General features: G+C 45.7%; 2 protein-coding genes and 1 pseudogene across 2 annotated transcripts; all 3 read right to left on the reverse strand.

Annotated features, from left to right (window-relative positions):
• Nucleotides 1-10,029: 10,029 nt before the first annotated feature.
• LOC119170340 (very long chain fatty acid elongase AAEL008004) lies at nucleotides 10,030-11,744 on the reverse strand. The gene is made up of 2 exons (XM_037421479.2): nucleotides 11,565-11,744; nucleotides 10,030-11,129 (listed from the first exon to the last, which is right to left on the reverse strand). The coding sequence occupies exon 2, from the start codon at nucleotides 11,099-11,101 to the stop codon at nucleotides 10,163-10,165; it is 939 nt and encodes a 312-aa protein (XP_037277376.2). The 5' UTR covers nucleotides 11,102-11,129; nucleotides 11,565-11,744; the 3' UTR covers nucleotides 10,030-10,162.
• Nucleotides 11,745-14,844: 3,100 nt separating this feature from the next.
• LOC119183080 (very long chain fatty acid elongase AAEL008004) lies at nucleotides 14,845-30,674 on the reverse strand. The gene is made up of 2 exons (XM_037433565.2): nucleotides 30,525-30,674; nucleotides 14,845-19,965 (listed from the first exon to the last, which is right to left on the reverse strand). The coding sequence occupies exon 2, from the start codon at nucleotides 19,945-19,947 to the stop codon at nucleotides 19,024-19,026; it is 924 nt and encodes a 307-aa protein (XP_037289462.2). The 5' UTR covers nucleotides 19,948-19,965; nucleotides 30,525-30,674; the 3' UTR covers nucleotides 14,845-19,023.
• A 13,494-nt stretch (nucleotides 30,675-44,168) lies between these two features.
• On the reverse strand, nucleotides 44,169-56,345 carry LOC119169535 (very long chain fatty acid elongase AAEL008004 pseudogene; annotated as a pseudogene).
• Nucleotides 56,346-72,089: the final 15,744 nt, after the last annotated feature.

Here is a 72,089-nt window from a genome sequence, read left to right on the forward strand (position 1 = left end):
AAAGCAAGTTTAGGGACAGTGAAGGCAAGATAGACTTTAAACCGGTAGAAATAACCAGGAGGAGGCCAACAGATTGGTGGCAACAATCAAGGCACGAGTGAAATTAATCCTTTCAACACGTAGTGATAGTACTTATCTTTACGGCTAGGGAGCATTAGCCGCGGCCCGATCTAAAGGGCATAGCCGGATACATCCATCCATCCATCCGTCGATTTTCGATGGCCCGCGCACTCACTCCCCACATCCCGTGGGACGTGGCAAGGGGGCATGTGTCACGGTCACTGATCGAAAAAAATTCAGGATGTACGCCACGTTATCAATGTCAAGGCCTCTTAATCGCGTTCGCCGTACACTTGTGTGCTCCTATACCAATCTTGGTTTAGCCTTATTGCAATGTTATGGAGAGAAGTGCGAGAGTGTCTATAGACGTCGGCAGATAGGTATGGCTAGCTAGCTGGACAGACAGACAGACAGACAGACAGACAGACAGACAGACAGACAGACAGACAGACAGACAGACAGACAGACAGACAGACAGACGTCGGCGGAGAAATGAACAGCTATAACTCGTATTTGCTAGCTCGGTATTTTGCAGAAAGTGAAGGCGAATAAAGAGGTCCTAGTAGAATTCAGGTAGAAAAAAAAAGTGTCTAGAAGTAAACATAAGACGCTGCTCTTGTAATATGTTTCCTAGACCATGAACGTATAGAATCTCAGCAATTGATTTGCAATACAAATAAATAAGGAACAATTTTGCACGCGACAAACGCTTTCTTCATTAAGAGATCAATACTGCTGAGAGAGCCAATAAATTCGATATACGTGAGCAAAAAGCTCAATGCCTTGCACTGTTTCGACAGGCAGGGCCAGAGGCTCAACAGAGCTTTTCTAGGTTATGCTAACATTGCTCTATGCCGTCTTTATAATCTTGGTACTTGTGCAAAACTGGGAGCAAGATACTTGCAATATTGTGGTATGCCATATTAAGCTGACATAGAAGGTAGAAGTCAAGGTGCTCATCTTCACTGCTGTCATTATTTCAAGTGTAGTAGCAACAAGTGTTCCAGATGATGACGCCGTTGTTCAGTCTGTGATTTCAGCATATGCCTTACGTCATTCAAACCACGGAAACACAGAAGCACCGGAGAAGTGAAATTATATGCTCCACTATACGGGTAGCGTTTACTTGCACTGAACGAACAATCCTTCAAGCATGTATTCAGGTACAAATGCATCCAACTCTACCTTAGTAAAACAACACACTCAGTGCTTTAAATCACTCACAACTTTTTCGGAGCGTATGTACACGGAACCTGGTCACACAAGGCAAGAATTATTTCTCAAAAGGCTTCCTGTCTAAAGTGATTAGGTAGGCGTTTGTTACTGCCTTTCAATTTGATCTAATCGGTATTGGCAATGTTAAACAGTAAGTTGTGTGCTAACATTAACGGCAAGCCTATGAGCGTGACAGCTTTTCCAGTTTTTTGCGCGGTGGTAGGATTGGCTACCGAGTAACAAAGCACAAGGGTTCTCGAGACATCGGAAAATTTTACAGCACAATCCGTAAGATCCTTACGCTCACGGTGTGTAAGGGATTTCAAATGTTGTGGGAAGGTACTAAGTGTGCAACCTTTAGTTAGGCTAGGATGTCCCAGTAGGTCTCTAGTATGTATAACTATGAATTAACGCCAATATGTCCGTACCATTGCAAGTAGTGCATAACACATGCCTATGAAAAAAAAAAAACAGATGAACACAGGCGCAAAATAAGAGCTAATATTATTGAAGGCAGATCAGTGGGTCAATGTATCAAAAATCTTCGCAGGCACATCGTCCTAATCACAATGGAGATGATAAAACCACCAGTTATAAAAGAGCACGCGAAAGTGCTTGCAATTCTTGCAATGCACAACGCAATCGATGTGCTATATTACATCGATTGCGTTGTAAATATATTTACACACTTTTCACCTGCTTACTTTGTATAGAATGCTTCTAAAGATTCACGAGCTGTTCTTTTACTTGCTTCTTTCAGCGACGAATTTTAGCACATCGATAACGTTGTTCACAATTGTAGCATGTCATGTAGTGGCCAAGGAGATGACTTGTTTTCTTACTAGCAAATTTTCTTGCTTGTTCGGCGTGATATTAAGTGAGGCTGCATCCAGTCAGACCCATATATGTACTTTGCCGCAGGGCTTAAGAATCTCATACACGGCGATGTTGGCATTCTGTGTTGGCATGCTGAACAAAATGCGTGTCACGGCTCTTTTCTCAGCCGCCATTTTTATCTGCACAAGCGGTGCGATGGCTCAGCTCAGTGAGCTCCGCAGGGGAGTGGAAGTTCCTGGGAAGGCCATGATGTGCAAAGAACAGCACTTAACGTTATACAGTGAGAGCTGTTATGAGTTCACAACTGAGGTCTCGTGTAGCGCCATAGTTGTCGGCCGCTGCCGCTTGTGTCCGTAATCACATCGCGCGAAACTAGAAAAGAATCTTAATCCTAATGACACTGCGGGGCGCGAACCTGAGTCCGCTGAGTGCTAGCCCAGTATTCTACCACTGAGCCACGCCGGTACTTTGGACCTGCTAGTAAACTTGCGTTAGGCAGGCTTGATGTCGGGAAAGCAATCGCGTTATTACAACTTATAAAGCGTTTTAAAGCAGCCAAAAGCAAGCAGTCATCGCACAATGCGAATAGCATAACGAGTGGGTCGTCCAATGCTCCAACCTATTACAAAAGCTTCTTTTTGTTCAGCTATTAACTGTGGCGCATACCCACTTCAGGCACAATTCCTCATCGTCATCAGCCACTGTATTAACAATTGGCACAAAATTCCTCGCAATCGTTTAGCGGATACCACGCTTCTCATGAGAATGACGACAAATAGCACAGCGAAGGCCGGTCTACTACCCTAAAATTTTTTTTATTAATGCAGTAGTAAGCATCAAGCAATTGTGCTTGCAGCAGTTAACCCATGAGTGTTTAGAAAAGACTCTGAAAGGCTGTTCTTCTAGCTTTCGCTGTGACTGCGCAGCCCCTTCCTCGCAGGCCAGGCGTTTTGTTCACCTCGTCACAATAACCTCAACGTCGAAAAAAAAACACCATGAACAAATTACTTGCTGGCTGGTTCGCATGAAACCGATTCCCACGATGTGTGGAATTCGCCATTTTTTTTTAGGGTGTGACCTTGCGCGTGTACGTAAGCACAAGTGGCCTCGGGGTACATATACCAGGGACTTCGTGGCATTCTCGGGGCAGCCGTGCCTCGTCTTCTTAAAGAAGCGTTTCATTAGCTGTAGACACGACGATTCTAAGTAACTGGCATAAGATCTCATCAAATGTGATTTTTCCAGCCAGTTGACCTTTTAATGCGAGTGGGCTCGCGGCCTCTGTCGTGAGATGGCGTGACTTATAGTTATCCTGAATTCTTCTACATGCTTTCTACAAGGTATGTGAACTGGTCACGAAGAGTTTGGTAATCTCACTTAAGTTGCAATACGCAGCTACGCTAGAATCGTCCACCTAATCATCTTTTATTAATTAGAACTAGTAGACAATGATGCCCAGGATAGTATAGAAGATGGTATTTAACGTAATTGTACTGCAAATGCGAAGGAAGAAAAGTTCAAGAAAGGATATCTTGCTACCGGCAGAAACCAAATCTGCGACTTTGGAATAACGCGTCCGATGCTATAAAACTGAACTACGGCAGCCGTCATCTCCCCACACACTTTGTAAGGTATATACGTGTATTATTTTTTTTCGAAGCGTGGGAGTGTCAGCCAGCGCCGCCAGTTGCCATTACGACGAGTGTGGCACACTCCGTCTGCCTGTCGGCGTCACGTCATATGGTATTGAAGCGAAAAGTGATTTGCCTACCTTTTCAAAATTGTGGCTGCTTGTTCTGCTGCCGCCGGCTACTCTCCCCACTTGGCTAATGAATATTTCAGTGGTATATATTTGTGCATGTGCAAGTGAAGTTTCTCGTACGCAGCATAAGCTAATATTAGCATATCGGATCATACTGTATAAATTCTAGTTCGCTAACCGACAAAACATTATCAAGACGTGTACTTCAGCAGCTCAGAATATGAAGGACACGTCCCACCGCATAAAACGTGAATGCATAATGCGAACAAAGCCCCCTACCTCTCAATAAAATATCTAGCAGATGGCGTTGGTTTGGCTATTTACTGCATTTATTTTTGTTAGATTTGTGCATTCGGTAATGCAATTGAACAATCCATTCGTCATTTGGCTCTTCCTTCAAGACAGACATTGAGGCGATACAGCTACGTGTCGTAAATACACCTAGATATGTTTCATACACCGGCATTCTTGCCTCTACAAACGTCCTATACACCAGAACACAGCGAGCTCAGTGCTTGCTGCCATATTGAAAAGTGGGTGGCGCCATCTGTTGCAAGCGTGGCGAAGCAACACCCTAAACTGCCACGAGAGCAGACGCTCTGCAAATCAAACGCGAAACTTCACAACCCGAGTCCAGCTGTAAGCATGTTTCGCGCTATTCCTTTGCTGGAATTTCGTGCTGATTTCGTGTGAATTGTCGAGGAGACCTTCCTCGACTGTCCGAAATTCCTGCAGCACATGCATTGCAGACTGCGGAAGGAACTTCATCAGGTACGTATTATCCGACTGAAAGAAACGCGAACAGCGGAAAGCGTTAACTGCAGCGTGCCTAGGCTGTGACAAGGCAGAATTTGTGCTGTAAGTTGGCGTCAGCGTAGCACTAGAATCTGGCACCAACTTGCGCTCATGCACCGCATGTGTATATATTGCCAGTCCTGCCGGGCACTCCAAACACACACGCGGTGGAAAAGTGCCAGCCAGAACAGGATTTCAAAATGCTACGGTGACGCTAGCCGAAAGCACATGTAGATTCGCCTAGGGACAGTCAAAGCATGTCGCAGCTCGAGCGAGTCGAAAGCCATGATTCCAGCACCGTTCACGTCTCTTTTCACCGCAATAGTAGGCCGTTACAGTTGTACTAAACATGCGCGGCGCGTGCCTCCACGCGTGAATCCACGCGTGAATACGTATATCCTATTATTGACATGCGATCTGCGAAAGCGTACGGCAATTGTTTTGTGCCGCATACTACAGGCATACTGCACGTAAATCGCTGCTGTAAAGTGAGCTGGAGTCGCGCTTGAATATACGCAATAAGTATACTTACTCGTACAGTTCACTGGGCTCATAGTTTTTCCTGCTGATTGCGATTATATCATATAGGGCGGCCGAGCTCAGCGTTTTGCGTTGTGGACGGAAATCTGTGCAATCGCAAACCACCGCACATGCATGATTCCCGCGATGCGCTGTGAACTTCACAGGCTGTGCTCAGCAATCCCTTGCTCTTGCGCTGGTTGTTGTCGCATCAGATGACAGCGCAGTGGTACCCAGGTGAACTTTTATAAGTGGTTGCAGCTTCAACAGACACTTTTTCGCATTTTAAACTCCCAGAGCCACTGCATGCTATGCTAGCGAAGCGCGCCTTGGCATTTGTAAACAAATTATGGCGTCTCTGGGAGCGAGGGTATACCGCCGAAGGCGCCTGGGTGTGAGATAGGCGGGCTCTCGTCTATAGTATACAGTGAATTCGTTCTGGTGACATCGCTACATTGATACCTATTACTGTGAATAATTCCGAGTTACTGGGTTTGTTTTGGCGTATCTTGTAAGCTATGTAGGGTACAACTAAAAAAACGTAACGAAGTAACTTTTGTCATTGTCCATAGCGAGACCTTTCCCCGTGATATCGTACCTAAATCGTCTGATGAATACGTGCAAAAAGTCAGCGATCAAGAACAGTGTTCTTCGCAACCACAAAATTTGGGAGCTTGTGGTTAGAAGCTAACCACAAGCTTTCAAGCTTGTGGGTACCTTCGCACGTGGGTATTGCGGGCAATCAAGAAGCGGATCGCCTTGCTTCGTCATGCAACCATGATGGCTGTGACTGTCCGGGAATTCTATGTACGATGGACAACGCTCGTCTGCTTATACGCCGACACCTCCTAAATCAGCATCCAGACCAGCGTGTGGTGAATGGATCGTTCCCTCCCCGTGATCGTGGCCGTGGCTTGCCTCGTAGTTCCCGAGCGCTGTCGTACAAAATAATAGTGGGCTCTGTGCTGGTGCGTGAACGATTACACCGTCAAGGGCGTGTGCACAGCCCGTTGTGCGCAGCTTGTGGCTCATGTGAAACACGAGCATATCGTAGGGCACTGTCCCACATTTGCTACGCAGCGGTATTTGCTGATTAAGGAATATAAATTCCTAGGACTTAAGTACGTGACTCTAGATGACTACCTCTTTCCGAGTGGCAGTGCTTCCCGACGCGACAAGGCCCACCGAGCTCTCCTTACATTTATGAACCAAACAGACCTGGTCACCCGTTTATTGAGGGTCTTTTTTTGTTTTTTTATGTTTTCTATTCATACCCGTCAAAGTCTTCGTCATTTTTCCCCTTCCTCATTTTCTTTCCTTTTTCTCCCCCTCTATTATTTGTTTCCTCTGTTTCTTCCCTTCTCCTTAAAGAGTGAGCAGGCGTTGTGCCTCTCCAGGTGGCAGTTGCCAGCTTGCTCTCTCCCTCTTCCCTCTGTGTCCTTGTGTATCTGTGTATGCAAATCAAATATTAAATAATTCAAGCTTGTGATAAAAGCATTCGCTCATCAGCCTACTTTGTACCAATCAATGAATGAATCAATAAATTAATCAGATAACCTTTTATATCTCTCTGAATATATCACCGCTTACACAACGCAATGCTTGTGCTATGCCGAAATAGAACCTTCAGGTTTTTACTAGCTCACACTTGTTATTCATATTTCCGTCTCCTATTTTCGCAGACTAGTTGCGCCCCCCTTTGACTGGCCAGGGAGAGATACCAAGTGAATGCGGCAGAGGAAAGAAAGAACTCCGCGGGGTGGTGTGAGCAACGAGCACGACATGCATAATACAAGGGTAAGCTTGCAAACAGCGATGCAAGAGAGCAACAGTGAAGCACTTGTGTTGTGCTGAGCCCATGTCTGCATGCGTAGAGTTATTTAAGTTCAATTCCTATAGCAACACGCTCAGCTTCTTGTCGTTCCGAGCCCGACATGACTGGTAGGTGTGTTTCAGATCAATTCGGACAGTGACGTAACATGCAGCCAGCTTCTGGCTTTCTGACAATATATCAGCACATCAAAAGGAGTGGACCGCACATTGATCCAATCAGAATATTAGTGGGGACACGGCACAACCACATCAACTTTTCTCTTGGGCATTTTTATTGGGCATTATTTAAAAAAAGACAAAATTTTGGCAGAAAACACAACACTGGCGCCTTATCACAATTATAAACATGTGCAAGTCTTACTCCTTCGGATCATTGTGAATCACTGAATATTCCACTGGTAACTCTGCAAGTTAGCCCAAGCCATTTCTCTGTCAAGGTTCACAGTTCATCGTAAAGGAAGCTATATCGGTAGGGGAGGCGATAACAATGGCACGACGAATGAAAGGCAACGAGCAGCCACTCGCTGATGCCGATCCCTGCCTTCTCTAATGCCGCCGCTATGACTCCCTCTACAAAATACACCTTGAAATGCCGACTGGCAACCTGGGCTAACATTTTCTTCCTCAAGCTGTCTCTTGGAACCTGTCAGTTTGGTGCAAAACACAGTGCTATTCTGACTGTGCTACGCAAATTCAATAATGCACCAGGAAGGTTGGGCTGCTTGTGCTACCGAACACAACATTTGTTTTTCAAAGTTTTTATTTGTATCTATTTCAATGAACATTTTCTATACGGCATTTACTTATATCAAACTTAGCCATCTTTACGTTGTACAGCGTTCAGAATGTTTTAAATGCGAAGCATTTCTTAGCGAACTTCGGCGATTTTGAGCGTATCTATCTGTCTATCTATCTATCTATCTATCTGGCCGCTTACGTTTGGGTGCTCTCATGGTCACCCCTTAACTTGGCATGAACCAAAATTAGCAGGGAAGGGTAAGATGGTTTTACGAATATGACGCTCTGGTCAAGACATGAATAATGACACAATCCCGTCGCGTGAGTCGTCAAACACTTTCCGCCAGGTAGTGGTGCATACCCACGGGCGGGTATGTGCCGCTGGTGTGCGGGTATGTGCCACAGGTGATTGACACTTAGTATCTTACCCAGAGACGACGAGAACGCACATGGGAAATTTTAACGCGCGAGCTTTAATCAATACCCCACATCGGTAGTGTCAACCAAACGAAGGCATAGAATAAATGTCAATGTTAAGGAATATCTGATACAGGCAGCGTTCACCCCCCGACGAATGCAAATAATGAATGTTAGGGTCCAGCAGGAATCGAACCCAAGCATTCTGCGTGACAGTCAAGCATTCTACCGCAGAGCAACGCCAGGTCTCGGAACTATTTTTCAAATAGACGCTAATCTTCGTGAAACATCAAAAGTGGTTGCAATGCTGCCTACCCATTTTTATAAGCATTACGTATATACTGCTTTGATACAGCCGTCACGTAGGGTTTACGTCAATTGTGCTTAGGTGTCATGCACTGAAGTTGATTTATGTAGCAGTGTCCAGGGCCAGCGCTTCATATCAGCTTCTGGTGTTGCAAATACGCATGTTCCACTTGACATTGTTGCGAAAGTGCAAGCAACTGGTTATATAAATACCTGCAGCTCTTCAACATATTTTTGAGCGTGCAACATTTGTACATATATTTAGCGTCATTTTATGACGTGTCGTTCAATAGAAAAAGTTTCAACATGGTCACCTTCCCTCGGCATGTTTGGCGTAACATTGATTCCCAGGTACGTGGGATCTGCCGAATTTTTCATCTTTCTCTAGCACTGCTCACAGAATTAACAGTATGCTCAACCACCCCCGCATATTAGCTATTTTTCCTAGGCAACAAAACAAAACTTGTCCAGGCTTGTTGCTCTTTAAAGCAGCAACCTAGAGAATTAACATTTTGGTTTATTTGTTACTGGTTATCTAACGCACGCTTTTATTTGCTTTAAAGTTGATATATTACAAGAGGAAGTAAGTTCCCACTAAGATTGTATTTGTAAGTGAGGTAGGTGTAGTCGTGGCGAGTACGCGATCATTTGCAGTAAACCTGCCAGCCCACATGTGAAGCAGTATTTATTTTTAATATTTAATATTTAATTTAGTATTTATTGAAAGTCCTGTCTTCAACTTTTTTCTTATGGTTCTCAGCCCACTCGTGGTCTGTATTCAGAGTTCTGGGCTCTGAAAATGAACTTTCGACACGGTCTCCACAACAATACTAAAATGAAACACTGCAGGACAACCTAAGCGAGGCATAGTATCAAGCCCTTTCAGAAAGCAGATACAAATCGATTGACACTCACATCAGCAGCTTGATACATCTCAATTCAACAATCTAATGACCTTGCCAACACACACACACACACTTTTGAGAATTACCTACACTTATGTACATGCTTTTCATAATCAAGTAGTAGCAAGTAATCCTTTACACACTTTCAGAACGTTGTATACGCAAAGGTTACAGGCACTTTTACACACTTCACCGGCCTATTCGTTGCCTGGGTGCGCCAAAGCAGACATGACCCACTTTCTGTGGAGCTGTACACGCAATCTGCAGTTATAAAGTGGGTAAGATATCCCTTAAGAACGCTGGTGAGCTATCGCAATCAGCTTGAAATCAACAGACTAATTCACCTTCTATCTTTTTTCCCCCTTTTGTCCCTTGTTTCGGTGCAGGGTAGTGAACCGAACGTTGCTTCTGGTTCACCTCCCTGCCTTTCCTTGCTCCCTTTCTCTCTTTGGGCTGTTCAGCAAGCCAAGCTTATACGACTGAAGATGCAATCCCACTTAGCTTTCTACCCTCAGTGGCTCAGCCAACATCCATTAGTCCTTCAATAAAGTTTCACCCCACCATACCATAACGCTGATTCACGCACCCAAGCAGCACAGTCATCGAGCTTCAGAACTACATTGCATATCAAACATTTTCGGCGTGGTGCCAAATAGCACCTAGTACATTTTTACAACTTCGGACGCGCTTCACTGTCTTCCTAGCGGAATTTCCACGCTATAGTTGTTCGCAGTACACACTCCGGAAAACGTAATTTTCCGAAAGCTGTCCCAACTTATTGACTTTTCTTGCCGTTCGAGCTGTTTACTGACGTCTCAGTTCGAGCGCCTCCACTTGCCACTCCATCGTATTTCGCCGCCGCCTTTGCCCGTCTCATAGCTGTGTTTTCCTTTTCCCGCGTGTATGACTTGATGTAGAAGTTTACGAACAGTGTCAGCACCAGTACGGTCTGCGCGTTCGCTACGTGAATAAGGTGACGCGGAAAGCCGCAGTCCACGAACAAGGGAATCGACATGTGCACCAGGAATATGACAAACTGCACAATCTGCATCGTGGTCAGATACTTCTTCCACCACAGATACTTTTGCACGGATGGTCCTAGCGTTGCCAGGAAGTAGTAGGTGTACATGACGACGTGTACGAACGCGTTAATGGCAAGACCCAGTGCCGGTTGACCTTCGGGGGCGTACAGCACCCAGAACCAGCAGTTGACCGCCACAATGGTGTGATGAATGACGTGCAGGTGCGTGATCTGATTGAACTTCTTGCGCAGCACAAAAAAGACGGTGTCCAAAAGGTCAGCGTACCTCACGGCTATGTACCACCAACCGTTGCGATATTGCTCTTCCAGGCGCTCGTCCATGTAACCAGTGATGCCTTGGCACCAAATGCTGTAACGTCCAGTGGGCAGGTACGTCTCGTAAAGCACAATGTAGCAGAACTTGGCATTGAGAACGACCATTGCGAGGTTGTAGAAGCGGATTAGATTGGTTATCTCGAATGGTGGTCGGTCCTTCATCCAGCGCGGACCGAGAATCTTCACGAAGTACAGGTAGAAGAAGATTAGGGGAAAGACGAACATGGGGTTCATGACTAGAGGGTAGTCGCGTGTTCTTGGGTCACCCCATTCTTGGACTTGCGTCACGAGGGTAATGGGATTCCAGCTCATGGTCTTGTTGACATTGATGGCAAATGTTCCCGTGTTGGAATTCATGGCAAGGAGATGGGCTTGTGTTGAGCTTCTGGAAGATAAATTTCAGCAAATTTATTTGCGATTATTACTCCAACTCTTTTTGCTGTTCACCATGTTCGTCAAGCAATTGACACCTGTGTATTTCTAATATATTAAATTACGTGTAATCTAGCGACGTATGCATCTTCATTGATGCTAAAGATTAGACTGAAATTATGTAAGCAACAATATTCAGCCGCCAGTGGGTTTCGAGCGTACATTCTTTCATACGAAGCATTTTTTTTTCAGGCGCTTACGATGGCTTGTGTAAAGTATTCCCACATTGTAAATGTGGATCTTCAAGGCTCTTTACTTAAATAGCATAAACCGCGTTACTAGAATTTATCGGTTGCTTCACTTTACCTGATGTATTTCTTGCTATCCCGCGTGCAGTATGTGTTGTAAGTAAGCCTTAATATTCGTAAAAGGATAATAGGAAACTTACCTTTGAAAACAGTGAGGTCTCAAGAGAGGCTCCAAGCAGCTGGCTCTCGGAAACGTTCTATTCGCTCAGGTAAGACAACTACTGCCACACGTCTTACTTTAGCGGCAACATCTTCGAGTAGATACTGCTACACACGGAAATTTCTTCCTTGTCGCTCGAGCTAAAGAGCTGCTTACCCACGTACTCTTTAAAGTGAATTGTCACTTCTTTTTCCCGTTAGCTGCGTCACAGTGATACCTCAACCTCCAAGTGCGAGAGAAAACCGGAGATGACGTTTAACGCCTTCTTTTTCTTATGTTAAATTACGTTTTCTGCACGTCTTGTTCGCTGTTTTTTTTCTCACTGGACCATTGTTCTACAAAGTAACCACGCCATGAATCTTAATGGGAAAAGAATTGAGGCCACGTTGTCAAGGCAACTGACCATTGTCTTTTTGTCTAAACCCCGTCTGGAATATTAACGTGTGAGGGAAAACTCCTTGCGTGTGGATTCCAAGTAGCTGTGACGCTGGTAAGGTTTTCGTCCTCAACGCCTTGAATCTTGAAACGAATTTGGGGGTGTCTCTACAAGGTACAGGTGTGCTTGTGGGTGTGGTTTCGACTGCTTTGGCGTAAGTTGGTTGAAAAGGCAAAAGAAGACACGTGTGCCGCTTTAAGTACAGCTGCAAGGGGATGCTTTCATGCTGCAAATTATTAATGACGTTAAGAACAAAGAAACGAAACACGAAATATCATTTTTAGGCTTTTTTCTCCACAAGAGGACTGCAAGGGACGCCAGAGAGTGTCAACGTTCAGTTCTGGCGTAGTACATCACCAAGCGGTCAATTAAACAAGTTGATAATGTTTCTTAAGCGTAATCTTTACGAAATTAGGTAGAATAGAACATAGCACAGCGCTAATATGATAGTATTTGGGGCTCTACTTTCTCAAAATTACGATGTGATTCGTGGAAACCATATACAGTCAATTGCTCCGTAAATTTCTGTTTTTCGAAATTGTTGGAGACATCCGCTATTTTGAGTCCTAACATGCAATTTTATCTAAACACATGGTCCTCGCCTTATTTGGAACGCAGCCCCTGCTTCAGAAAATCTCCCATGACCTATAGGTCAGCCGTCAAGCACCGTAACAAAATACCACCGTGTCGAGTTGAAAGAACAGAGATGCGAATTGTGCCTGAAGTTAAACTACTCCCGAAGGTGGATGAGGGCAGATATCTGCTTGTTTAAAAAAAGGACCCATAACGCTATTATTACGTTTCGAGTAGAGAGCATGTATTTCTATAGGTACATGTTAAATGGTCCGTGACACCCTATATTAACGCGATAGCGTTAAAGAGCTCGTGTCACAAAAAACCCCCCGCCGGCGTCGGCCCCAATGGTTGTGAGCGAAAAATCGTCTGTGCATCTGTGACCGAAAAATCAAGTTACCGAGATATCCGTGGGACGCCGCTACTTGTCCACGTGTGCGCGCGCGATCACACTGAAAAAGCCGCACATTCAAAGAAAAAAAAATGGGCTCAAGGTCACGAGGCACGGTAATTTCTTAGCCCTGCCAACCCTCCCTGCTTAGCTTCTAGTGCTTTCGTTGGGACGAGGGAGGAGATAATGTGATTGCAGCATGCGACAAACCTTTGTGACTCCACTCGCACTGGACGGAATTTTAAAATTTGTGCGGCGTTGAATTTGTGAGGCAAGAAGCTCTTCTAGTGAATTCATTCCATGGTTACTTGAAAAAGTCTTGCAAGGCCCATTTAATGCATTTTGTTTGACGGGTGTCCCGACGAAAACGAGCCCAATCAGCGATAAAAGCGCACGCTTGTGCAATCTATGGTGTGCGTGCTTGTGTATGTAACAAAGCATATGAATAAGTAGGCCCCTAGAGGTTTAAGGGTGCACTAGGGGCCGGATTTCGCTATCGCGTTCAACTCTTAAAGGCGAAGCTTAAGGGTCCCCCAATTTTTCAATCATAATCTGTGTTATGTTGGTTATTTCTTCTGTATTTATAACTAAGCTGGAGAAATTCAAAAGCGTTGACTGTTGGGCGAGTTGGTGCTATGACATAGACACCATCAGGAGGGTGTAACTAAACACATCACACATAAAAAAATCGGAGCATATCCACGGAGTGAATGATGATGAGTGGGGCGAAGCGTCAATACGTCCATCTGTGCTTCGGTTCGTCCATCCGTGCGTTCGGCTGTGTGTTGGTCCATGTGTCCGTCCGTGCATCTATCCATGCGTCCGTCTGTGCACCACGCCGCCAGATGGCAACTTCCGTGATAAAAAAAGTAGATAACTCACAAACTCACTGTTTAACTTCAGGTCTGTTTGTCGCTTACTCTAGATGGACGGGATCTGAACCTGCTACTGAAGTTTGCACATTTGATAAACATGAACAACTGCTGCCTGTAACAATTGCCACTGCGATAATGGCAACAGCGCTATGTTTTTGTTACAATTTACAACCGGAAGAAAAAAACAACTCAGTGAACTGAGGAGTAGGTAGAGTTTATCGGCGGTTACTGCCAAGTTTAATATCTGTTTTTCGCTCCATACCAAGGGCGATATCTGTTCAGGCTTTATGACGCTTCTATGCTCACTCATTAGGTACGCCCACACAATTGATTGTGATGTTTTTCGCGCAACGCACAGCGCAGTCGTGCCAGCGCACCTCTGTTGCTCTGTCATTGGGAACAACTACATAATAGCTTGACCTAAATGAATGCAGTGCGTCGGAAACATTATGCTATCATACTGGTTCAGTAAGCATACGAATAGACGAGTATGTGTTCTCGCATAAGGTCAAGTGAAGTGCGGGCGAGTGCGACCGGCGGCAGTCGGTGAGGGGAGGCGTACATTTGGTGGTAGTGCTGCATGCGCGTTGCATCGATGTTTGTCGCCTCTTGCGCGGACACTGTACACCACAAAAAAAGGCTTCATTTAGGTTAAATGATGCCACAGGTGTGATGGATTGTCATTTTTACTCGTCGAAATTGCGTATTCTGAAACCCAGAAACCCCGATAACACTTGTATGAGGTTGGTCGGTAGGACTAACATTTGGTGGAAATCATGGTGGTAGAACACAAGGGTGAAAGTCAAATTCGCTGGGGTTCATCTTGACGCATGTCGAAAGGTAAAGTTTAGCAATATTCGCACGCACCTCGTTAACTTAAAAGTACGGCTCAAGCAGTAGAGTGCGCAAGCATTGCGAGAGTTGCGTTTCTAGCGTGGCGACATCAAGTGACCACCGTGTTCTGCTCTAACATTGAAAGGGGCTGTTGCGAACTAGAGCTTATTTATTTCTCGACAACTGCGCGCCGATGTAAAACATTTATTGCCACTGTTCATAGCGACACATCTAGTCTTCTAAACATCACGACAAAGAAACACATCGTGGATATAAAACAGATGTAAGTATACGTGCGCGAAATGTAAACATATTCACGGCCGAATATTCTACGCTCCACAAGAATTGAAGCGTTGTTGACACCACGGGAATAAAAAAACTAAACATGTCAGAAAGCGTAATGAGCAGCGTTGGTTTCTTTTGACCGTAAACATATATCTCTGTGCATTCAAGAATGAAACACTACAAATAAGTGATTTCACATACTGTCATGTGCTTTTTCATCATGCCACCATCATCCACCAAGCTTATATCATGCCACCGTCATCCACTTTGCTCACCAAGCCTTCCACCAAACACGTTTTGCCTCGCCACCATCCGCCGGCATTTTACATCGTCACCACAATTGGTTCGCCACCACCACCACATCTGCCACCATTTTTTTCTACTCTAGCCGACATCAGCCATTATGCCCACTACAGTTTCCACCATATCCACTAATATTCCCACCATATCCACTATTCTTTCCACCATATCCACCGATGATTCCAGCGTCCACCAACACCCAGGATCTTCAATAGGGAAGGAAGTCGAGCGCAAGCGTCTTCAACGCGCCCGCCGTTCTGCTTCGTCCATACTCCACCAGCGATTCGCAACGCACGGCGACAATCCAGAGACTGAGAGAGACACTCGTTCCCCGCGCACTCAGGCAAAGCGCGCGCACCAGTCAATCGGAAAGTAGTGGCAATTCTGAGCCCTTCGCGCCCCACTGCTTCGTTCCGTCCATGCCCCACCAACGATCCGACACATACGGCGACGACAGGGAGACGGAGAGAGGCACTCGCGGTTACGCGTGACCGGCAGTCCGTTCATTAAAAAAGCAGGCGACGAGTGCCTAAGTGGAACCTCTATTTGTGCTGCAGAAGGCTGAATTCAATTTATTTTTTGTCTGGTTTAAAATTTCATGATTGATGTGGTGGAGCCCCTGCGCAGGGTGCTGATGAAAAAGGTGTTGATCTTCCTTGAATACAGCTAGTTCGTATTTCGCGCCTGTCCTCGTCTTAACACTACAGACACAATTCGTGATCTGTGTGAGTATTGTAGTGCTATAAGTTGCGTCATGTCTATGTTCTCTTGTTTGTACGTGTCACCGAAGTGATATTGTTACACCAGAAGGTCGTACTCACCTGACCTGTTGTACAGTGTGCAATAAACTTCCCTGTTGCTTCCTCTGTGTTCAGCTAGTTGCGCCCTCAAGGTGGTTTCTATGTCAAGCTACAGAACGTTTAACGCTTTGGTCAACCATTTAATAATTAGTTGAATATTTACAAACACGCGATCGGTATGAGATTCAAGCGACAGTGGTGCACCCACGAGCCGTGCTTAGCACGCAGCTAGCTGTGTGAGCATCAGCATTTCGGCGAACGATATTGCTCTATATGGGGTCAGCAGCGCATGAAATGGAGATATTTCAGTTTTCTTCAGCTTGGCACTGAAGCTGAAGAATTTGAAGTGGCTGAAACAGCTGTAGAAGATGGAATCGGTCCTTCGGAAAATCCGAAAATGGCGGTCGCCCGCGGTGAGCGGCATTGACAGCCGTAGAATACCAGGACCCGTTTAGCACTGAGATATATTTTTTACGGCCCACGTTTCCTATCTCTACGGGCATAATAGATAACTACTTTTTGCTGAAAACCACAAATTGCAAGGTGACCACAATTGCAAATTGCATGGTTTCTTTAGAGCGGGCACCTGTTGAAGTTTGAGCAACGTGCATGATGTTATGCGCAATCGCGCTACACACAAACACAAACAAACGAGCGTACAAAGGTGCGCATGCCCATTGATATACGCAGTGTTTTCTTTCTTCCTATCAGGCAGGCATTGTCAGTACGAGTTTCTAAATTGTAACTCAGGGCCAACGAACTAAGATACTATCTTTCTCTAATTAAGGCTTCTCTTTTGTTCTGAGTACTTGCTACAAAAAAAAATGCGAACAACGCTCTTCACATTATTCACTGCAGCACAAGGAAAGAGCTGAATTGACATCAACTTGCCTGCTCTCGATTGTTTTTCTGGAGGAAAAGGGCAGATGCTCTCTGGGGGTAAGAAAAAACTAGTACTATTTTATATATCGCGGTTTAAAAAAACAGTGACAAATGCTCATTTTCGTCCCGCAGTTTATAGTAAACTGCACTTACAGAGACAATATACAGAGAAGCCCAGGTGAAAACAAGCAAGTATGTCAAAATATTGCTCTATATTCGCTCAGCATTAGCCCTTGTTTCAGATAAACATGTTCTCAATTGTGTCAACTCCTACCTGTAAAACACTCCTGTTCGATAGACACTGCATTTTTTTACTTGTCCTTATAGTGACAGCGTGAATTACGTTTCACGATAATTACATTTGAAAGCTCTCAACTCTGCCTATGCCCCTTTTCTGTTTCTAGAAGCTGAAAAAGAAACGCTGATAGGGATCACACTGGCCAAAATAGCAATCTTTAGGGTGAAAAAAGAAGCTTACAAGACGATACAACAAAGTTATAACCGAGGAACATTGCAAGCAGTATTCACGTTATTTTTCATAAATTTATGACACATTCCTCGAAATACCCCGCATAACTTCAACGTTAAACGCCGTTGTCAGTGCGGCGAGTGATAGATTTACCAGAATCTCTAAACAGTTCTCTGTGCCTTGTGTATGACTGTACTGAAACAACGTATGATCATTTAGGCTTATATGATGAGGTACCTGTGATAAAGGGTTTTAATGAACATGAGATGACTGATACGCGTCAGTTTTTCTACAGGTCACGTGGGCAAAATGCTGGGAAAAATAATTTCGCCTCTTTGCAACGTACTCGCACATACTCGGACTTAGAATGAGTGCGCCGATTGTTACCTGGCTATGTGTCACTGAGCCATGCTCATGGGGCTGCAGATGAGGCTCTTCCTCCCCAAACCTCTCCTCCTACTCCCTGCTTATACGCGCCACATTTATTTGTGAACTTGCGTAAATGCACACTGCCTCCATACATTGTACTGGACATAATAGAGCGACAGTTGTCCAGGATCTCGCGTTCTTCCTGCGACCTTATCCATCATGGTAAAATCCACTGCTGCCTTCTTCATTCCGTGCCAATCTTAAGGTGGTGGGAAGGTATCTTTCGCACCGACGCTTCCATAGTTTGCTGGGCACTCATCCGACCTAAAGTCCCTAGAAGTAACGAAGATAGCGTCATTCTTGTCAATGCGCAGGTTCATCCGCCCCCTACGCTTGGTAGCCTTGGTAGTGCAAGCGCCTTCCTGTCTGTCCTTGGTCACGCGTATTCTTTTGCTTCCACAACGACACCGGCTAACCGTCCCTGTTCGCCGGGAAGGGGCATGCCTGTGTCGGCCTGTGGCCGTAGTTTCCTGAAAGACAATGTAAGGGTGCTACTGCAGCAGATGAGAGAAGAGGTGGAGGTGAAGGGGTGTGGTTGGCGCTACTTTAGTTCTTAAGGGACATTTATCAGACAAGCAAGGGCCATAGCGAAATACCTTACAGAAATTTCTGACTGAGGGACCTTTCCTTCCTTCGGTTGCATGTGAATAAACATATTTGCGGCATCAATGCCATCGATATCTAGTGGTACACACAGCAGGCCACGAAAATGGCCAAGATGTACATTTTGTCCCTGTATCTGCCACGGACTTTTCCACTAGAAAACATAACGGTTGTTCTAGACTGCCTAACATCCCTACCTTTCTTTTCCCTCCTGTTCTTCTTCTCTCGTCACTATGAACAAAAATGATCAAGGAGTACTCGATCGACCATTCTGAGCTAATGATGCTAATATCTCATCGTTATGAAAATTAGTGTACAAATAACAGGGTATTAAGGCTTCTTTCGCAATAATATGGTGGTGTCTTTGCGACGTCTCTCTGAAGAAAAAAAATCTTTGGGACGGCGTCGGTGCTATAAAGAAGCGAATGCTACGAGCTTACAGAACTCGCACGACATATCTTGTGTTAATAGAAAAGGAATGCCCGAATCACTCCCGACAAAAACTGCAGTTTTGATGACATTCAGTGCGTAATATTCCAAAGTAGTCAAACAAAACAACAAACTACATATCTTTCTTCTGTTCATGGCTGTGCATGATGGCATCTCCATTGCTTGCCGTAAGTTTTGGCGCCTCCTTCATGCGCTCCGGTTCAATATAGGACTTTTTATAGAAGTTTAGGAACAGTGCCAGCACAAGCAACGTCTGCGCTACACCCATGAATATGAGGTACCGCGGGAAGCCGCAGTCGATGAACAGCGGTATGGACATGTGCACGACTATTATCACAAACTGCACGATCTGCATCGTGGTGAGGTACTTCTTCCACCACAGGTACTTCCGCATAGAGGGTCCCATGTTGGCCAGGAGGTAGTAGGTGTACATCACCACGTGTACGAACGAGTTGAGCGCCAGGCCGAACGCCACTTGACCCTCCGGCGCGAAGAGGACCCAGAACCAGACGTTCAACGTCACCATGACGTGGTGGATGACGTGAAGGTGCGTTATTTGGTTGAACTTCTTTCGGAGCACAAAGAACACGGTGTCCAGGAAGTCTACGTATCGGAACACTACATAGATCCAGCCGGTCTTGTACAGCTCCTGGAAGCCGCCGTCCACACGACCAGTGATTCCCTGGCACCAGAAGCTGTAGCTGCCACCGGGAAGGTACGCGGATAACATGAGCGAAGTGCAGAGTTTGGCATTGGCCAGCACCATGAGGAGATTGTGCAGTCGCACTAAACCATCGATGCGAAAGGGCTGCCGGTCTTTCATCCAGCGTGGACCAGCCACCTTGACAAAGTATACGTACAGAGCGACGAGAGGAAATACGAACAGGGGGTTCATCACTACAGGGTAGTGACGAGTGCGGGGGTCACCAAGCTCCTGCAAGTTGGCCAGGAAGTAGATGGGATTCTCGGTGAAAGACTTGTAGATGGAGTTGTTGACGCCACTGTTGTTCTCCGGGTTGTGACTGGCGGCCACCATCTTGTCGCCAGCTTTGCTCTGCGAAGTTGGGAGAGCGATAGAACAAACAAAAACAACAGTTAGATACCGCGTCCTGTTGATGACTCAGTACGTGATATATATATATATATATATATATATATATATATATATATATATATATATATATATATATATATATATATATATATATATATATGTGTGTGTGTGTGTGTGTGTGTGTGTGTGTGTGTGTGTGTGTGTGCGTGTGTGAAAGCCTGTCAAACCTTAATAGCTTTTGCTTTCGCCCCACAGCAATACTGTAACATCTTGTGAAGTGTTTTCTTTAATGTTGAAATGAAATAGATTGCAAAGTTTTGTCTGGGTGTAATGAAAACTCAGAGTTCCTTATGCATTTCCTTAAGACGACTAAGACGAAAGTCATCTTCTTTTTCCTCTGAGCCGATGTACGTACCTTAGTTTCATTTATGCTGCCCCGCTACCCTACGAAAGCTTTCTGCGCCTAACGCGGTTCAGCACTGCGTCCAAGATCGGATGCACTTCGCCTGGTTTTGCACCACCTCCGCGGCCGGACCACCTCTGACCAAGCTACAATGCGGTGTAATAGACTGATCATCCGACGTTACGTCACGTGACATCCATGTGGTGTCGTGATCACGTCGCAATGATAGTGACGTCACAACTTTGGCAATATGTGAGTCATCTCGAAGTCAAATGGTGACGTCATTTCGTCATGATGGTTATTTTGCGTCCTTCGCCCCCGACGCAGTGGAACGATAAGCACCGACAGTCACTTTTCCCGTTTTAGTAGGCACCTACGGCTTTCGTCCTAATAATTGTTGGTGTTTAGAAACTGACTTGGACGGCAACCAGGTGCGCTCTCATGTTCTCTTGGGATGTGATGTAGTAACCGGCGTGATCTACGACATATACGTGGCTATTTCCAATAATGATTTACAATTTCTTGTCAAGTCAACAACTGATACTCCAATTGTTGATGTCACCCGGCTAGGCAAGTCTCGCTGTGTGAAGATTGCGTTTAAGAGCACATCACTCCCCTCTCATGTGAAGGTGGGGTACTTTAGACATGCTGTGCAGCCTTTCATTCCAAAGCCTCTCCAGTGCCTTAAATGCATGAAACTTGGACATGTGAGCAGCGTCTGCGAAAATTCAGTGGTATGCCACCGCTGCGCTGAGCACCATGAAGCAGATAAGTGCGTCGCAATTGTCAAGAAATGCTCTAATTGCAATGGACACATGAAGCCACATCGAAGGACTGCCCGCGAATTCAGAAGGAAATTGCCACCTTGAAGGAGATGGCGCGTGATCACTCATCTCATCGAGAAGCCGCAGCTAAAGTCAGAAGGCGTCGTTCACGTCGACGTCGGTCTTCAAGGACACCCGCTACCTCCTCGACACGTTTGCCGGATCCCTCATCAGTATCACCTCCTTTGCCTCCCAGACCACATGCCGTAAGAAAGGCTGTAAAGGACAAAGCCAGTGAGCATACCCTAACTGCGACAGAGTGGCCTGCACTTTAAAGGGAAGCAGCATCAGGCGAACCGAAAGAGTTTCATGACGGCCAGTCCGTGATCCCGGTTCGAGGTGATGATCCCACGTAGGTGACAATCCCATCGATCGTCACCTACGTGACGATCGATGGTATCATAAAAAATTTCTCTTCCGGTGCTGTAATTGGCACTGACTGGTCGATGTTTACATCGCGTGTTGAGGACGCTTGCCAAGAAGGCCTCGCCTGAAGCCTGGAAAATACCATAGCGGAAGCTATGCAAGCGTCCAAATGTAAATGACCATTTTCGTCTAAAATAACACAGATTGACATCGAACTGTAAAAATTACGAGCTATACGAAGGCGTGCTGAACGACGATACGGACGCACAAGATCAATTTACGATCTGAGAGAAGCAAGGCGGCTCCAGAAAAAGATTCAACGACGTATTTACAAGCTGAAGAGTGAACCCTGGAAAGCATTCTGCGAATCTCTAGACCCTCATAAACCACTGTCATGTATCTGGAGAACAGTTCGTGGTCTTCGCTCCTCTCCGCAACAACGGCACCCTTTTAAAGCTTTGGCACTCCATCATGGAAAAAGAGAACTCGAGGTGGCTGAAGAATTTTGCACGAGAGTTGCCGGGAATATTATGAACGAGAGCATCGACGCCGTGATCGTTCCTGAGACGCGACTACCAGAAATGGACACTCCATTCACCATGGAAGAACTGGAAGGTGTGTTAGTCGCTTCTAAGCGCATGTCATCGCCAGGTCCTGATGGTATTACTTATAGTGCGTTGGGACACCTTGGACAAAAATCCAGAAAAGAACTTTTAACATGCTTCAACAACTCCTGGCTCAGCGGCAGGGTTCCCCGAGAATGGAAAATAAGTCGATTAATACCACTTTTGAAATCGGGAAAATCACCATTGGACTTGACAGCGTATCGCCCTATTGCCCTTGCAAGCTGCCTCGGAAAAGTGATGGAAAGAATGGTTCTATTTCGTCTCGAGTGGTACTTGGAACGATACACCAAACACCCTTCTTGCATGGCAGGCTTTCGTCGGGGCCGCTCCTCCATCGACTGTGTCCTTGACTTATCGACATTTGTTCAACAAGAAAAAAGTCGCAAGCGCTTATCAGTGGCACTCTTTCTTGACGTGAATGGTGCATATGATAATGTAGCTCACGATGCCATCCTCACTTCTCTTGCAGCAATGGGCATTGGTGAACGAATGTTTCAATGGCTAAAAGATTATATAACTGGCAGGGGTTTCTTTGTGCAGATATATGAGGGTACAACTGCTGAACATTACACCTACTGCGGAGTACCTCAGGGAGGTGTTTTAAGCCCCACATTGTTCAATGTTGCCCTCGTTGGTCTGGTGAAGGCTCTGCCAAAGTCGGTGTGCCTATCCATATACGCCGATGATATTTGCCTCTGGAGTGCCGCAGTTACTCGCCCTCAGGTGCGTGCACGAATACAGCGGGCAGCAACCCTCACAACAGCCTACCTTCAGAAACAAGGCCTCAATATATCAACTGTGAAGTGCGCGTTGATGGCGTTTACATGCAAACCAATGACGCCGTACCCTGTGTACATCAATGGGCAGAGTGTCAAATATGCACGGACGCATCGTTTCCTGGGCGATGCGTCCGTCATCGACAGAAGTCTTTCGTGGAGCCCACATTGTGCGTACTTGAAGAAGAGACTGCTATCTATTGTGCATATAATGAAATTCATGTGCGGGAAAGCATGGGGAACTTCTGTGGCCTCCTCCCCGACCACCACTTGGCCCTTCTACCCTCCGGAAGACCACGTGCTACGTTTTCAGACGTTATAGCCAAGCACCTAAACAGCATTCCATCAGGATATACGCTAGCTGCGAGAATGGCATGTCCTTTGTGGTGCCTCGACCAGCCGCAAGTACGTCTAGAAATTCCGGGAATCAAAAAGAAAAGCAATCACTCCAGAGTAGCATTGAAGCAAGCAACACTGCTATTATTACATGAGTTGTACTTAGACCGAACGCAGATATACACTGATGCGTCCGTCTCGTCCAGCAGCTCATCAGGTGCCACTGTAATTCCGGCCGCAGCAATGACAATCAAGTTTAAGTTGTCGCATATGACTACATCTACGGCATCAGAGCTTGCTGCTATAAGGGCTGCTTTGCAATGTCTCGTTCAATAACGCCCAGGAAAATGGGTCATATTCTGTGATTCGAAGGCAGCGCGTCAGAGTTTGCAATCTGCCATGCGTAGGAGGAGTCATGACCAATTGGTACAAGAAATAAGACATTGCCATCATGAAGCTCTAGCACGAGGGCATGATATTATATATCAATGGCTGCCTGGACATATCGGTATTACCGGAAGTCAATTAGCCGATGATGCAGCCCGCACACCCGATGAAGGAACCCGTGTAGTCCCGATTCCTTTATCAAGAAATGATGCAGCAAGACAACTTTACCTGCTGGCTCGAAATCTCACACGCACGTTCTGGTCGTCTACCAGCTTCCAAAGGTGTAAATTTTATGAACTGGATCCTTCGCTCAAGCTAAAGCTACCATCACAACTTTCCTGCTCCGATGCGACACTGTTATGCCGCCTTTGGCTGGGTGTTGCATTTACAAAGGTGTACTCCTTTCGCATTGGTATGGCAGACACTCCTACATGCGACTACTTCGGAGCTGAAGAGACCATCGAACACGTCCTGTGCAGCTGCGCTTGCTACGACACACAGCGATGCCAGCTCCGGATGGTTTTGATTCAACTTGACCTCAGACCATTTTGTGTGCAGAAGATACTAGGACCTTGGGCATCTGCCTCAGTTGCGCAGAAAGCAACTAAAGCACTGCAACTTTACCTAAAGTCAACAAACCTGAGCGACCGCCTGTAGACTGTGTGTGCTCCCCGAGTGTGCTCGTGATTGTGTGTACCTTCTCATCTTTCTGCAACCTCTTTTCTCCCCTTTATCCCTTCCCCAGTGCAGGGTAGCGAACCGGATGTGCGTCTGGTTAACCTTCCTGCCTTTTGTTGCATCTTTATCTCTCTCTCTCTCTCTCTCGATCCCAAAAGTACAATATGATTATGAGGGACAGTGTATTGGAGGGCTACATAAAACTTGACCACGTGGTGTTCTTAAACTTGTGCCCAAAGCCAAGTGCACGGGCGTCAAGTATTTTGCCTCCATTGAAACGTGGCTGCCACGGCTGTTATTCGATCGCGCATCCTTCGCTTCAGCAGTACTACCATGATGGGTCAGTGTTTCGTAAAAGATACACTGAGAGGAAATCAATTAACATATAGCAATACAGCAAGAGCTCGTTATTTCAGCCCTCATTAATTCGGAAAGTTAAGTTATTCGGACACGTTCTCCGATCACAGCCATCATATGCATCATTAGTTTATTTATTTATTTATTTATTTATTTATTTATTATACCTCAAAAGCCCTCTTCAGTGGGCTTCACATGAGGGAGTGGGCAAACAATATAAAGTTGATAAAACATTGATTTTATGGCATTCCTAAATTTATCTCTGTTGGAATGGTCGTTGACACTTGAGGGAAGATCGTTCCACTCCGTGGCTGCCTGAGCGAAAAAGGAATGATGGTGGACTGTGATGCACGCAGGAGGTTGGAAGACGGCCTTGTGCTGACTTGTACGGGCTGAAGTACGATGGGCTGCTTAAATTATGTAGTTATAAGAAAACGCATCATACATTCTGTGATACAAGGACAGTCTAGAAATCTTACGGCGTAGGTATAGATTCGGTAAAGCTGTCCTACTTTTGAGGGCAGTGACACTGGTATGATATGAACAGTGGCGCGGTCATATTTGGCCGCAACGCGGTTGAGAGTGATGATTCTGGGAGCACACTGAGTGCGCAGCGTAGGATTGCGCAGCTTGACAGAGTGGCAAAGGTGTTCGTGGCCTATTTAAAAGTAGGGGTGCAGTACGCATTGCCATCGTTATCGTCGCAAACCGTACGGTAATGGCACGAAAACCAGAAGGGTTCACGCACATTTGCAGTTACCCCGCGTGTGACCCCTTTTTGGCTGCGGGAGTTCAAAAAGGCGTCATCATCCACAGTCGTTGTCTTGCCGACCACGGCTTCAGCGGCTGCAGCACTTGTATTTTCTTTGCCACTGAGAAAAAAAATCACAGCATATCTACGGAGTGAGTGATGATGAGTGGGCTGAAGCGTCAGTCCGTTCGTTCATGCGTCCGTCCCTGCGTTCGTGTGTCTATGCCTCCATCCATCCATCCATCCATCCATCCATCCATCCATCCATCCATCCATCCATCCATCCATCCATCCATCCATCCATCCATCCATCCATCCATCCATCCATCCATCCATCCACCCATCCATCCATCCATCCATCCATCCATCCACGCGTTTGTGTGTCTGTATGCATGTCTGTCCCATATGTCCGTTCATATGTATGTCTCCCACCAATACCGACTCCCACCAATACCGATTCCTTCACACGCGAGGAGGCTGTCGCACTTCGCCAACTGCAGACCCGAGCTTTTCCAAACCTCCACTTCACGAATAAAACATACCCGACTCGTTATACAGATGCCTGTCCAGGCTGTGGCGCTATCACCACAACTTTTCACATTACCGTCGTGCTATGCCGCGAACTTTCCTCCGCACTCTCCAATCCTTCGGTCCACCCGTACCGCAGAGCAGTGGGAAGGCACCCTTGGCGACGGCACCCCCAAGGTCTGCCGGGCCCTCATTCTCAGGGCCTGGGCTGTCGCAGAGATTACCATAGGAGGCCTGGAATAGTGACCCTCCTCATTTTATTTGAATTTTCATACCTAATTGTTTTTCATCATCATCAAAGATTTTTTTCATGTTTCTTTTTGCTGCAGATCACAACGCACAGGATGATGAGTGCCTTAGTCTCGGCTTTTTGCGAAGACTGGCCATGACCAGGTCAAGAATTTGCATTAGTGTTATGTGCAGAAACTGATACAGATGTATGACACACGCTAAAATCAATGAATGAGGACGCACCTACCAGCCCAGATGGGATACTCATGGGTTTTATCTGCGTTTCTTGCGATCATTAGATGTGATTACAGATCTCATTAACATTTTGTCGTACGACGGCCATAAACCGCAGCCTTTCCGCGAAGGTAGGGTTTTTCAATTGTTAAAAGAACGTATAAAGCAGCTTTTCTTGAAGGAGATTGTGCACCCATTCAGTAAAGTGCAATACCCGGCTGTTCCATCTTCGTGCCCCTCAGAATCATTTCAGACCTTTTCGCATATGCCAAAGAAAAACAGGTATCAGGAGTATTTCATTCCCTTGGTCAGGCCAAAATCATTTGACAGAATGAAAGACAGGTTCCTTTTCTATGTTTTGTGCATCTTTATCCATCCAGAACAGCACGCGCGCCTTGTAGAAGTACTCCATACAGATCTAGCAAAATCTCTGTATTTCAAGAATGAAGCATGAGCGCCTCATAGAATACTCTACTAGGATCTAGGAAAATCTTGTTATTTCAGCATGAAATTCAGCAAAAGCTTCACAAAGCCGTAATACAGGGCTGTCCTTTGTTTCCGTGTATAGAGAGTCTTTCATTAGGGAGATCCTAAACTGCAAGCGTATAACGGGTTTCTCGATGACAGGAAGTGAAACCTTCAAGTTTGTTGCATATACGCTGACGATACCTTGACCTGTATTTTCATTACGACAGCAATTATATAAATACTCTCGACTGATTTTTGTCGTCACCATCGCCGTCATTTCCTGGATATGTATCGTAGTAATATATATATATATATATATATATATATATATATATATATATATATATATATATATATATATAAGCTACCAAGAAAACATTTCAAGGCGACCACCGGAGATTCGTACCGGTGACTCCTCGCTCCACAGTGCGCTGCATTAACCAACTAGGCCACGCCGCTCATACTGTCCATCGCACTAACGGTGAGCTGTGTATATACACTATTTACCACTTACTTACCGCCAACGGAGTTGAAAGAAAAATTCTTGAACAAAACATATACTTTGTTTGGACAAGTCATTCAAGTTCCCTAAACATTGACGTGTTTGAAGGTGTTTCATTAATAGAGGAGTGAGCTCACTGAAGTGCATACAGTTGTATAAAAGGGGCATTCTAAAATGTCTTTGGCTCCAGTTCAACTTTGCAGCAACAGGAAAAATTACTCTCATGGTCCTTTCGTACCTGTGAATTCTGTTCCTATCGAAATGCGCACCGCCACCATCACTTTAGAAGGACAAACTCAACTCACTGTCCCAGATGAGTTGTGGTGTTGCTTGCGCCGTTAGAGCATCACGCAACTTCGTAGTTGCAACAGTGTACATCTCACCAGGAACCTTGCTGACTGACGTCATAAACTTCTTGCTGCGCAACTTCCGTGTGGTGCGCCTACAAGATGTGCCGGTGATAGTCACTGGAGACTTCAACGTTAATGTACTTGAACGTGAAAACCAGTGGCTTGTCACATTTCTCAATGTCGAACTTGGAGGTCACCTCTTATTGAATGACACGCAGTTCACAACAACACCTGCTTTACAACACCTGATTCACAACAACACCTGTTTAGATACTGTAGTTTCTGCATTATTGTCAATTCAAGCAGAATCGACCATGCTCACAACGTTTCGTAAGGTTCCTAAGTCTCCTAGCCTTACTTTGTCTAGCTGCTCAATGGGATTTATCGCATTCATTGCTTCAGCAACGAGTGCAAGTCAGCAGTTCAGCAAGTCAGTGATTATTATATGCCGGTTAAATTCTCTGCTTTTCAGTAAATAACTCTTTCTCTCATCGCTTCGGCCTTGTGCCATAACTGTTATTTTTTTTCGTAGCATTTCTAGCTATAGTTAATTTCTTGACGTATTTTTTATGAGCATTCCTATCTATCCGTCGTCCTTTTAAACACTTCCAAACGCAAAGCATTTTGTTTCATGAGTTTCGGCATCTAAGGAACCAACTCGTCTTGCTGAAATTGCCGCCTAACCCATCAAGGTCTATCACACTGACCACAAAGTGATTATTACTGCCATTACTCTAAAGTACTAATAAAACATAACCCTCTCCCCCGTTAACACGTGCACTTCACTGGACAATCAAGTTGACATGACGGGATGGCCACCTGCTTCTCTTTTTTGTAATTGAAGCTGTTTAGCAAACTGTTCCTCGTCCAGCCAGCCGAAAAACTATTACCTTCAAAATTGGGTGTGTGCCACTGAAAGTGGATAAACTCCATAAGCCCAGTGGATGTCTGCAAAGTGCGATGGCGGTGACCTGAAGACCTCGAGTACGTGTAGGGAACAGTATAAGGGAAAAGGCGGCGGCGAGAAGACCCCGTAGTAATGGAAGGCCTACGGCAATGAAGATGTGCCCTTGCCCCGCCGTGGTGGTCTGGTGAATAAGGTACTCGGCAACTGACCAGCAAGTTGCGGGATCAAATCCCGGCTGCGGCGGCTGCATTTCTGATGGAGGTGGAAATGTTGTAGGCCCGTGTGCTCAGATTCTGTGCACGTTAAAGAACCCCTGGTGGTCGAAATTTCCGGAGCCCTCCACTACGGCGTCTCTCATAATCATGGCGGTTTTGGGACGTTGAACCCCACATATCTATCAATCATTCAAAGACGTGCCCGTGGATGTATATGACAGGTGCGAACGCTTGGCTCTAACGCGAATTAGTGCTTTTCGAATTTGTACTTCCGTGTCGTGCCTGTGCCTCAGTTGTTTAACTCGAACCTCCGTGCGCTTAGAATTAACGTAGAAACAAACAAGCATCACCTATCTAAAGCCTATAACAACATAGAAGCAACCTAAAAACTAAGTGCATCACCTAGGTAAGGCCCAGAAACAGCCCAGAAGCGACTATAGATCAGTCTTCGGAATCGTCCAGTGCGGCTGTTTGAAGCCTAGCTCTTTCTTCTTACTGTTCACCAATTTTTTTTATGAATTTTGAATTTTCGCTTGCACACAATGCGCTGCTCTTTTCACTAATGACTAAAGACGCTGCCGTCGACGCCACAACAGCCGACACTGACACCGGAATTTTTCTGAAACAAGCTCCTTGAATGCTATGCTATCACCCTAAAATGTAATGGCAACAACTCGCACATTCCAAATGGTGTATGCGATGAGTTTTGCGGACATTGCCGTTGGCATTCAACGACAAGTTAAACAACACAGGATCCTAACAGTAACCTCAGTGCCTGCAGAAGAAACCAATACCTGGGTTTGCATGTGTGCAACTATGTTACTGCCGTCAAATAATTTTATATATTTAAATGAACCTTAAATTCCGAATGTGCATTGTATATTCAAATTTCCAAGAGCAAAAAATACTGACCTTGTTTGACGTTAACATGCTGGAAAATGCCATGGACTAATAACTTGCACGTTGCGAGTATATGTAGGACAAGCCACTCTTCATAAGCGTGTGTCCATTAATAATTTCTGTTTCCACCGATAATTCCAGTACCATGGCATGGTTACCTGGCACAGCGTAGTGGAGAGCTTCGGTAGTTTCAACCGACTGGAGTTCTTTACTATACATTTAAATATAAGTACATATGCCTGCTGCACTTCGCCGACCTCTAATTGTATACCCCTTCTTGTTTCAGCACTATAACTTACTAAAATGTTTTCTAACGACTACTCCGATTCTTCTCGCAAGTAAACGAAGCAGTGTTTACAAGGAATGCAGATCGACTAAATGAAAACGTTTCACGTTAGCGCTAGCTCACTGCCATTTGCTTTATTTGTCCATTTGGTCAAAGCTGTATAATAATATTTATTGATCCTCAGTAAGAGGCTTCTCGCTGCATTTATAATTATGTTGTAAGTCTAAGAATGAGCGATAAGTTGCATCAATACATGCTGCAAGGGTCGTACCAGCTCTCTACATTCGTTGAATATAATCTGTATGGAGATATATGGATATATGGATATGACAGTCAGGACGCGTGACTAAATAGGGCCGACGAGCTGGCTCAGAACCATATGCAGGAGTGATATCTGTAATACTGTCGCTGGTACACGGGCACGCAGTCCTTACCTTTGCAGCCTGTGCAAGTGCGTCGATTGAACTCTTCGGAATGTGCGGCTAGCGTTTGGCCGCTAAAGTAGAAGCCGTCCGAGTGGTGACTAAAGTGTCGCCCACTCGTGCATTGACGCCGGGATTGGTCTCTCGATGACAACTGACAAGACGGGCCAGCGCGGGAAGACGTAATGACGCCCCGCTGTGGAAACGCTGGCTAGACGTTGGCTCCAGCGTCACTTGGGAGAGGGGAGCCGAGCTGCATTTGAATGCCATCGGAAAGCACGAAAAACACGCGCGCTTCCTCCCACCTGATCCACGTGCATCGCCATATTACCGCCGCTCGAGGACCGTTCCCACGAATTGCGACATCGTCCGCAGTCTTCGTAGGCGCTTTTGTTCCGTATGTTAATGTGCTCGCGTCATTCGCGGGGCGATTTTGATCTTCGGCTTTCCTTTGTAACGACAATGAAGCCCCCCCCCCCCCCTTCTTCCCGGGCAAGCTCATCCCCACTTTGAATCTTCAAATCTGACATTGTTTGAGGGTAATGAACAATGTATGAGACCTGAATCGTTGTGGTAGCGGTAGTCTTTTTTTGAAATGGCTCGTGCTTGTACTGAGGGATCAGGGATTGATCGCGTAGAGTTAACGGGTTTTATTAGGGCATGCACCCGAAGAAATGAAAACTGAGAGTGAGCCGGATGACTTCGATTTTCAAAGTAAAATCATTTTTACTGTGATCTGAGAAAATAAAAAAAATTCTTCATTGGTCTTCCACAAAAACAAAAAAGTGAGAGAGAAAGAAAAGAAGGCGCCTTAACCTGACTTAACGTATCCTACTTACTCGTGTTTGTGTAGTCTATTTGAATAAATATGGGCAGATCCCACGTTTCGTGGAAATTCATGTTATGCGAAGCATGTGGAGGGAAGGTGATTGTGGCGTTACTGATGAGCGATGCGTTATGGACTGAGGCTAAAAAGTATTGCTCTGTGCCTCACGCGTGTACTAACTATAGTCTCCGAACTCCAAACTACACGTAGCTTTTTATACTCAAGTTTGGCTTACCTTGCAACGTCCACTGAAGTGCTGTAGTCGTTATTGTGCTCGGCTGCTGACTCGAAATTTGCAGGTTCGATACCGGCGGCGTCGGTCGCACTTTTGTGTACGCGAAATGGCCAAGGCTCGTGTGCCGCGCGTTCGAGGTGCGCGTTAAAAAACGCCAGATGGTCGAAATTTCCGGAGTCGTAAACTATAGCATCTCTCCAAATCATACCTTGGTTAAGACGTTAAACCACAGATATTATTGTTATCCGACATCTCCATTTGTGAACATTCTTATAATTCTCTTCTGAGGTTATTTTGTTATTGTGTTCACTGCCCCGTCAATCATATTTCGCTTGTTTTTTTTTCTTGCTGTGTGTAATGTGCATTGATTGTATACTTAGATATGCTGCATTTGTCGTATTGCCCATGTTATTGTGCACACTGTTTTTGTAGTATCTTTTCTCGATTTTTGTTGCGACGCCATGACCACGTGTTGTTCCTGTTCTGTGCATATTACAAGACTGACGTGTACGCGAGGAAAGATAGCATTGACGAGCTCCGATTCAGTGGTTTTCTTTCTCTTCGCCTCAGCCATGTATTTGTGTATGCATGTTGGGAATAATGAGTTAGACTCAATATATACCAATGTTCTACGTACGGACATGCTGAACAGTCGCATATGTTTTATATTACCAGTCGTCTACTGTTGTGTAACGATACCAACAGCAACATGGGTATTACAAACACCAGAAGCGGTAGGCTGATATGCAGCACATTTTCTTGCGAAGAGTGTAGGTCTGGTCAGTGCTTCTTATACAACGTCAATGAATGGCGCTTAAGTATGCAGTTTATGCTGACGAAACGGCTGTATCACAAAATGGCTCATGTATTATTCATGAAATAAAATAGCTAGCAGTGCACTCATTATTGATGTTTCACCAGCATTAAGCCTGCATAGGGCCTTTCTCTAAAGCGTTTCTGAGAGCTGGTGTCGTCCTGCGCTGGAATACTTAATTGTTACACTGGAGTGTAACAATGCCCCAAAAAATGGGGCATATCCACTGACTCCAAGTCAGCCCTGTAGTGTGTGTCGTCAGCTTTTCGTCGTGGTGTACAAGACCAACTACGATTGGAAATAAGAAAAACCTATCAGTAATTGGAAGACAAAGGGCATAGCATAATTTTCCAGTGGCTTCTAGGCTACTGAGGCATTGACAGCAACGAACATGCCTATGATTCTGCCAGAACTGCTCATGAAAGTGGCGTGCAGAAATTCATTCTAGTATCAAGAACCGATGCAGCATTCAATACTAGCTTGCCCGCACGTGGTATAATAAACTCAATGTGGAACATGACTGGTTTTCTGCATACCCAAAACTCGCTCACTGGATTCCGTGCCGACTGGTTGTGCCCTCGCGATCTCCGACGACAGCGCAGCTCTGGCCGACAGGGTTGGTCCTACGCCACCTCCTGACATTGGTCCCCTACGACGACAATGGCGCAGATCTGGCCGACTGGATTAGCCCTACGCCATCTTCTGTCGCCGACAAGAGGTCTCGCCAGTGATGCCCGTCCTCGGACTCCTGTGACCATTTTTCATCTTTTCTATCTCTTTTCTGTCGTCACTGGCTGTCCCTGCGCATCTCCCTCTCTCTCTCGATACCTTTAATCCCTCCCTTTTAATCCCTCCTTACCCCCATCCCTTGTGAGCTACTGTTGACGTGTCGCACCAGATGCAGACAGTTACGGGACTAACTTTTCTCTTTTCTTCCCTTTTATAACCACAATCTGCATACCCGACCATGCCATTTAGATCCGTCCCTTCAACTTCGAATTCCATCCGGACTATTCTGATCCAAAACAACCATCCTCTGCCACTTGTGGCTTGGAGTGTCATTCACGAACAGTTTTCCTTACCGGATCACGATGACTGACAGGGCTACGTGTGATCACTATGGCAGTGAGAGAACCATTGTCCACGTCCTTTGTGAGTGTCCTCATTATAGCTCGCAAAGACTGCAGCTTTCGGCAATGTTATAGCACGGCACGATGACAGGCCGCTTTCGGAGCAGTCAATTTCGTAGCGCCGGAACGTTTGACCGTACAGTATAAAAGTGACGAATGTGCTGCTGAATTTCTGCGGTCAACCAGACTCGCAAAATGGCTGGGACACATCTGTGCTTGAGTTTGTGCCCGTTTTCGATTTTATTTTTTTAACTATCCCTTTCTTTCCTTTTTCTCTTCTTACATTTTCATGTCCATTTCCTCTTTTCCAGTGCAGGGTAGCAAACCAGAAGTTTTCTTCTGGTTAACCTTCCTGAGTTTCACTCAACATTATTCTATCTCTTTCTTTGTTCACTTTCACTGAATGCCTGGGTTTCATTCCTGGTGGGACGCTCATATCTATTCGTCGGGTCAATGCTGCGACGTCAGTTTTTCTTAATGCTGTCGCATTCAAATTACCACTGTCTGTTCTCACCGTTCTTGGGTGGTTATAAACTGTCAATCACCTGTGGCGCATACCTGCATACTATAGAATGGTATGTTGGTATGTGCGACACGTGTATCGAAGAAACAGTTTGACAAAGTGTGCGACGACATTTTCACATTATCCATGTCATGACTAGCCAGACATATTCGTTGAACCCTCTTACCTTCCCATACAGATTTCGATCCCCCCCCCCCTCTCGAGTTAAAGACGCGATCACGAAAGCACCCAGACGTAGGTTCCCTCATCCGTTCATATGAAGTGTGAGCCCTCTTTGGTTTGTGAGGAAATACGCCGAGTCCCCTTCATTAATATCCTCTTCTGGCTAATTTATTTTTCTTTGTCCAAGCACCTGGGCAGTAATCAAGCGACATGCTTATCGTCGGAGCTAATGATAACGCTTATTTTTCTTTCCTTATGATTGTGTGACCGCCATAACCGTGAGCTCTAAATGTGCGAGTTCTGTAACTTGGGCGATCAAGTATTCCTTATTACAGACATTTCATTATCTAAGCACAATTCCGCCTTGTACACGGCGAGTCATGGGTATATACAACGCACCATCAACTTATTTATTGACGTCTGCGTCAATTGGAGGTTTGGAACGCAATATCTTGTGTATTCGCACTCCACTGTTGTACCGTGGCTCAATGTTTCCTCCAATGCTGAAGAATGCGTTGGAGCAAGAAAGGACTAAAGCGTGCTGGCCGCGTAAAGACGACGCGAAAAACAGCAAGATGGTCGCGCCCGCGAAATGATCGAAGCAGATGACGCCAACGCCATGTGTTTGTTACAACTTGAGCGTAGTAAAGCAGCGTGATCTTTAAACACCACTTGAATCGCAGTTGCACCGGACAATGGTGCAGCGTACATGTGAATTATATTGGTGGACCAAGGCTATCTTACCACTACCTGTGACATGATATACGAAAAAAAAGGGAGATCCCACGTATACCTTGGGAATCAACGGCGTGTGAAGTATGCGGAGGGACTGGGGTGACCATGTTGTGATATTCTTTTTTTTTTTGAGGGACGCATAATGAAATTGTGCTAAATATATTTAGAAATGTTGCACGCACAGACATATGGAGAAAAGCTGCAGATTATTATATCACCAGTTGTTTGCACTTGCACAACGATACCAACTGGAACATGAGTATTTGAAAAACCAGAAGTGATAAGTTGATATTAGGCACTGGTGCTCGTGGAGATAGTATCCTTGGATACTGCTACATAAATCAACTTCAGCGATTGGCATGATACCCAACTACAATTGACGTTAACCCGCCGTGACATATTATAGGAGTAGATTTGTATTACTAATAAAATTGGATAGCCAGCACTGCAATCACATTGGACCTTTCACGAACATTAGGGTCTATTCGAAAAGTAGTTCAGAGACCTGGCGTGGCTCTGTGGTGGAACACTCAATTACCACGCAGAATGCTAAGGTTAGATTACTGCTGAGACCCTGACATTGATTCTTGGAATTCGCCGGGTCAATGCTGCCGATGTCAGCTTTTTGTTAACACTCACACGTTAAAATTACCCCAGTGTTTCCCCATTGTTCCTGGGTAGATTCTAAGTGTCAGTCACCTGTGACACGTATGCGTATACCTGGAGGGATGTTTTTGATGACGTACGCCTCGAGATTGTTACATTATTGACGTCTCGGTTAGTGCGTCATATTCGTCAAACCATCTTACTCTCCTATGCTAATTTCAAGTTAAGAGAGGTGATCACGAGAGCACCCACATGTAGGAGGCTAGATAGATAGATAGATAGATAGACAGACAGACAGACAGATAGATAGATAGATAGATAGATAGATAGATAGATAGATAGATAGATAGATAGATAGATAGATAGATAGATAGATAGATAGATAGATAGATAGATAGATAGATAGATAGATAGATAGATAGATAGATAGATAGATAGATAGATAGATAGATAGATAGATAGATAGATAGATAGATAGATAGATAGATAGATAGATAGATAGATAGATAGATAGATAGATAGATAGATAGATAGATAGATAGATAGATAGATAGATAGATAGATAGATAGATAGATAGATAGATAGATAGATATAGACGCCAAAAGCGCTTGCAGTACGCGAAAGAAATGTTTGGCAGTTTAAAAAGTGTTATTGTCTTGTATAGTTTGCACACTGAAGGTATTAGAACGTTTTAACTATAGTTTACCGCAATCAAATTTTCGCGATGAGTGATCCTGCTTCCTAATCGCGATTGCGTACGCTCAAGCATGCAGCACATGATCGAGGTACTTTGTGTACGGCATCGGGGATTCTAGCGTCATATCTTGCTGCTCTGAATGCTGCACACGAGCATTTATTCATTTATTTATTTATTTATTTATTTATTTATAAGATTAGTCACGTTTTTTAACAGTACCTATAAACCTATTACCCCAAAATAGAACCGACCCTACCACCGGTGGCAGCGGTATTTATTGACAAGGCAGCTTCGTTTTTTTTTTTTTGGGGGGGGGGGGGGGGGGCGTTGCCACGTCCATAACATCAGCATAAATTAACCAACACTATTTAAAATGGTAGCTAGCATGTTGTGGCTTTCCCGGCTACTAGTTAATTTTGTATCAAAATAGCCCATCATTCTACCACAGAGCTAAGCCGGTGCTTTTTGCCTCGAATTAAGCATTTAATAGCTCGCATAGAATAGTGAGGAAAAAAACCAGCCCGCAGGCGTAGTGTGCGTCCGAATAGTGAGGAAAAAACCAGCCCGCAGGCGTAGACAGAAGCTGTGGCCTCTACAAGCAACGCGTGTGCTTGCAGAGGCAGATGCGAGGCTTAATGTGGTGCTCAATGGATGTGCCTTCTCAAGCACATGTGGTGCACATGGTCAATGCTCGTAAAGTGCGCTACTTCATGAGCATTGGTCCCAGGTATAACGTGAGACGTTACGCAATTTCTTCTTGCACTGCTTCGTCTTCCTCGGGTAATATTAGTTAGGCATGTTGCAAGGCACGAATTACACGTGCTTAGGATCCACGAACAACACTTTTCTGAGTGACCCAAACGCACCTGCACTAAATTTAGGGGAAGTTGCGTTTTAAACCTCATTGGTTGACCAACATGGTGACGCATTTTGAGAGTAAGTCTCTTACATTCGACGGTGTTGTTGAAGGAAAGCATTCTATATATGAGCTCTGCGCTTTGAGTACAACTGAGTACCGTATTCAGAAGTCGGCATGCGCGTACGCTTTAGGTGCTGCCCTTTTTCAATAGGTGTCGGAGTTCGTGTTTTCTCTACGGGTGTTGACGGGTCTCCTCGTGCGCCACAACAGGCACACCTTAACGCGTAAATACGTCTGTGAAGTGGAGCTTGACTGAAAGCGCTTTCGGCTCACTCACATCTCGCTTAAAACAACACACTCAGGCGACCAAAATAGAAAAGAAAAATTCAGATGCTGTCGAATGAAAAATACAACCCCGTGTTTGTCATACTTGTGCTTTATTGCTGCTACACAACCCGTATATACTCCTTACTTCCCGCCCCTCAACCCTCGTCCTGCTTACGCAAGAAAACATTTCCAGCCTATAAAAGAACAAGTAAACGAAAATTTCACAGCATAATAAATGGAACATAAATCTTTAAAAAAGGAAACAAATGCAGACAATTTTATTGGGCTATAAATAATGATCTGTTATTAAAGGTGGCGCATTACTTTTCGAAGGATGAATAAACACAGGAGAAAAAATATAGGTTCATCGTAATGCGTACCTAGAGTTTTGAAATCGTTGCGGTGCCTAGAATTATGAAAATGAATGCAGCTCGTGAATACTGTTTTCTAGTTAGACGGGAACTTTTCTCGATCGTAAACACTTTCGCAGTTGTACTATCTATTCTATGAAATACGAATATGAAAATTGAACCGGTTTCGCATTTCGCTCATTCATACGAGTTTTACATAAACTGAGCGTTCATACAAGTTGCAGCATCACACGGCGACAGCATACTTCAATGTCCGTAAACTGTCAGTTCAAAAGGACCATTAATTGAGTTACAGCCTCAAAAATTCAGTGCTTTTTATTGCTGTATTTTCTTTCAAATCTCTCTAAATTGAACCCCACAGTTTTAATGATACATTTGCTGGCACGAAAAAAAAGTGAGGTTGGTAGTATAATTTCGTACCTTTAATCCTAATTATCCCATTCACCCCTCCCCAAAAAAGCAAAAAAAGATTAAAGTGATCATATCAACATTTATATAACGAAATATGCGCTTTTTGTAAAAAAAATTATGGTAAGACGTCTGCGCAATGTGCCTGATACTTTGATACTGCACACCTGATCGTGAAAGTTGAGGCTGATCCATCGTACGAATACACATTAGATCGAAGATGATTGCCCCAGCCTCTTTTTGGTCATCTTAACCAAGCACGTCATCGTAGAATTCTTCTATTGCCATCGTATTATCGTTCTCCAGTTGTCTTTTCCGTTAGTGAAAACTAGTTTCATGAGCCTTTAATGACAATAAGCATAATTATGCGGTGAAGTTTTCTAGGTGTCCTTCAGATGAATTGGTCTCAATGATGTGGTATCATAGACGGGGAACGAAAAGTGGGGAATTTTAAGTGCTCGTTATTCTTTGCTGGACAAAACATTATTTATAACTAACCGGTGCTTTTCAGTATCGACGATACACTCAAATTAAATATAGTTTTCGCACTTTACTTGTATCAGAATCAAAATCCTTCCCTAAAGATTAGTATCTATATCTGTATTTCGGATAGATTCAATAATTTATCGTGTATACTATGTTACTCTATACTAAACACCACCATTCGGAACAATAAGCGTTGCCTGAGCTCCGTTTATTAAGCTGAGACGTCTGCCACAAAATCAGTTGGACAAAGCAAATGATGGTGACATTATGTTATCTTTCGGCCAGAGTGTATGCCAGCGAGGGCAGACGATGAGGTCTGCGCGTCCCGATTGGTGAAGCAGACCCGTGGTGGTGTTCGCGCCACCTTCAGTATTGACAGTGCCATGACAGCTGCTCTTAGCTGTTGTGCGTATTCCTATGCATGCGGCGTCTTCCCCGCAATAATTCTGATACCGCTATGATGTCGTTACCGATTTTTCTCTTGCTTGGTGGTTTATTAGAAAGTGCGAAGAGAGTAAAAATGGGGTTGCTTTGCATCTGGAGGTTTTCACAAAAGAGCGATTTCAATGACCCCGTGGATGAAAGTATGACCCCCATAAAATCAGAATATTGCTACACGCATGCAAATTGAGATTCTAGGGGGCGACGCGCGTGTATGCCTGACGAGGAAGACGTAGAGTGGTCTCCGCTCAGTGTCTGGTTTGCCGGTCACGCTGCTGCTGCTGGTGGTTTGAAATATATTTAATCCACAGCCTCGTAGATACGGCGTCTCTCTTCCGTAACATATTTGGTGGAGGTGGAACGTTCCCCGTGCTCATCATGAAGCTTCGCAGTGGCCGCACCATCCAGCCTCCGGCCATGGCTTCTAATGATAACCCCCCCCTCACTGCCATCACCTGGAGCTACTACGTACCTTGCGATGTCCCACCCCCGTGATCCCGGTGCGTTCTCCGCCCAGCCTGGCCTTGACGTCGACTACTGGCTCCGCATGTACGAGCGCGTTAGCCTGTCTCACCGATGGGACCCAATCATGATGCTCGCCAACGTAATCTTTTACTTGGATAGCACCCCGCGTGTATGGTTCGACGCTCATGAGGCCGAGCTCACCAGCTGGGACATCTTCAAGAACCGACTACGCGACATCTTTGGGGACCCGTCCGGTCGACAAACGGCCGCACGACAAGAACTCGCCACCCGAGTACAGTCATCAACCGAGTCGTATGTCTCGTACATGCAGGACGTGCTCGCGTTGTGCCGCAAAGTGGACGAGCAAATGACCGAGAGCGACAAGGTGGGCCACATACTCAAGGGCATAGCGGACGACGCTTTCAGCTTGCTCGTGTACAACAACGTCATGACCGTCGATATCATAATTAAGGAATGCCGCCGCTTCGAAATAGCCAAAAAAACCGCCGAGTTCAACTTCAATTTTCACGGCTCCCTAATACGGCTGTCACGTCAACCTGTACCGATTTCGGTGCCGCACCACTCTTGCACGAGAATGTCACACGCATCGTTCGGCGCGAGCTTGAGGCGGTACGTCCGGCGCCGTTTCATGCACTTCCACTCGACCAGGGCACCGTGCAAACACCTCCGGCGTTGTCAGTTATTCGGGCAGTCGTGTGGCGAGAAATTGCTAACCTTGGTTTTCCTGTCGTCTGCTCCGTCTCCCGACCGGACTACAGACCGATGCCAATAAATGCACCACGCCACGAGCCACACACTCTGCCCAGATCCCGCAATTCGAGGGAGTGGAGAACAGCAGACGACAAGCCAATCTGCTTCCGCTGTCACCGAGTTGGCCATGTCTCCCGCTACTGCCGCAGCACTTGGACACCCCCCTCCCCCCCTGTTTAAGCCAATTTTCTTCTTCTCCTCGGCCATACGCGGACCTCGCCGGTATTCGCCAGCCGTGAGTATCCTGCTTCCGACGCACCTAACAGCCGCTCTACCGCGCGTTCAACGTCACCGCAACGCCGCTGTTCACCGTCGCCCCAACCCCGCCGCTATCCATCGACAACTAACTATGGATCTTCCCGGATGGAAAACTAGTATATGCAGCTCCTGGAGGTAGTGCTGCATCAAGTTCGACTGACCCAAATCCTCCGTTGACGCGACATACTAATAAGAACTTGCTGGAAGTGCATGTGGACGGTCTTTCTTTGATGGCTTTAGTTGGCACTGGAGCTCAGGTGTCTATAATGAGTGCTCGTCCGTGTCGCTACCTCAAAAAAGTACTCACGCCTGCCGCAGCACAAGCCGTTCATGTCGCCGATCGTGGAACTGTAGCCGTCATTGGAATGTGTACCGCTCGTATTAGCCTTGCCGACCGCCATGTTCCTGTTTTATTTACCGTGCGCTACGGTTGCCCTCATGACGTCATCTTCGGGATGGACTTCTTATCGACGCATTCTGCCCTGATAGACTGTTCCGCCGGCACTCTTTGTTTGGAACTTCCTCTTCTCCTACATTCTCACCCTGAACTCCCGAACAGCATGTGCACCAATGACTTCTTCCAGATACCACCTAAACCTCTCACATTCGTTGAATTGGCAACACCCTCTCCTGTGCCCGGCGGTGATTATATCGTGACGCCTATTCCTGATGTTCTCCTGCCGCGTGACATTACTGTCCCACACTCCGTCGTAACCATGGCCTCTAACCGATCACATTTACCTGTTATCAATTTCGGTTTTATAGAACAAGTGCTACCTCAAGGAATATCCGTCGCCACGCTAAGACCCTTAATTGACGACCACGTCACCTGTTTTGCGGCAGACGTATGTCCCGATCACTCACGTAACTCGCAGGATACCACGTGCCTGGATGCAACCTTACGCTCCATGATCGCCCCGGACCGGAACTCGAACCTGAGAAGTCAGCCGCGCTCTGCCGCCTTCTGGCTTCATACCGCGATATATTCGACATAGACAGCCGCCCACTCGGCCAGACTTCACTCGTCAAGCACCGCACTAACACAGGTGATTCCCATCCCATTTATCGGCGACCATACCGGGTGTCTGCCACCGAGCGTAATTGATTCAACAAGAGGTCACCAAGATGTTAGCCAAGGGAACCATTGAATCCTCTTTGAGCCCTTGGGCGTCCCCTATTGTGCTCGTTAAAAAGAAAGACGGAACGTGGTGCTTCTGCGTGGATTACCGCCATCTGAACAGAATCACGAAAAAGGACGTTTACCCTTTACCCTGCATCAATGACGCTCTCGATTGTCTCCACGACGCCCGATACTTTTCTTCAATAGACCTACGTTCCGGCTACTGGCAGATTGCTGTCTACGAAAGAGACCAACAGAAGACTGCATTCGTAACACTAGACGGCCTATATCAGTTCAAGGTTATGACTTTTGGGTTATGCAACGTCCCAGCCACGTTCGAGCGCATGACGGACTCTCTGCTACAAGGGTTCAAATGGTCAACATGTCTCTGTTATCTTGACGATGTTGTTGTATATTCCCCAACATTTGAGACCCACCTTCATCGTTTGTCAGCTATTCTCGACATATTCCGCACTGCAGTCCTTCAATTCAACTCGTCGAAGTGCCACTTCGGACGCCGGCAAATTACAGCGTTGGGTCACCTTGTCGACGCATCTGGTGTGCAGCCGGACCCGGAGAAAATTCGTGCAGTCACCAGTTTTCCTGTACCCTGGTCAGTTAAAGACGTCCGGAGTTTTGTAGGACTTTGTTCCTACTTTAGAAGGTTTGTGGAAGGTTTTTCGACCATCGCTCGACCTCTCACTGAGCTTCTGAAGAAAGACGTCACGGTTACGTGGGGTACCGACCAAGCTGCTGCTTTTTCTTATCTAATCACGCTTCTGACGACTTCACCTGGATTGGCTCATTTTGAACCATCCGCTCCGACAGAAGTCCGAACCGATGCTAGTGGTCACGGGATCGGAGCCGTCCTAGCCCAACGCCAACGGGGACACGACCGAGTTGTCGCCTACGCTAGCCGCCTCCTCACAGCTGCTGAGCGCAACTATTCCATTACAGAGCGTGAGTATCTCGCTCTTGTTTGGGCACTCTCAAATTTCCGCCCATATTTATATGGAACAAATTTCTCTGTAATAATTGACCATCATGCGCTATGTTGGCTTATGTCACTGAAGGATCCTACTGGCCGGCTCGGGTGCTGGGCTCTGCGACTGCGAGAGTATATTTACACGGTGACGTACAAGTCCGGACGCCTACATCAGGACGCAGACTGTCTGTCCCGCTACCCGGTTGCTGAGTCGAGCACTATAGTTGACACCGACACCGGCCCTTGCGTCTTTTCTCTTTCGCAAATGACATTCATCGGTGACGAGAAGCGCCATGATGTGTTCTTACGTGTTATCATTGAGCGCCTCGAATCACCATCTTCCAATCAGTCCCATCGCTCAATCGTGCTCCGGGATGGTGCATTATACCGCCAAAGTTTCGAGCCGTATGGACCGGCCCTGCTGTTTGTCATTCTGAAACACCTTCGCTCGGAAGTTCTAAATGAACTTCATGACCTTTCAACTGCCGGTAACCTTGGTGCCTCACGCACTTACGACCGAATACGCCGACGCTTCTTCTGGTCAAGGTTTGCACGCTCAGTCAGAAGATCCGTTGAGGCTTGTGAAAATGTCAGTGCCGCAAAACGCCATCGACACTTCCCGCCGGCCGCCTTCAACCACTTGAGTTTCCGTCAGAACCATTCTTCTGCGTTAGCTTGAACCTACTTGGCCCTTCCCCCTTGTCTTCCTCGGGTAACAAGAGGACAGCTGTGGCCAACACTACGCCACGCGTTTTGCCATCACACGAGCTCTTCCAACAAGCTGCGCCACAGACGTCGCCGACTTCCTCCTCAAGGACGTGATTTTGCAACATGGAGCCCCACGGCAGCTGCTAACAGACCGTGGCCACCCCTTTTTGTTGAAGGTGATAGCCGACATCTTGCAGTCCTGTCAAACGAGACACAAGCTGACTACGTCATACCATCCGCAAACCAATGGACTCACGGAGCGTATAAATCGAACTCTTACAGACATGCTCGCTAAGTATGTTTCTATTAACCACACCGACTGGGATCTTGCGTTCCCGTACGTCACATTTGCTCATAATTCTTCGCGCCATGACACCGCCGGTATACTCTCCATTTTTTCTGCTGTTTGGCCGAGAACCAACATTGTCTCTAGACACCGTCATACCGTCCCCTGCGGAACCGATCAGTGAATATGCCATGGACGCTATCACTCTGGCTACTCACGCACGCGAAATCACCCGTGCTCGCCTTCTGACCTCGCAAGAGAAGCAACGGCTTTTGTATGACCAACGACACCGCGACGTACACTTTCCGCCCGTTTCTTTGGTGCTGCTTTGGTCTCCGACCCGTCAAGTTGGCTTGTCAGAAAAACTGCTTACTCGCTACACAGGTTCATACCTGTAGTGGCGGCGTGTGCCACCGGTGAATGAACGACTAGACAACTTGAGTGCCCATCGGAACTAAAAGCCCCTTTATTCCAACTTGTGCATGCTTATATACATAAACAACACTGGCGCCACCAGCGGCAGTGATTGTGGAACCGAAACCAAACAGACCAATATACAACACATTCCCTTCCTTAAAAACAGCTATATGGATTAGTGATTTAGTAGTTTAGTTTGTTAGCACATATGCAAAAAACACTATACAAAAATACAACCTGTACACGTAACGTAACTATATAGTACTATAAAATCACACAGTTTACAAAAGGAATCCACCGCACTGGATACGTCCGTTTTATTCACTTTAGCACAACTTCTCTTGCTACACCTAGTAGCCATAACGCTCTGGTGGCAGTCTGTTTTTTGGTGGTTGCACCCTGCGTTGTTGTGTGACTGCTCCTGGAGACTTGGCTGACTGCGTCGCAGCACGCGACCCGTGCGCCTGCGCAGCCGAACGAGACGTAGGTGCCTGCGCAGCGTACGTGGGAGATGTGGGTGCCTGAGCAGCCGAAGGAGACGTAGTGCCTGTGCAGCGTACTCAGAAGACGTAGGTGCCTGCGCAGCGTACGCAGAAGACTTGGGTGCGTGCGCAGCGTACGCAGAAGACTTGGGTGCGTGCGCAGCGTACGCAGAAGACTTGGGTGCGTGCGCAGCCGAAGGAGCAGCAGCTGAAGTCCTGGTAGTTATCTCTGGGGTGGGGCCCCCGCATGTAGGCGGAGATCTTCCCCCCCCCCCCCAGCTGTACCGTTTCCTCCCCACGTATAAAGGGCGGTAGAGGCTCGTGGCACCTTTGAGAACTTGGATGCATTCCACGTTTTGCCGTCAGCCAGGCGAAAAGAAGATGGTCCTTTCCTGCTGATCACTTCTCTTGGGTGGCTGAATTCCAGGTCGCCTTTAAATCTAGTTGCGGGTTTCTTCCCTCTGAAGAAGTCGCCAACGTTAACTCTGGTTTCTCTTGCAGCCCTCCGAGCGTCCGTGTATCGTTTGCTGCTCTGTTGCTTTTGTTTTACCCGCTCACGTAAGCGCCGGAGTTCCGAGTTACGGTCATCAAAGAAGGTTACCGACGGATACCCGACGACATCCAACCGAGTTCTTGGCAGCCGCCCGTGTAGCAGACGAGCTGGAGCCCTTGCCGTTGTAGCATGCGGTGTGCATCGGTAAACACCCAGATGCTCTGTTACCACCTGGCGCAAAGGTCGCTGCTCAAGAACCGCCAATTGAATGAAGCTTTTTAATACTCTGTTAAAGCGCTCCACTTGGCCGTTCGCTTGTGGATAGTATACGGACGAATGTTTGACCTGGATGCCGCGATCTTGAAGAAATACCTCCAACTCCCGAGATGCAAATTGTGGACCATTATCGCAAATAACCTCTTCTGGGTAGCCTTCGCGCGCGAACACAGCGACTAAGAATCGTATTACTGTGCTGGTTGTCGTCTCGCTACAGAAATGCACTTCGGGCCATTCGGAATAATAATCTACAAGCGTGATTGCATATCTGCAATCGTGGGGCGCCCTCTCAAATGGGCCTACAATATCCATGCCGAGTTTGAGCCACGGCTGCTCTGGAAAGGGGACAGGTTTCAAGGGTGTAGCTCGCACCTTGACGCTCTTGTCTGCTTCCTGGCATATGCTACACATCTGAATAGCTAGCTCGACTTGGTGGTCCATGCCCGGCCACCAATACTTTTCTCGCAGCCGCGCTTTTGTTCGCACCACTCCGGGATGAGACTCATGTGCTGCAGCGATTACTTGCTGCGTGAGTGACGTGGGAACCACAAGCCGTTCACCACGCAAGATAAGATTGTCTACCACAGAAAGTTCGTCACATACTTTGAAAAATGGCTGAAGCTCGGCCGATAACAATTTGTGTGCAGGCCACGACGATTGCAGATAGATTTTGCTTTGTTGTAGTGCACTATCTTGCAATTGGGACTGCTGAAACTGTTCTCTGATAACGCAGGAAGGAATTTCCTGAACTGATACAACCTCGTCAAACAGCGTTTCTTCTTTCTGGAAAGAGGACGCGGGCAGGCGTGAGAGTGCGTCCTCCACTTCGTTTTGTGACCCCTTGCGGTACTCGACTGTATAGTTGTACCGTAGTAGGCGCTCTGTCCATCGCGCTACCCGCCAGGGGCGCCTTCCTGTTCCTTGGGTTGAAAGCAATGCCACCAAGGCTTGATGATCAGTGAGCAACGTGAAGTGGCGTCGCCACAAGTACACGTGCCACCGCTCGCACGCCCAAACACAGGCCAATGCTTCCCGTTCTCCTACCGAATATTTCCTCTCAGCTGGCGAAATGACTCGAGACACGAAAGCAGCAGTGTGCAGTTTAGGTCCGTCCACCTGCTGTAGGACCGCTCCAACTCCACACTCTGATGCGTCCGTCGACACTAAGACTGGAAGAAATTCATCGAACATTCTCAGTATAGAGCTAGATGCCAGCGCGTCTTTGGTGTTTCTGAAACTAGCATCTACCTCGTCAGACCAAACGAATCACTGCCCCTTTCTTAGCAGGACACGCATTGGTTCAACCATGTCAGCGAAATTGGTAATAAACCTAGAATAATATTCGACCAATCCCAGAAATGATCGAAGGCCTGCTGGATTCGTAAGCGTTGGAGTGTCTCAGATGGAAGCAACCTTTTCCTTCAACGGCACAATACCGTTCGGTGATCCTGTGGCCCAAGAACGCAAGCTCTGGCGTATCGATGACGCATTTTGTATTGAATATGAGTCCTGCCTTTTTTATGCACCTCAGCATTGCGGTAAGATTCGCCATGTGCTCCTCTCTGCCCTTCCCAAACACAATGATGTCATCGATATAGAACAGGACGCCGCTGCAGCCCTGCAGAATTTTCGACATCATACTCTGAAAAGCAGATGGTGCCGACGCGAGCCCAAAACACACGCGCTTAAAAACGAAAGAGGCCGTCGTGTGTTATAAAAGCCGTTAAATTGCGGCTCTCGGAATGAAGCACGACCTGATGGTACGCTGATGCAAGGTCAAGCTTGGAAAAGTGGGTTGCCCCGCCTAGAATATGCAATAGCTCTTCTGTATGAGGGAGGGGAAAACTATCTGCTACCACGGCTTTGTTTACCTGTCGAAGATCTACACAAAGGCGGATACCTCCATCTTTCTTTTCAACCACAACAATGGGGACCCCCACTCGGATGCCTCTATTCGCTCTATCACGTCCATTTTTTCCAAGCGGCGCAGTTCTTCCGAGACTCGTGGCCGCAGTGAGAGGGGAAGGCGCCTGAGTTTTGAAGCAACTGGCTGAACTGTCGACCGTGTTCTGACGCGATGAACAAAACCCTTTACGATGCCAAGTCCTGGATTGAAAAGAGCGCCAAACTCTTCGACTATTTCTGATGGAAGGTGAATGGACTCCTCCGCCTATGTCATGACTGCGGTGTGCTCCGTTCGAGCGCTAGTACGCACGGCTGTCGTTTCAAGGCACTGTAGTGACGACCCATCAATCTGCAGACTGAGCGCCCTAATTGCATCAATACCCAAAAGCGAGGTGCCTTGTTCAACGACATAAAAAAGAAGCTTTGTTGTGGAGTTATTGTACGTGACATCAGCAAAGAAGCAACCGCACACTGGAATGGGTTTCTTCGAATAGTTCAGTAGTCTAATTCGAGCAGCTGAAAGCTGCCGACCTCCAAAATGCTGCCTAAAAAGGTCATGCGTCAAAATCGATACTGATGACCCTGAATCCACGAGGAAAGTTAACTTCGTTTTCCCGACTGCTACCGATACGTAGATTGCGAGACGAGTGGATGTCGTCACTGCAAGAATGCTCAATACTTCTGTTATCGAACTTTCGTCGTCTAGTTCACGAACAGGAGCGGCGTTTCTGTTGCAGACTGAGCGAAAATGACCCATAATACCGCAACCATGACACCGCTTGTTTTTGGCGGGGCAGCGGAATGAAGATGCGTTGTGCCGAGGTGAACCGCGGCGGTAACACTGGCCCTGTTGGCTGCGCGACTGCTTCGAGGGGTCGCTGGCAGGAGATGCGGGCAGAGGGGTGTTTTCGCGAGCATTTATGCTCTGAACATCTGCAGTAGCGCATTCTTTGCAATCATTGGTTGCCTGCTCAAACTGCGTCACTATTAGTACAGCTCGAGCGAACGAAAGAGAAGACCCTTCAAGCAGCAACCGCTCGCGCAAGTTCCGAGATAATACGCCCGCAACGAACTGGTCACGCAAGGAATCTTCCCGAGAAGGAAAAGAACACGTAGCAGAAAGCTCACGTAACGTGGTAATGTACTCATTGATTGTTTCACCGACTTGCTGCACGCGCCTACCGAACCGGTGCCGTTCGACCACAACATTTGATGTTGTCGTGAAGTGCGCATGCAGCGCTGCGACAGCGGTATCGTACGACGAGGCTTCATGCTGTGTCTGAGAAGTGTACTTGACATTTCCCGAATCCGTATCAGTAGTTGGCTCACCGGACTTTGCGTTGGCCGAAGACTGAAGCGGTAGTGTGTGAAATATGCGCTGGCCTTCTACGCCGAGGCTGTAGATTAGGAGAGCCTTGCGACGGTCTGGCGCACAGTCCGAAACACCAACTGCGAGCAGAAAATTCTCGAAGATGCGGATCCATTGCGGCCAGGCAACAGCAGGGCGGCCAGGCATGGGCAGGAACGGGGGCGGTGGTGCCAGTCCACAGACACTCTTGGTGCGGGAAACAATCGGCGAAAATGACGAAAATCGGACCCCCTCCTAAACGAGCACCCTCGTCGCCAATGTAGTGGCAGCGTGTGCCACCGGTGAATGAACGACTAGACAACTTGAGTGCCCATCGGAACAAAAATCCCCTTTATTCCAACTTGCGCATGCTTATATACATAAACAACACTGGCGCCACCAGCGGCAGTGATCGTGGAACCGAAATCAAACAGACCAATATACAACAATACCTAGTCCTTCGTGTGGTTACTCCTGTTACATATGAAATTGATCCTGTCGCCCCATCGCCTTCATGTGCCCGACAGGCTACCGAAATTGTACATGTTGGCCACTTGACACCCTACCACTCTCTTTGTGACGTTGACATTTAGATGAGCCGAGACGGCGCTTCTGCCACCGGGGATTATGCTACACGCATGCATATTGAGATTCTAGGGGGCGACGGGCGTGTATTCCTGACGAAGAAGACGTAGAGTGGTCTTCACTCGGTGTCTGGTCTATCGGTCTCGCCGCTGCTGCTGGTGGTTTGAAATAAATTTCAGCCATAGCCTCGTAGATACGGCGTCTCTTTTCCGTAACAATATTAATGAAAAATAACGGACAATGATGTCAAGGAAAATGTAGATGTTGTTAGAAGTAATTCTAATGTCATAGCAAGCGCGATACCATCAGCGTAGCTATAGTTGCACCTGTTGATGGGGGGGGGGGGGGGGGGGGGGGTCTGCTGAGTTCACTGAAAAATTGTGGCGCTAAATAGCAATTTTTCTCAGCTTTATACGCTGCGTGTTCAAGACTCGTTTTATTTCTGCGCAGATTAAGTATAGTATACAATGCACATGCCTCCTTTGGCCTCTCGCAGTGACACGTCACTCACATAGCAAAGGATTAGTGTATAAATACAACAATGGCACAACGATCACGCATACCGAACGCACAACCACGTATTGTCATTTGTGCGAACCATTTCATGAGCAAACAATAAATCTCTGCTAAAGATCACATAAATATGTTCATGGAGCCTCTCCTATCACTCAGATAAGCTTGTTCTTAACCCACCCTGTTCAGCTTCTAGTCCTGCTTGCCATTCGTGACACCGTGAGCCTTTTCCTTAGCCGTATCTTGATCTGCCTCGAGCTTTGGGGTCCCCCGCCTCTTGATGTAGGAGTGGATGTAGAAGTTAATAAACAAGCACATGACCAAGAATGTCTGTGCATTGGCCACCCAAATGAGGTACCGAGGAAAGCCGCAGTCCACGAACAACGGGATGGCCATGTGGCTCATGAAGACCACATTCTGGATGATCTGGATACGTGTCAGGTACTTCTTCCACCAGAGGTACTTCTGCATGGCCGGACCCAGAGCAGCCAAGAAGTAGTACGTGTACATGATGGTGTGCACTCCGGCGTTGATGGCCAGGCCGAGTGCAGGTTGACCCTCAGGTGCGAAGAGCACCCAAAACCAGGCGTTCACGGCGACGATCACATGGTGTATGACGTGCAAGTGGGTGACCTGGTTGAACTTCTTGCGCATTATGAAGAACACCGTGTCCAAGAAGTCGGCGTACCTCACGGCCACGTACCACCAGCCGGTGCGATAGTAGTAGGCCAGTTCGTCGTCCATCTTGCCCGTGACGCCCTGACACCAGAGACTGTAGCGGCGACGCGGGTAGTAGGCGTGGAACACGACGATGTAGCAGAAACGGGCGTTCAGAAGCACCATGAGCAAGTTGTACACCCGCACTAGGTTCAGGATTTGGAATGGTTCTCGGTTCTTCATCCAGCGGGGACCAAGAACTTTGACGAAGTAGACGTAGAAGATGGTGAGTGGAAACACGAACAAGGGGTTCATGACTACCGGATAGTCCCGAGTTCTCGCGTCGCCCATCTGTTGTATCTGGCTGGCCAGTTTAATGGGGTTTAGACTGAGGCTTGAGGAAGCCATGTTGCGTGACTTGATGACTGTGAAGGGCCTGGAAAAAAGATCACGGAATAGCTTTAGACATCGTAGTGCTTATACTAGCTTGCTCTTCGTCCGTAGTATTAATTAAATAACGAACACTCTGCGAGCTACTCCTCTGTACTCAAAATAATGTGGAACACAGAAGTTTAATCATATGTAAGTTTTACTTCATCTTTTTTTTCTGAATTAGGACTGCGCGGTAATAGATGTGTGTGTTTTTCAGTGGGGCACAAATATTTGATGGAATGCAAAGTTCCTATTTGTTCTTCATTCTAAGTAAGTTTGTAGTCTTTCTGTCTACATTTATTACCCTCAAGTTGGCACTTACGTTTATTGAACGACACACAGCTTCAATCATAGGTGTAGCTTATGTTCATGCCATGGGCACAGGTTCGCTTGCGTGTGTTTGTAAATAGTAAGTAAACAGGTATCTGCTGTAAGTAAACACGTATTGTGACTTCACGAGCTGCCTGGATAATGTAGCTGTTCTTTTAAAACACTCGTTTGTCGATGTATAGTTCAATTATCCTTTTCTATTCATACTACCTTCTTCTCAGTTGCAATGTCAATGTTTTCATGTCATGAATCAGTAGAATGAAGGGCTTGCAATATGGCATGCACGCAATAGCATGTGCATTTTGAATACTTATTGATGTAAGCATGATAAAAATTACTTCCAGATGAGATGCAAGTGCAAAGGGCTTTGAATAAGTCTTAATGCGCCCGCATCACTACACTTTTGCAACCCATCTTCCTTTGGTGATGGGCTTTCCTCTTTAAAATAATGAATTGGCAGATTGTAAAAGACCACAACAGCATATCTAGAGGGAACATAGAATTGCTCACAACATTATTCGCGCGGCTCTATGCACGGAACACAGTATAGAAAGTTACAGGGCCCATACTCTCAAGAAAGTGTTAAGCTAAAAAAAGTACTTTGGGGAACTTTTTATCCAATCGTGATACTGTAGAGTTGATTATCAAAGCAGGCCATCTAATCACTGAAAGTGCTTACGAACTCAAAACTTGGGGAAATCAGAATGAGATTATAGACTATAATGATTAAGACTATAGCATTGACGCATGCAATGAGACCGCAAAATCTATTTGGTCTTGGTAAAATCAGTCATCTCACCTGTAAAAAAATGGGCGGAAAACATAATATGACCGTATATACATTTATGAGGCAGCATAATGCAATGTCACATACACCCATGAAAAATTGCCTAAATAAATAAGGAGATAATGCAGCGTGAAATAGTGATCAGATCACGAGCCATGATGTATACGGGTACTCTAAATGAACTTTGACAACCTCAGGTAGTTTAAAGTTCATCTATATCTAAGGGCAGGACCGTTTGTGTGATTCAGTTCATATAAAAACAGTTTCTGGTGCTGGGGATCAGTCACTATACGAAGGTTTAAGTACAAGAAGGCGTCTTTTAATACAAAAGCTAACAACGTAAAATATTCCGCTTAAACAGGTCCAATCGATTCTCATTTGTTTAAGAACATTCGCACGTAACCATCCGACTTCAGTTTCTACTTCCAACAGCGTCTTAATACTATTTCTTCTTTTGTTGAGGTGAAAAGACCTGTTTAAAACGTTTGGTCTTCAATTAGAGGAAGTTATTACAATGCACACTGAGCAGAGGGGTCGTGGGAATACGAAGGTCTAACTATACGAAGGTCTAAGTACAAGAAGGCGTCTTTTAATACAAAAGCTCACAACGTAAAATATTCCGCTTAAACAGGTCCGATCGATTCTCATTTGTTTAAAAACATTCGCACGGAACCATCCGACTTCAGTTTCTACTTCCAACAGCGTCTTAATACTATTTGTTCTTTTGTTGAGGTGAAAAGACCTGTTTAAAACGTTTGGTCTTCCATTAGACGAAGTTATTACAATGCACACTGAGCAGAGGGGTCGTGGGAAGCTAAATGAAAAATAGGGGTGCCGGTTTACCCTTGAATACAAGATTACTGTGCCTCAATAAATATGAGGGCTTAGGCAAGATTACAGCCTATAATTTAATTTCCTTTTACATTAACGAAGTGAATATACAATGTTCTATCTTTTGATAACGCTTCTACCAATCAGCTTTAAGAGTAGTGGTGTGTGCATGGCGCTATATTTGTGAACATTGGCCCCCCTTTGTGAACATGATGTGGCAATACTTTCTCCGAGAGTAAACGAATAAAATTTACAGGGTTCATGGCAAAAAAAAAATGATCCATGTTAAAGAAAACGTGTTACTCTAAAAGGCTTAGTAAGAGAACTTTTCGATCAATGATGATGTCAGATTGAGGTCGGCTGACCAATGGAGAAACGTGCTTAAACAAGACAACTTTTGAGAATTGAGCCCCACAGTTGTAACATTTGGATAACGAATAGTGCGCACTTTAAAAATATGGTCTCTCAATTGAATAAATTGTGTCATTTTTAATTGTGGAAGACGGTGATTGTACAAACTTGCAATTTTTTTCTTTAATACGGTAAAATATGGCCAGATTTCAGTACAATTCTATGTGGCCAACTTTCCCAAAACCATTAAGATAAATTGAAAACACTTTATCAACAATAAAAAGAATAAGATTAGAGGCGAGAATGAAACCACAAGAGACCGTCATTAGTCGGTGACATAATGATGAAACCCTCGCCATGCGACAAAAAGACGAAAGTTTATTTTTGTTCTAGCTTGAGTCGGAGGATACAGCGCCGGAAGTCTATCCGGAGTCCGTTGACCTCACACCATGCATTAGTAAGGTGATTATACTTAACGCACGTACTGATAATTCGAACACAAGAAAAATAACTAGATGCGTAATAATTACCTTTCTCAAACGGTGCATCAACTTACCATACCAACGAGAAAACCTCATAAAGGCTTGAGATCTAATCTGCATACCTTCAAAACCAACTAGGGTGTATAAGCATTTTCTAAATTGTTCACACGAGTGTGGTAAAGCCTGAAGCCGCTTGTCCTGTTGTGGAGACGAGCCCTCATGGAGTCTTGAAAACTGCGAGTTTTCTTCTACATCATGCAGGAGCGATAGAAAAAGACAGCGTGGGTTGTATTATTATTATTATTATTATTATTATTATTATTATTATTATTATTATTATTATTATTATTATTATTATTATTATTATTATTATTATTATTATTATTATTTTCAAGGAAGCCTGCAGAGCCGCCGACTTATATATGATCCCTCAAAAGTTCAGCTTTTTCCTATAAATGTCCTGCGATTCTCCCCTTCTTTGCTCAACAAGAGATTTTGCAATGTCGGTCATGTTTGTTTATCATTTTGTGCTTGACGTACGTATTATTGCGTGCAATCACAACGTAGTAGCCGTAGTCACTGATAAAATCAGCTATCATGGAGCTTGGTTGTCGCTCCAGAGAGTATACGCAACGCGAAACTATCATTGTTTAATTCAAGCGGGGCTCCTCAAGTTAATAGGATACGGCACAAATGCTTTCAGTACTATTCTTATGGCTCCCGTCAAGCGCGTTTTTCAGTGTGCCTGATCTTGTGCGTAAAAAGGAGTCCTGGAGCATTTGTAAGCATTGTCGGGATCAAAATATCCCACAGACATCGCACATATTCAGGTAAATTTTGTATGTAGCAAGATTTTGGAGGGGGTTCAACGTCCAACACCATTGTATTGCATTGTGCGTGAACGCAAAGTTTTCCTACCGAAGTAAGAAAGAAAAATAAATGTATTTTAATTTTTTTAATATTAACAGTTGTCGGGGTTTACGTCTTAAAACTTCGATATATTTATGAGGCATGCCCGGAGGAGGCTATGGAAAATCTCGGTCCCTGGGGTTTTTATACTTGAGTCTAAGTATGCGGGCCTCTAGCATTTTCTATCTCTCGGAATGCGGCCACTGCAGCCTGGATTCGAACCCATGACCTCTGAGACAGCAGCCACACAACATAATTACTATAGTCTGCCGGGGCATTTTTCGGCCTCTCTTTATCCTAGCTCACCATAGCAGGTGGTTTCAGAATAACTTCACCATTGCAGTTAGTATCCTATAAAACTTTGGCTGGGAAAATTTTGGAAAATAAATAGAGGTTTTTATGTCTGTTATCCTTAGATGAAAAAAATGTTTCATCTCTTAGAGCTATGATACGGGGGAAGTCAAAAACAAAATAAAAGAAAGCTGCTAAGATGCACTAGGCGCACCCCGAGTGAATCAGCAAGTTTCTAGATTCTAATAACTTTTTTTGTTAGCCAAACGAAAGGTCTAGATAGTTCTACTTCTTACCAGCTATTAAGTTACGACATATAGAGTAAGTTATAACGAAAGCGTTTACAATCAAGGTGAGCTGAATTAACGCTTGAGACATTTTTATTTTCTTAGTTTTATAGATACAAGGAGGAATGAGGGAAGCACGAGCTCCAGGCGTCTAAACGTTATTGATAGAAAACTTCTATGTGAAGTTAATTTCCAAAAAGAAGCCTTAAGGTATGTATCTACCTTTTGTGATGCTAGAACCAATGTCTATATACGAAGAAAATAGTTACCCCCAACCTCTCGCCATCATTTCTTTTCAAACAACATACATGTGCCCATTCATAGGAGGATTGCGGACAAATGATTTGTGTAAGCGGGTCAATCCTGTTTTGTTATCAACACTATTTGACTGATTAATTTAAAGAGTTGAGAAATCTCGTTAGCTTCCTAAAGTATGAGCTGTTAGCAAAGCATTCTTAACTTCCAGAGAATATACAGGTCAATTTACTACGTAATCAGAACTACATGTCGGTAATCTCGAATAATGTAAAGGATTATTAGGCTTGCAAGTAAATAGCCCACGACATAACGACATCGTCCCATTCACAAAAACAAAAGGGTGGGAAACGCTTGCATTATGACTTTTTTTGATCAACTGGCACTGTAAGTCTGACTAGCATTCACTCTAAAACATTAAGACCACACGATCAAACTTCCAGTTATTTATTTTTTCACCCTATTATCTCGCAGCTGATATAGTTCTTTCTTTTTCATTTTGGTATGCAAAAGAAAAAGGCAAAGTTCGCACTCACCTTTGCCGAACTCAATATGATTGCTCAATGTTCCCGTCGAAATTGGTCTTGCCTGGTTGAGCTAAGCACTCTATTCGACTTCCTAACTTCTGATATTGTAACGAGCGGTTCGGTGTCGGTATCCGGCCGCACTTTCTAACGCGTTCTTCACAGACTGCGATCCGTGTGAGGATTTTTCTTTTGTGATTGTTCCAAGGCAGTGTTTCCCGTGCATGCCCAATGCAACCAAGCTTTTACTTTCCCGGTGTACTTTCCAACACGGAGGAAAAAGAAAATCATGGCGTTATCAGCTCGCAATGACAACTCGCGCCGACCTTCTCGTTCTTCTGTTGCTGCCTTTTTCTCTCATCTCACTTCAACGGAGCCACCGCGGTTGTCTCGCACAATGGAGATCGCGCAGAGGCGTCCCGGCCTAACACACGCCAGCCACGGTAGCGGGGTGTAATTTCATTGTCTTACATGCGAGATTTCACTGCTCGTTTCCTCGTGGCTTGAAGCTCCTTGCTTACTCGTTCGCCTTGTTAACGTTACTTATTATTTGCTTCGTTCATTGCGCTCGTCTTTTGTCCCAGCGGGCTCGGTGTCGTGGCTCGGCACTGGCCTGGAGAGGGCGCCACTGACGTAGTTGTGACGTTCGGGATTCTACGCATGGACAGTCGAAAACGCTTCCCTCTCTCCATCGCGAAGCGTAGTCTGATTTACATTTAACAATGTCATAGCCTCTTCACTAAATAGCGTTAACATTTAGCTACGAAAAGCACGCCAGAGTATTACCAGAGTCCTTCAATAGCATTGAAGGACTCTGGTATTACTGAAAAAAGGAAGCTATAAAAAATTGCCAAGATTTCGCAGCGAGAAAGTGAATTACGTGCACTACTTTTATAATTTCTAAAATGCTTCCATGTATAAATATTATTATCACGTTTGTAGAGCGTAAACACCACGTTGTTATACAGAGGCATGTATCAGCGATGTAATAGGAATAATTGTAATTGCATAAAGTGGCTTAGGTGATCACCTAAATTGGACAGATTATTGTCCATGGTGTAAGTCATGGGTGAGTATGCTTGGCTGATGTCCCTATGTCCTTCGTGCTATGGTTGGTGAGTGAATGATCTGAAGAAACGTGGGTACCAAGTCAAAATAATACCAAGCATCTCGGAGGGCGCTTAAGCTTCGCCTTCAGAGTAGAACCATAGTCCTAAAAAGAATTGAGGGTATATATTGTATCCGCTTCCACGTATTGATGACTCCCTCGATAGGCTTCGAAACGCTCGCTACTTCTCTTCAATGGACCTCAGAAGTGGATATTGGCAGATCGAGGTAGACCCAAGAGATCGGGAAAAAACCGCTTTTGTGACGCCGGATGGTTTATGTGAATTTAAAGTTTTACCCTTCGGTCTGTGCTCAGCGCCCGCTATACTTTTCAAAGGCTCATGGACACTGTACTTTCAGGGTTAAAATGGAAGACCTGTTTAGTTTATCTAGATGACGTCATAGTGTTTTCCCCAACTTTTGACGAGCATCTCAAGAGGCTAGAAGTTATTTTACGAGCCATACGCTCCGCAGGCCTCACATATGCCACTTTTGTTTTAAAGAACTGCTGTTTCTTGGTCATGTCGTCAGCTGCACCGGCGTTCGGCCTGATCCCGAAAAACTTGCGGCCGTGGCATAGTTCCCAGTACCGTCCGATAAGAAAGCTGTCAGGCGCTTTCTGGGCCTATATGCGCCTACTATCGCCGGTTCATCGCCGACTTCGCACGGATTGCGTCGCCGTTAACTCGCCTCACTAGAGACGACGCCACCTTTGAGTGGAACCACGAACAGCAAGCAGCGTTTAATGACCTCCGCCAACGTCTTCAAACACCTCCAGTGCTTGCTCACTTCGACGAGCAAGCGCTAACAATGCTTCACACTGACGCAAGCACTGTAGGCCTCGGAGCTGTGCTTGTGCAGTGGCAAGAAGAGACGGAACGAGTGATTGCCTACGCAAGCAGGACGCTAACACGCGCTGAATACTGTGGGTCTGAATCAGCATCGGGGCGATGCTCTTATAAGGAGGGGCAAGTGACACGTGTTTATAATGAAAAGAACGATGATAGAAATGTTTTGTAGATTCCAGCTAGTGGGTGAGGTGGTTTTTCGGGGACGACAACGAAGCAGGCATCTTGCTGTACAGCTGATCCTGAATACGCTCTTTTCGCTGCCGTAATCTGCCGTCATCTTTTGTTCGCGTTGCACTGCGACAATATGGTTTGTCGTAGTCGGGCCCCGTTCGCATCGCCTTCTCTTTTGCTGGCCAAGCTTCGCTTCTCGCGAAGCGTTCCAGTATCAGTCAGTCAAAGAACTCGGGACTTCAACAAAGTCCTGACGGGCTCATTCTCCTCAAGGGGGAGGTTCGGCTACGTGCCGCACACGTGGGCCTGGCAGGGTGAGCTCCGCCACCAAATCGAGAAGTTCCAGCCAACTACCTGGAAAAGGACAGAAGGGGAGAGGACACACTGCTTGACTAGCTATGCAAAATTAATGGAAACTTGTCTTGCATTTTCAGAGTATTTGATAGCGAATACTATGATGCTTAGTAATTCCCAGATTGGGTGTTTGTGCGCATCAATCTTTTTTTTCATTTTCTGTTAGTATAGTATGGAAGGTGCGCTGCTGCATTATTGTCCACTTTAGTAGATGGCCACGGCTTCTAAATTTCGCGTCATCGACGTAAGTGGACAATCGTGCATCAGCGCACCTTCCATACTACTATTGCAGAATAAGAAAAAAAATCATATGCACAACGCATCAATCTGTAAATTAGTGAGCATTGAATTCGCTGTCAAATGCTATGAAAATGCAAGGTAATTTCCACTAAACGTTTAGTGGCTAGTCCAACAATGCTTCATCTCCCCGTCTGTTCTTGTCCAGTAGTTGGCTAGACCCCCTCGCGATGTGCAACCAACGACCTCAGGCAAGCGCTATTCGATTCTCGTTGGGCACCCCAACCACATCGCAAACGGAAGTTTTTGCCATTTTGAATTATGCTACAATACATACGGAGGTAAATTGGTGCACTACATCAAACTTCAGCATTTTCAGATTTATCAATGTACTCCACACTGTGTGTCCGTAACGCATTACGCCCGCTGGCTCATTCCCCAATTTGTTAGCGATACTGCTGGTTATAATAACTAAATATGCTAACGCGCTTTGTATTGCTGGGACAATAAAGTGTACGTTTTAGTGGTGCAGTTCAGTTAGATGGCATGACGCCTGGTAGGATATCATGCTTCTGCCACGCAGGGTTACATGTGTTAACATGGCTCTTCGCTTATCGTGACATCAGCATATGGTTACCGTTAACAGCGAGGCTGTTGGAGCTGTCGGTAACTTGTGCGCAGTAGTTCAAAACTGCACAGGTGCGTATGTGCCATAGGAATTGGGCAAGCCACTCTGCCGAATATGGCAGATGCGAACGTTAAATGAAAACTCTGTTCGGTGAAGCGGAGCACGTTAGAACACATAAAAAAATGAAAAAAAAAACAAATAATAAAGAACATAGACATAAAATTAGGGGATTCCTAAGCTTCGATTTTAAGAGTTGCACGCGATAGCTATATTCTGTCCCTAGTGCTTACTGAGTTCAAAACGGCTGGTGTCAGTGAAACTTACGTATACGGCGGCATTCTGTGTAACGGATAGCATGCTTTAAACAACGGGCAATTGTGGGCGTGAAATATTTTTCCAACTTGCTATGCACCCACAACGTGGTCCTAAGGGGAAAAGGCGCAGCAACGTGTGTGCCTTTTGTAGTGGGTGGCCTGCTTTAAACCATGAATTCATGATAATCGTATGTACTGACGGCCTATCGCAATGTATGCTTGTACCACACACTATATTAGTGCGATATTACATGTTGCATTGTGAGGATGTATACAGGGCGTGTTTGTTTGTAAACCATGCGTAACTTTCACTACACTTTCAAGCAGAGGAAGTTATTTTTTCTGTACTGCCGAACAGATGCGTAGCTCTGTGGTAGAACGCTTGCCTACCACACAAGCGTGCCGAGTTCGAGCCTCACCCATATCCAGAATTTCTCATTGTTTATATTATTTCCCTCTTTCTCAATTTTTCGGTCACGTGCGGGATGATTATTGTTCGCTCACAACCAACGACGCCGACGCCGGAATTTCCGTGAAACTAGCTCTTTAACACTATCACGCTATTAGAGGCACGCTATTAGAAACTAGGTCTTTAACACTATTAGAGGCAGACAGGAAAAAAGGGTTGGGAAAAACAGACAGCCATATAGAAGGAGAAACAAATACTCAGATAAAGAGAAACAAAGAAATAAGCATATATATACAAAAAGCTATAAAAAGACACTCAAAGAGATAGAAAGAATCGCATGCAAAAAATGAATACTTAAAAAAGAAAAAATGATTGAAGTTAAGCAAACATTGGAGGACCCTTAAGCTTCGCCTTTAAGTGTTGAACGCGATAGCGAAATCCGGCCCCTAGTGCACCCTTTAACTGCAAAGCGTATACTTATTCATATTTTTATTACATACACACACACGCACACAAACACGCACACAGTAGATCGGACAAGCACGCGCTATTATCGCCGAATGGGCTCATTTTCGTCGTGACACCTCTCGAACAGAATGTGTTAAATAGCCCTGAAACGCTTTTTTCAAGTAACCATGGAAAGTTCTCTAGAAGAGCTTATTGCCTCACCTAATGCAACACCGCAAGAATTTTAAGAATCCGTCCAATGAGAGTGGAGTTACAAATGTTTGTCGCATGCTGCAATTGCATTATCTCTTCTCTCGTCCCTACGAAAGCGCTGGAAGCTATTATAAGCAGGGAGGGGTGGTAAGGCAAAGAAACTTAAGCTTCGCAATGTATGCTTGTAGCACACACTATTACTGCGATATTACCGTGCCTCGTGGCCTTCAGCACTTTATTTTTCTTCGAACGCGCGGCTTTTTGAGTGTGATAGCGCGCACGAGTGGACAAGTAGCGGCCTCCCGCGGCTATCTCGCTAACTTGATTTTTTGGTCATAGACGCACAGATGATTTTTCACTCACAACCAACGAGGCCGACGCCGGTGGTGGGTTTTCAGCGACGCGAGCTCTCTAACGCTATCGCGTTAATAAAGAGAAATAAAAAAGGTCACCCAGCACCATGGAGTTTCCTAATATACACTAAAGGGAACTCTGGCGCTAGTGTCTACGAGAGCTACAACGCACGCTGCTTCAGCGAGCATGGGAATGATTGGTAGTACACACATTTGTCTAATCTTCGTACTTCTGACCTGCTTTTGGCTCCGTGTGTGTTCGTGTGGCTTGAAGTTGTTTTCTCACGAAACAAAAATCAGTAAGTGTTCTGCAATTGCGCTTCACCACTCTATTCTTTTACACTTACCTTTCTAATTCAGGTCACGAAGTTCAAAAGGTTGAATCTTTCTTTCAAAACAAAACCGAAACACAACAATAAACGAAGCCGCAAGTACGATTCGCCATTTGCAAGTACGAAGACTAGGCAAATGTGTGTACTACCTATCATTCCCATGGTCGCTGAACGATCGCAGTGCCAGAATCCCCTCTAGTTAATTTTAGGAAACTCTATGCCCAGCACCACACTTCCTTCAGGCTTAGCATTGGGGTGAAGGTACCATAATTTTTCTTTCCGTCCGAAACATTTTCAAGCAGTATAGCAGGGATCTGTAGCAGGACTTCTTCTTGCAAGGCACATGCCTTCGGTTGGGTTCTTGCTCGGAGCCATGTTTTTCGTTCACGTATTTGTGGCAATATTTCGTCCACCGGTAGCGCCAATTCTTCCCTCACAACCAACGACACCGACGCTGAGAGTGGCATTGCTGCGAAATGAGCTCTTCACTGCTATAGCGTTGTCGAATGCTTATGGCGTTTGGAATCGGCAGCAAAAACACGGTGAGGGACTGGGCTTGCTGGTGAATGTCGCGAAGCTCTCGAGTCGGTGCTGCCACGCATTCTCAGAGAGAATATTAAAAACAAAGCGCATGAGATGAGGCGGTGCCTCCCCGTACCGCAGACTCAAACTGATATTCACACGAGGACGATCGCAACCCACGAGACGATCTAGCTTACGAGATCGTATAAATGTTCAGAGAGCATTGGGATTAGTAAATTATGAAAGAGGCTTTGTCTATTGACACGAGTATTGGGCGAAGATCGGCATGTCGAACCCAAGCAGAATCTGAACCGAAAACCGTATGCTCGAACCATCATCTGAAACCAAGCCGCTCTTCTTGAAACGTGCCTAAGCCTGACCTTGAAGTGAAGTGTATAATATCCCTCGCCACCTCTGAACCAAGCATCTAAAAGATCAACTGGCAATGGTATCTATTGGTAGGCTGTTTAAAATTGAGGGATGGATCTAAGTGATGATTATTCAGCGAACTGGGAGCGCGGGAGGAGCACACATGCAAACCAAAGAGGACGCACACAACACGAGCGCAAATATGAATTATGAACAATTATGAATTATCAACTAGCCCACATTTTCATTCTGTTGCTAAGTGATGATTCTGCATTAGCTATGTTGCTCAGATGGCCGATTTCTTTAAAGAACACAGGAAAAAGGTTACACATGCCAAATGTGGATAATCGAATAATCTTTTTAATCGATTCGCGAACAATAGTTCCCTAGCATGACCATTATTCGATGAATAAGTTTCAATTGAGGTTTCTTTCGTCAATTAGTCGTCTACGTTGTATTTATGACGGGCGCTATCAAAAAGGCTCAAACACTGTATGGGGTTCATACAGGACAATGCTTGCCGAATTCAAGACGAAAAGCACAATTACAAAATGGTTTGATAAGTGAGGTAATCTGTTTTGATTGGGTTTATAAGTTTAACGTCCCAACGCAGCTCGAACTATACGAGAGCTATAAGAGAATTAGTGTTCACTAAAAATGAAGTGATGGTTTTTCTTATGCCCACCAAAACGCGGCCTCCTCTTTCACCAGTGCGATCACACCAGTAGATATGGAACATGCAAACTGAGGTGAAGATTTGATCATAACTGATGGTAGGATTTAGCCAAGTTTCTGTGAAGGCGACATTTTCAGAACTACTGCAATCCAGAGAAGTAGAGATCGAATCCTGCTTCGACATAATGCTGCGTGTGTTTGCGACTGACAGTGATAGTGAAGTATCACCATACCTTGGTCGTTTATTCTGCATGCACGCGCAACGCTGTAGCTATTTCACCGATCATATATGTATATCTTGGAAGCAATTCGTAGCTTGTCCACAGAGAGATTATAAGCATTTTTCTGTGTTTTCGCAAATTCGATCAGCTTCCGTGGGGCGAGCCGAGTTTCTGGTGAAAAATCTTCTCCAATGGAAAATGCGGAACAGGAAAATGCGGAAATTTCAAATCCGAAGCATTTCTTAGCGAACTTCGGCGACATTGAGCGTATCTATCTATCTATCTATCTATCTATCTATCTATCTATCTATCTATCTATCTATCTATCTATCTATCTATCTATCTATCTATCCGCTTACGTTTGGGTGCTCTCGGGGTCACCCCCTTAAATTGGCGTGAACCAAAATTAGCATGGGGGGGGGGGGGTAAGATGGTTTGCCGAATGTCACGCGCTGGTCAAGACATGAATAATGTCACAATCTCGTCGTGTACGTCGTCAAACATTTCCCGCTAGACAGTAGCACATACCCATGAGTGGGTATATGCCACTGATATGCGGGTATGTGTGACAGGTAATTGACACTTGAACACACATGGGCAATTTTAACGCACGAGCATTAAGAAATACCCGACATCGGTAGGGTCAGCCCAACGAATGCAAAGAGTAAATGTCAGGGTCCCAGCTGGAATCATACCCAAGCATTTTGCGTGGCCATGAAGCATTTTAACACAGAACTATGCCATGGGTCTCGGAACTACTTTTCCAACAGACGGTAATCTTCATGAAACGTCAATAGTGGTTGCAGGGCTGCCTACCCAATTTTGTGAACGTTACATATGTGCTGGTTTGATACAGCCGCCACATCAGGTTAACGTCAATTGTGGATAGTTAATTGCCATGCACTAAAGTTGATTGATGTAGCAGTGTCGAGGGCCAGGATCTTCGCGAGCATCAGCGCTTCGTATCAGCTTCCGGTGTTGCCAATACGCATGTTCCAGTTGGCATCATTGCTCAAGTGCAAAGAGCTGGTTATATAAACATCTGCCACTCTTCAACATATGTCTGTGCGTAAAACATTTGTACATATATTTAGCGCCATTTCATGCTCTGTCACTTAATAAAAAAAATACAACAGTCTCCTTCCCTCCGCATGCTTCGCCCAAGGTCGATTTCCAGGTACGAGGGGTCTGACAATGAATCAGCTGAACCAACAAGCGCATAAGTGGACTGGCTGCCCTTACATACATACATACATACATACATACATACATACATACATACATACATACATACATACATACATACATACATACATACATACATACATACGAAGGAGGAGGAGGAGGAGGAGGAGCGGCACAACCACGCCCTGAGGAGCTTCGCCCCAAAAATACAAAATGTCTACCTACAACCCCGCCACGGTATACCCATGCTTGGCAACAACGGTGTAGGGCTGATAAGCTAGGCTACGCTACAAGAGATCGCCTCTCTACCATAACGCCTGCATTTCGAAGAGCAACACATGGTGTGCGTATATTTAGACGAATGTTTAAAAATTTAACGTGCCGCAAAACAACATTGCGTTTAAAGCAACTTTTCAACTGTGATTTAGCACGAAAGAGGCCATAACCTGAATAAATATTTGTGGTTGTCGGTATGACATGAAAATTCACGAAGCACCATTGACAGTATTTTGGTATTCCATTACAATAACCCCCAAGACCTTGCATCACTGTCGCCATCTACAAGTGACTGCGGGCAACAATTCAATGTCGCTGTGACTTTTCCTCGTGCGATGGCGCAGCCTCCGTTAAAAATCTTGTTTTACTTGACGTTCTTCTATGTTGGGGCCATCGTCATGCTGTGGGCTGTCTAATAAAAGTGAAATAGACAGGACAGGGGGGGTTGCCAAAATTGTTTTTGTGAAGGCAGGGGTGGGCGAGTAATTAAAAATAGTGGGGGTGGAGTGAACCCCTAAAGCCCTCTCTATCTACGCCCTTCAATCAAAGAGTGCTCCACTACGCACCCCCAGAAATTCTAAATTTTTTTTCTGGGTACGTATAAACGCACACATACTAACATATGTATGCGCATGGGGTAGCAGTGTATTAAAAAAAAAACTAGGTACGTATTTTAGAGAAGAATAAAGGGGGGGGGGGGGTTAGTCTTGGGAAGTGCCCATTTGAGGTTTAAATCTTTGAGGATAATTTAATTTCATTCTGGGTGCATTTTTCGCCAAAAGGTCATCATCGTCATCAGCCTGGCTATGCGCAATGCAGGGCAAAGGCCTCTCCCATGATCCGCCAATTAACCCGGTCTTGTGCTTTCCGTTGCCACGTTATACCAGCGAAATTTTTAATCTCGTCGGCCCACCTAACTTTCTGTCTCCCCTTCGTGCGTTTGCCTTCTCTGGGAATCCAGTCAGTTACCCTTAATGAACAGTGGTTATGCTGCCTACGTGCTACGTGCCCGGCCCATCTCCATTTCTTTTTTTAAATTTCAACTATGATATCCTTAACCACTGTTTGTACCTTTACCCACTCTGCTCTCTCGTTGTCTCTTAAGGTTACACCTGTCATTTTTCTTTCCATCACTCACTGCGTCGTCCACAATTCAAGCAGAACTCTCTTTGTAAGCCTCCAGGCTTTTGCTCCGTAGGTAAGTACTGGGAAGGTGCAGGTGTTATATTCCCTCTTCAGAGGGTTAGTCTGTCACTAACCCTCTTGAGGGTTAGTGACAGACTATCATTGATGATTTGAGAATGTTTGCCGAATATTATCCACCCCATCCCTATTGTTCTACTTATTTCACTCTCATGGTTCAGCTCCGCAGTCACTACCTGTCCCTATAGCAGACATATTCCTTTACGACTTCCAGCGTCTCTCCACCTATCGCAAAGTGCTGTTTTCTGCCGAGACTATTGCACATCACTTTAGTTTTGTGCATATTGGTTGTCAGACCTATAGGCTTCACTATTTTGCGTGTCCAGTTCAGTAATCATGAACTTTAATTCGTCCCCTGAGTCCCCTGTGGCAATTTCCTGCCCTGTGCGAGAGCTCCGGGTCTCCCTCAGCGGAGGAGGACTGGGGATCTGTTCTCACAAGTAACGAGAAGGAAGACCAGCTACGGGCTATCCAGAGAGCACATGACATGGCCGAGGAGTCATCTCCCCGTCTCGTACTGAGCTGCGTGCTCTACTCCACTCCCTACCTCCAAGTATCTCGCCGAGACACTGACACCCTGGATTTCATCATTCGTCGGGCATGCAAAGTAGCCCTCCACCTTCCCGTAGGTACACCCACCAATCGACCTCTGAAGCTGGGCCTTCATAACACCGTTGAAGAACTCATAGACGCGCACCGCAAAGCACAATACCTTCGCCTCACACAAACTAACACGGGATGGCATATTTTGCATTCTCTTGAAATCCAGATACCGCCCAATGATCCTACATTACTCCCCATACCAAGAACTCTGCACCAAGAACTCCTCATTACACCACTTCCCCGTAACGTGCACCCCAGCCGCCACCACCATGATAAACGCCACCGAACTCGTTCTAGAACTCTACGCAGGTGTTATGGCTCCGAACCGCACGCCAAATGGGTGGACGCCGCCTGCGTGGTAGATGAAGCGATCACCTCCATGGTGGATCACACACTCTCCCCAATAGATACACACACACTTCCTCCGCACATGTCCCCCAAAGCTGCAGAGGAAGCTGACATTGCTTTAGCAATTGTTAACACTGAAGCACGGTATGTTTTATCTGATTGCAAAACCGCAATTCTAAATTTCGCGCGAGACTGAATTCACGTCCCTGCTTTTTGCATACTGGACTCACCCGCTGCACCCCCGCCCCGTCATGTGGAGTTGATGTGGGTGCCCGCACACTCCGGGAATCCTGGAAACGAGGGCACCAATCTCTTAGCCCGAAATTCTCAAAACCAGGCACTGGCGGCCTCCGATTCTGTATTCACAAAGGAGCGCGCACACTTCCAACGAGCTGACTCAGGCCTATAGGGCAGAGAGTCAGCTTTATCCTCCACCGCACAAGTCCCTCTGCAACCGACAGGCCACCCTCTGGCACCAGCTACAGACTCACACGCTTCCTTCTCCTCTCATTCTATCGCACTGTCAACCCCTTTTCCTAACAGCAGCCTGTACTCACTGCCCTGAATGCCATGTTTCTGCTATGCACATCCTTTCTCACTGCCTGGTGGATCCAACCCCATGTGCCCTAGAACATCTCAAGACCTGGGAGGACTGGGAGACCCTACTGCGCTCAGGAGACCCGGTTGAGCAGACGATGGCTGCCGGCCGGGCTGCCGGCAGCCATCGCCCCACCAAATGAACGCTTGAGCGCAGCGGGACCACTCGGGGGCCCAGGAGCTTGTGTGCTCCGAACTCCTGTGTTGAAGCAAAGCTTTTCTCCTGCTTCTCCTGTCCCATCGTGGATGCGGCCCGCCGATATCGCCCCTAAGGGGGAGGTGAGCGTCGTCTCCGGATCAAATAAATTCCTTTGCCTGCCTACCTGCCTGCCTGCCTGCCTGCCTGCCTGCCTGCCTGCCTGCCTGCCTGCCTGCCTGCCTGCTGGCCTGCCTGCCCCTGAGTTACTCACCAAGGCAATGTCATCAGTGAATCAAACGTTACTAAAATATCTCCATTAACTCTTATCCCTAACTATTTCCAATATAGGGTCCTGAAAGCCTCCTGTAAGCAAGTGGTGAATAAAATTGGCGAGATCGTGTCCTTGGCTTACACCCTTCTTTATTGTGATTCTGTTGCTTTCCTTATGGAGAACTATGGTTACTGTGAATCTACTGTAGATTTCTTCCCGTATGTTTATGTAGCGTTCTTCGATGGCCTGATTCCGTAGTGCCTGCATTACTGCTAATGTCTCAACTGAGTCAAACGCCTTCTCGTAATCTATGAAGATTATGTGTAGCGGTTGGTTGTATTCAGCGCATTTCCCTATTACCTGATGGTCTATTATGGCCTGTACGAAATCCTGTTTTCTAATGTCACCTTATTTGTATTAGCTACTAATTCTGTAAATAGTTTGTAGAGAACATACATTAAGCTGATTGGCGTGAAATGCAGTCGTCACAAATGCACACGATTTACATCCTGCACACTCAGGACAAGCCCTAAAGGGCTTGTCCTGAGCACGCAGGGTGTAAACTGATGTTAATATCTGAATGCAACGAATGCATCGGGACCTACGAAATACGGATATCCCCTTTGCTGTCAAACGCACTAGCATATTCAAATTACGAGCTCATATATTTGAGTGTTGTAAGCGGAAGAATTTGCTTGTCTGCGCTTATACACCCGTTGCGGCAACGGACGAACTCGAACTTCACCTGATTGTCTCGTTCCTAGTTTTCTTGTGTCGGTCAGTTTTGGCAAAGTGATGTGTGAAGTTAATTGGCAAAATTGCACATAGCCTTTTCAGCAAGTATAACATTGTTCTGCTATCTTTATTAATACATGTCATGTCCAGCTGCGCAAACTTAAGCTGCTTCCTTCCAGCAAACTTTTCACTTTCAAGTGGTTAAGCTGAGGTTTATTCATAGCTACGTGACTGCACCAGCAGGTGCTGAGAGAGAGAGAGAGAACACAAGGAGAAAGGCAGGGAAGTTAACCAGGACTGAGCCCCGGTAGGCTACTAATTTCTCACTCGGTCTTTATGGACCAACCTGAGCCTCCCAAAATTACAAAAAAAGAAGAAAAGAAAAGTTGCAATCAATTTATTCAACGTAAGTAGAGAGAAGGTAAGATTATGCTGTAACGAGGCACTGATCAAATCACCTTTTCGATCACAGCTGATAGCTCTGTCACTCCCTATCTCTTGTTCCCTCTCGACAAATTATTACATATTACCGCAGGTTATATATGCATGTCGACACTTGTTCGCAAGCGGTTGTTTCACATTAGAATAATTTGTTTATATCGCTTCATAAAATTCAAGCACTTTTTGGCTTTGTTAAACACAATATTATAGATGAAGTAACAGCGAATTAAAAGAACCACGACTTTACATCTCGTTCGCTACAATTCAGATTTTATTCGCTTGCATACTCCTGCCACTTTAATTCACACTTAATTAAGTTTGTTTCCCTTGAGATACTTCCCCTACTGTCTGTTGATTATAATTATTTCTTCTTAATTCTGGTTATTTATCTTATGTACAAATTGTCACTTCTAATCACTTGGCATAGCACTACAAAAGAGTGTCTGGTAAGCAGTGTTGGCAGATACCATGGGGTAAATAAGCGAAAATCCATCCTAGAACAAGCCCGAAAGAAGCGGAAACATAATGATTTTTTTCTATGCTTGATAATATTTTGAATAAGGAATATGTGGGGTTTAACGTCCCAAAACCACCATAGATGAGTGGAGGGCTCCGGAAATTTCTACCACCTGGTGTTATTTAACATGCACCCAAATCTGAGCCCACGGGCCTACAATATTTCCGCCTCCATCGGAAATGCAGCCGCCGCAGCCAGGATTCGATCCCACGACTTGCGGGTCAGCAACCGAGTACCTTAGCCACTAAACCACCACGGCGGGGCTGGATAATATTTTTAACTGTTATTTATAAATGTTATTCAAGTATGAAGGTCAGTTTAAAAATTGCCTAATTTTTTCGTACAGCGACGATGTGCTCAACAATGAACGGAAGCGCATAGTTATATTTTATTATTGTCTCCAGGGCAGTCTCCATTCGGTTGAAGGAATATTTGCCAGCGCACGCAAGACATCGCAACGTGATGATTGGCGTTGGTTGTTGATTCCCCCGACGTATGTTTGACCTCAACACTGAGCCGTAGGCGTGCTCATATATATAGGGGAGGGGGTCAGGGAAGACGCAAAATCTGCCCCATAGATTGTCTTAGTAAGATTAAGGGGGTTGGGGGGGGGGCGCGGCGATTAACCTTTGCCCCCGTTGATGCAGAACCCTACACACGCACTCAGCTACTCAATTTCATCGACAACCGCGTATTCTTGATCGTGATCGTCCATAAATTAACTCTATTTGCTAGGAAAATGTAACTAAGCCCCTAAAATATGAAGTGCGTCTAGAAATTTCTACAAGCGACTCGATGAAAAAAAAAAAAAAACCCGGATCGGCTTTTTCCAAGCGTAACTGAGAGCTTTTCTGGTAGTGTTTGTGCGCCCCACTCGATTTGTTCACATAGCTGAACGGCTCAGGCGCAGACGCATCTTCCCTGCAGAAGGTTCCTAGTGTCTCGGTCACTGGATGAAAATGCGCACGTGTGCTTTTTCATCAGCGGCCGTGGTTGTGTAGTCCACCAACTCTGAACGGCGGTTCCTTTCTTTCTTTTTTATTGATAGGCGAAACCCGTCTTGTTGTCGACAGTAATTGTGAGGTATGCTTGGCGCTAGTCCTAAACACGTGTTAAAGTGTTCTCCCGGTTCCGAAGAGCCACTCGTCAAATACAATCCTCTGCCCACCTGCCACACTTATTGGCTTTGCCTGTTCATTGCCTATACAGCATGACTAGGATGACAGGCGTAGCTAATGCCTCTTAACTCACGTGTAGTTAGCATTGTGGTTCGCCCCACAACTCTAACGTGCTCGTCTCCCCTCCTCTGTCTGTGGGCCTTGGCGCTGCAAGGACTTTATTGAGTTAAATTGGGGAAGCTCTATACGGCAGCTTCAGTAAAAGTTTTGAAAAAGAAGCCAAAACCACTGTTTGACAGAGTCATTAAAACCCTCTCCTCTACACCCTCCCCCCCCAGCCTTCCCCCTGTGCACGCCGTCCCACCGAATTCCACCGGTACACTGTACTAGTACACTGGTATGGTGGCATCACTCCCAGCACTGTTGGCATCTCCCAGTGGCAAATGTCTTTTCCCAACCTAGGGAGGGAAGGACGCTCTGAGCGGTCGCGTTGACCCTCAGGTGCTGCGCAGGTGTTCCACGCCGTACAGCATCATGTGTCACGTTGAATGAGCGTGTTCGCCGGTGCCAGAAGCACACCGAGCAGAAAGAAATAAAAGAGATTGTGGTGTTTACATGTTGGGCACAGGCAGCGATATCGTCCTGCATTGCAAAAGGTGCTATAGCAAGAGCTGCGTGCCTCATCTGGAAAAGACCAAGTCTAGAAGTGAAAGGGAAGTCATTGGAGTGTTTTTAATTGCGACAAAAGGCTGGGTCAGGTCTCCTTCGATATCATTAGACATTTATAGCTTAGCGTTAGCGTGATAACAGTGATTAAGATGACAGAATTACGGTGCCACGAAACGTTCGTTGCGACAGCGCGTTTTAGTTTAGCGGCATAGCTTTTACATGCCCGAGTTGGAAAGGTGACACCACCTAGCGTATACATAGGGTGAACGTGTTAAAAAAAGGGGGGAGGGGAACTAAGAATGCTTTCTGCATCCCCACACGCAGTAACGTTACTACTTCTTAGTAACAAGAAAAGCAAAAATAAATATAAACCACGCACCAAAAGTCAAAATGTTTATGTTAATGTTGCAGATTTATTCACACAGTCCAACTTAGGGCTAGGGATGTTGGAAATTGGAAGTGATCTCAAAAACTAGCCTAAATTATCCGCAGTACTCGATTGTCGAAGCTATAGAATACTTGAAGACAAGCGAAGCCAGCTTAAACAGTCGTTTGCTGCGATAGAAGAGGGTCGCTCCCCACAAACGCTCAATTCAGTTCGAAGAAAGCGTCCAGGACCGTCGCCATGTTAGCCATGTTTTACGTGCACTACGTAAGCTACGCAAGCACGATAACGTACGGTAAATGGTACCCGTCATTTAGCGTACTGCGCATATGCATTTCGATCCCTCTATTCCGCAAAGCCCGACTAACTCGGCATGTGGCTCTCGAGCCGTATCAGGTCGTTCTTAGTTGTATTTTATTATTTTTTTTGCTCAAGATTTACATGTGTTTTTTTTTTACATTTGTGCTTCTACTTAGTTTAGTGCTAAGTACCATTAAAACTGTATAACAGTGACATTT

Source organism: Rhipicephalus microplus, chromosome 2 (genome assembly GCF_043290135.1).
Source record: "Rhipicephalus microplus isolate Deutch F79 chromosome 2, USDA_Rmic, whole genome shotgun sequence".
NCBI lineage: Eukaryota > Metazoa > Arthropoda > Arachnida > Ixodida > Ixodidae > Rhipicephalus > Rhipicephalus microplus.

Excerpts from the sequence above, each read along its gene's own strand:
- LOC119170340 (XM_037421479.2), bottom strand. The coding sequence starts at position 11,101 with ATGAATTCCAACACGGGAACATTTGCCATCAATGTCAACAAGACCATG.
- LOC119183080 (XM_037433565.2), bottom strand. The coding sequence starts at position 19,947 with ATGGTGGCCGCCAGTCACAACCCGGAGAACAACAGTGGCGTCAACAAC.